Below are 72,089 nucleotides of genomic sequence, written 5' to 3'. Positions count from 1 at the left end.
CCAGGGAATAAATCCTTATCACACTCTCTGAGAGAAGACGTGTGTCCACCTGCAGCTGCCCAGAATCCCTTCCACTTCTCTTATCATCTACCTTTTGTTCACTATTCTGTGTCTTCTCCTATAATTCTTCCTAATTCTGACCTTCTGTACCATCCTTTTCCCATCATCCTCTGGAATCTTTTGTTCCATTCTAATGAACCTTCCTTTGTCCTCATCCTCTTTGAAGAATATTCTCTCCATATCCACACCTGGACAGCATCACATTCTCCTAGCTCTGCACTGTCACTTTCTCTTCCTCCACAGGCTTAACCCCTTCCACCTTTGAACTCTGGCCACCAAACCCTATCTGCATGCTGCAGACCCCTGGTCACTTTTCCTCATTCACTGAGGACTTAGGCAGTGAATCTTCTAGCTCAATGCCTGGTATATCACTGGAAAACTTCAGTGTTCATGTTTTGAGGCCCACAAACACCCTAGGCCCATAACATTTGTTCTCTGAACTCTGCGTTGTCCTCATTACCATTGCTTATTAGCCGCCATTCCTGTGACCATACACAGCACTGGGGATGGCAAATGTGTGGCACTATTGCCAAAATGCCCACATCCTGAGATCCTTGTGTGTTGGTTGTATCATTCTTTCCCCTGACCTGGACAGGGCCCTAGGGCCCTTCCCAACACAGTGTGATAGGGGTGACTCTTATCCTTGTTCCTGCGCTAGATGGTTACCCAGAACTGCATGACGCCTGTGGTCCTAAATTCCAGGAAACTATTCTCTCCGTCTTGGTACCACCTGCTCTTCAGATTCACCGAGAACTCCATCACTTCATCTAACTCTTTCTAGAACACTTGACATCCTAGTAGCCGTGTCCTGATGCTGCAACTATCCCGATAGCCCAAACTAGGATCAAACCAACCATTCCCTTTCTATGTTCATATCTGGTTTTACTTAGTGCAGCTGGGAGTGATTTACACAACCATGCTAAAACAAAAGCATGATCTCCAACACCAACGGGTCCTTCAAGGTCATTTGGAAATCTTTTTATTGCCATATTTTCTGCCTGGCACATTTTAAATGCCCCTCTAGTGTTTGGAAAATTTAAAAATTTGCATCTCCCCTTTCCTGGCCTTCATTACAACTAAACCACGGGCCTGTGACCTAGGTGTCCCCAGTTAGGCTCATCCTTCTAAGACCTTGATTTGGAATTTGGAAGTCAGCAGTGTAAAGAAACAGGCTCTTTGTGAGGTATCAGTTTGACCGGTGAGGGAAGTAGTAGAAACATCCAGCTGTTGAAGTTGGCAGTGGCTACAAGGCTGAAGGGACAGCAGTCCCCCTCCGTGTGAACCAAGGCAGACATGAGGGGGATGGGAGAACCTTTCCCATATTGTATTGCAGTAAGTTTCTTGATTGTCCGTAATTTACCTTTACAACCTCTATCCTTATGTACTTGGCTCATAGTAGATGCTTAATAAATTTTTAGCATCAATGACTTGCCCAAGGTCACCTAAGAGGTAGAGGAGCCAGATGTCAAATTCATTCTTCTGACTCTAAAGCCACTAATCTTTCCCAGACATCATTGGCAGAGCTATTTTCCGCGTCTGACTCCCACCACCAGCCCTGGGATACATGTGGTGGCGGTTGCTTGCAATAAGTTACTCGCCTTCTCTGCCTCCTGCTCCTGGCTCAGCAGCAGACATGGTGGGACCGTTGCAGAGGTCATAGTGCGTTCTCTATTTGCTAACGGGGGTGATTCTTAAATCTGACCTTCTGTACCATCCTTTCCCCATCATCCTCAGGGGTAGCTGAACTTGTGTTTCTATAGAGACTGGATTTTGAGGACACTGTGAACAGGCACTACGGGAGGCCTGACTGGTGGCACATGACCAGGGGCTTGGCAGCTTTCTGAATGCCAGGGAAAGTTGCAGGGGAAATATTCGGGGTGAAAGGAAAATTGTTCTCTTCCATCCCTAAAAGAAAGAACAGTACCAGTTTGAAGTGAAGGCAACTAACTCTTCGGTCATTTCAAAAGTATTTTTCCAGTAGTGTTCCTCAAGACTCTACACATGTCACACTGTGAAACATGTGGCAGAGACAATGCTCTCTGTTGGGTTTTCATTTCTTTTTTCTCCATTTCTTTTTCTTAGTATAAAAAAACTGCACTTCCGGGGCCGGCCCTGTGGCTTAGTGGTTAAGTGCACCAGCTCTGCTGCTGGCGGCCGGGGTTCAGATCCCGGGTGCGCACCGACGCACCACTTCTCCGGCCATGCTGAGGCCGCATCCCACATGCAGCAACTAGAAGGATGTGCAGCTATGACATACAACTATCTACTCGGGCTTTGGGGGAAAAATCAATCAATAAATAAAAATTATAAAAAAAAAAAAAAAACTGCACTTCCTAGGACCCTCACTTCTAGGGGGGTCATGTGACTCTTCTAGCCAGGGGAGTGTGGGTGGAAGTGATGCCACCACCTTTAGGCTGGGCCCTAAAATCTCCTCGAGATCCTCCAATCCTCTCTTCTCTCTCCTCTCTCTCCATGGTTGCAAGTGAAGATTCCAATATCTGGAGCCACTCGATGGAAGGAACCACAATGCCTGGGTCCACCACTTGGAGAAGAGGCATCCTGAAGAGTCACCCTGGAGAGCTGACTGACTTTTTTTTGAAAGCAGTTTCCCCCGTCATTTTCTTTCATCACGCTTTGTTCATTTCCTTTCATAGCACTAATTGTAATTTCTAATAATACATATTTTTGTGTGTCTATTTTTAATTCTCCACTAGATAGTAAACTCTGTGGAAGAGGAGACTGTGCATGTCTTGTTTGTCACTGCAGAGCCCTCAGTCATCACAGCACACAGCACATGGTGGGAGGTATTTGTTGTATGAGTGAATGGATACATGCAAGCTTTGGTAATTACCATTGCAGAGAACAAAGATGAATACAATGAATTAATGATTAAGAGTGAGACTTAGTCAAGTAGACAGAGAAGGACAGGATCAAATCAACATAACATATATATTTTAAAGGAATAGAGTAAGAAGCCAGCCTGAAGGAGCTCCCAATGGCCCAAGCTGGAACAATTTGAGCAACAAAATTAATACAGTATTGGGTTATAATCCTAAATATAAAATAAGGGGGCCAGCCCTGTGGTGTAGTGGTTAAGTGTGTGCCCTCTGCTGCTGGGGGCCCAGGTTCGGATCCCGGGAGCACACCAACGCACTGCTTATCAGGACATGCTGTGGCGGTGTCCCATATAAAGTGGAGGAAGATGGGCATGGATGTTAGCTCAGGGCCAGTCTTCCTCAGCCAAAAAAAAAAAGAGGAGGATTGGCATGGATGTTAGCTCAGGGCTGATCTTGCTCACACACACAAAAAATAATAATAAGTATCCATGAGTCCACTGACATATAAGTCCTCAAATAACTAAATAAATGGGAGGAAGATACATCACATACAGAGGAATTCCAAATAATTTATGTAGGTACTTCCCCCTCATGGAAATGGAGCCTAACTCCCCATCCCTTGAGTGGGTGTGCTTAATGTCTGGCTTCCAAAAAGTAGAATGTGAAAAGGGGAAAAAAAGTAACGCAATAGTGGAGGAACCTGGCAAAAATCACCTCAGCCAAGTATCAAGGTTAACATTATCAGTGATAACTCACGTTGAAAACATGTACTTTTGATGTGATGTGATGAGAAAGGCATTTCAGCTCTGCAGTCTTCCTCCTGAAGACTCATAACCCCGGTCTAACCATGAGAAAAACATTACAGAAACCCTGATTGAGGGGCATTCTACTGCTCAAATGTCATCAGAAATAAGGAAAGTCTCAGAAACTGTCACAGCCTGTATTAGTCATGTTTCTCCAGAAAAACAGAACCAATATGCTATGATCTGAATGTTTGAGTCCTCTTCAAATTCATGTGTTGAAATCCTAACCCCCAAAGATGATGGTAGTAGGAGGTGGGGCCTGTGGCAAGTGCTCAGGTCCTGAGAGTGGAGTCCTCATGAACGTGATTAGTGTTCTTATAAAAAAGGCCCCATGGAGATGAGGACACAAGAAGAAAGCACTGCCTATGAACCAGGAAGAGCGCCCTCACCAGAATATGACCACACGACCGTGCTGATGTCTCGATCTCAGACTTCCCGGCCTTCAGAACTGTGAGAAATAAATTTATGTTGTTTATAAGCCACCCAGTCCAGTCTGTGGTATTTTGTTTTTAGCAGGCTAAACAGAGTAAGATACTATATATGGATTTATTATAAAGAATTGGCTTATGTGATCATGAAGGCTGGCAAGTCCAAAATCTGCAGAGCCAATGCATGTCCCAGTTCAAGTCAAAGTCCCGCAGACTGGTGTAGAAGCAAGACGAGCTGATGCCCCAGCTCAAAGGCCATTGGGCAGGAGAAATTCTCTTTTACTTGGGTGAACCCTTTTGTTCTATTCAAGCTTTCAACTGATTGGATGAGGCCCACCCACACTGTGGAGGGCAATCTGCTTTACTTAGTCCAGTGCTTTAAATGTTAATCCCACCAAAAAACACCCTCACAGACGCACCTAGATGATTCACTCCCAGATTTTGGGACTGAAAAAAGAAAAAACCCACCGAGAATGGTGTTTGACCATAAAATTAACCATCAGAGAATCTAAGAAGGCATGATGACTAAATGTAATGCAGTGTCCTAAATAGGATTCTGGAACGGAAAAAGACTTTAGGCAAAACTGGGGAAATCTGAATTAAGCACAGACTTTCATTAATAATAATGTATTAATATTGGTTTATTAATTATGACAAATGCACTATACTAATGTAAATTGTTAATAATAGAGAAAACTGGGTGATGGGTATATGAAAACTCTTTGTACTATCTTTGAAAATTATGTGGAAATCTGAAACTACTGTAAAATAAAAAATATATATAAAAAAAGGATAGAGTAGTTTCTATGTAGGAAACACCACATCTGTTGATGAGTGCTGTCAAGAAAGGCTTCATGGAGGAAGTGGCTTTTGAAACACACATTTCAAATACAGGTGGGCACCAGATTACGGAAGTCCTTGAATGTTAGACTGGCAAGTTTTTATGCATGAATGTCTTAATCAAAGCTCTAGATATTAAAAATTAGATCAGAGAAAGAGTAGGGAAAGGGAAACCAAATGGAGAGATTATTGCTGGGTCCAAGGGAAGGTAAAGAGGGATTCAGTGTGGTGCCAACAGTGAAAACAGAAAGGAGGTAGTGGGTTTGGAGACACCAAGGAGGGAACTGACAGGATTTAGGAGCTAACTGGATATAATAAAAAAGAATTCAAAGGATTTTAAAAATTTTTCAGGGATTTTGGCTTGAGTCACTTGAAGGATGGTGGTGACCTAAATGAAGGTAAGACAAGAGCAAGAGCGGATTTAGAGAAGAACGAAAATGGTAAATTGTGTTATTCTTGAACTACTGTGGACAGGACCCCTGGAAGGCTGTGGGAAACACACGTGTACTTGGGAGAGTGCCTCTGGTTGAGACAGAGCTATCGGAGTCCTGTCAGAGGCGGGAAACAGCTGGAGTCCTGGGTATAGAAGGGACTACCCAAAGAATGAGGAGGGAAGAGGGCTAAGGACGGCACTGGAGGACAGCGTGGGAGGGGAAAGCCCATGGAAACCAGAGTAGTTCAGGGGGTCAGAGGAGAACCCGGAAACCGTGATGTGACTGAAGCTCTCTATAACCCACCTGCCCCCTTCTTGAAGAAATGGAGCAAGAGAAAAGAAAAACAACAGCCCTACAAGATACACTGTAATTGATAAATCTAAACCAAAAAATTGGGAAAGGAGAAGTTATAGCTTATTAGGAAGGCCTTTACTGTTAAGTAAAAAGGACCATTGTAGGTGTGGTTGACAAATTGAATGCAAAGGCGAAAAATGATTTAGGGGAGGGGGCAGCTGTTGATATAAAGAAGGGAGGATTAAAATAATAATCTACACCCATAAATTACAAATAAAATGAACAAAGATTGAATCACAGAAATAAAGGTACATTTATATTTAAGGAATAAGCAAGTTATTGTTTTATCCTAATATATGTTTATTATTTACTTGATAATCTTAAAAGCCAATGGTTTTAAACTAATGGTTTAAAGCATGATTTCTAACATCTATGTTACTTCAAAAGAGAAAAGAGGTGAAACAGCCTAAGATAGGAAGAATGGTGATCCGTGCTATGCAGTGGTAAAACATTTGGTCAAGGAAGATAATGGGAAGAGAGGGGCCTTCCAGAGGCTGGAGCCAAAAAGTCAAAAAAAAAAAAAAAAAAAAAGCAACAAAAAAAGGGCCTGGGGAGCCCCTGCAGAGAGCAGAGCAGTCCCACTCAAGAACCCCAGGGTAGGAGGTCCTCACAACAGCCACCCAGTGGAGTCTCAGAGTTGCTACAGAGACTGCTGTGTTCCTCCCATTCATCCACTTCCCAAATGGGAAGGTCTGTTGTGATGATCTTACTCCTTCCTCTCATTGTATATCGTTGGGCGTCTGTGTGTGGGAAGGGGGTGGGGGGAAAAAGGATAAGATAACTTGTCTTTTTGGCTCATAAATCTCTGGATCAAATGTGAATAGATACAACCACTTTAGAGAACTGTTTAATAGGTAAATATAAATATGATACGAAAAAGAAAATATATTCCTATCTCATAATCCAGCAATCTCACTCCTAGATTAAAAACCCAAGAGTGCAGATAACCACCAAAAGACATGTACAAAAATGTTCACAGTATCTTTATCCATGATAATCCAAAATAAGAAATAGTCCAAATGCCTATTATTAGTATAATGAATAAATAAATTGTGGTATTTATACAATAGACTAGTACTCAACAATATACAGGAACAAACTCTTAGTACATAACAACATGGGTGAATCTCACAGATATGAGGTTGAGTGAAAGAAGCCAAACATAAAAGATTGTATACTTTATGATTTTATTTATATGAAGTTCAAGAACAGGCAAGCTAATCTATAGTATAGAAATCAGAACAGTACCTATCTCTGTGGCTGCGATATTGCCTGGGAAGGGGCATAAAGAAACCTTCTGGGGTGCCAGAAATGTTCTGTCACACCTCAACAAAAAATTTTAAATAAAATAAAATATAAACAAAATAAGAAAAGCCACATTTGGATCTAAGGTAGAGACATACACCTGCCCCCCTGGCATAGAGGCTACCACCCATCATCCAAAGAGTCTGGACTTGGAGACTAATGCCAAGAATGGGTTAGCATCCTCAGGTTACATGAGTGTATTTTGTATGCAGAAAATAATTTGAATCAAGTATTTAGTGCCAAGAAAAGTGGGCTGTAATAGTTGTTATGGCTGTTTACAGATATGTTGGCTTTCTCTTTTCTCAAGCATACAATAAAATTGCACTTCCTGCCCACCTGAAGCTATCTATGGCCATGATATTTTCTACAGCCAATGAAATGTGAGCAGGAGTGTGGTGAGTCCCTTGAAACCCAGTGCAGGCTCTGACACATTCTCTTCCCTCTGCCACTGTGACTGGCAACGCACCAGGTACAGCTGCTCCCTCAGCTCAGGCCAGAGGGAGAATGGCAATGGCCCAGCAGAGCCCCTACTGCACCGAGAGGGACATGGACTGTGAGATGAGAAATGGACTTGTTTTGTTCCAAATCACTCAGATTTCAGTGTTGTTTTAACATAGGCAGATCATAACCTATCCTGACAGATACAATTGTTAAGTAGAAAAGGCAAGTGCTAGGAAAACTATATTTCTTTCTTTTTTTTTTTTGTGAGGAAGATCAGCCCTGAGCTAACATCCGTGCTAATCTCCTCTTTTGGCTGAGGAAGACCGGCTCTTAGCTAACATCTATTGCCAATTCTCCTTTCTTTTTCCCCAAAACCCCAGTGGATAGTTGTATGTCATAGCTGCACATCCTTCTAGTTGCTGTATGTGGGACGCGGCCTCAGCATGGCCGGAGAAGCAGTGTGTCGGTGCGTGCCTGGGATCCGAACCCGGGCCTCCAGTAGCAGAGCGCGCACACTTAACTGCTAAGCCACGGGGCCGGCCCGAAAACTATATTTCTATGCATCCTTATATGAAAGAAGGGGGAGGAATACAAATAGGTTGAAGTATTTGCTTACATTTTCAAAAAGAAACAGTGGAAGAATAAAGCGAAAACTAATTTTTAAAAAATTATTGATAGGGCCGGCCCCGTGGCTTAGCGGTTAAGTGCGCGCGCTCCGCTGCTGGTGGCCCGGGTTCGGATCCCGGGCGCGCACCGACACACCGCTTCTCTGGCCATGCTGAGGCCACATCCCACATACAGCAACTAGAAGAATGTGCAGCTATGACATACAACTATCTACTGGGGCTTTGGGGGAAAAAATAAATAAATAAATAAAATTATTAAAAAAATAAAATAAAATAAAAAATTATCGATAATGGAAGGGAGAAAATAGAGTTAAGAGGATATGGATGGAAGCCAGACTCCTCTGATTATACCTTAGTATACTGTTCTCACTTTTGAATCATGTATTTATGTTCCATATTCAAAATACAAAAGTAAATCAAGAGAGGAGTCCTTGTAGTGATGGAACTGTTCAGTATCTCGACTGTGATAAAATTAGTTGGAGCTAAACACACACACACACACACACACATGCACACGCACACACTCACCAGTACAAGTAAAACTGGGAGAATCTGAATAAGATCCGTGGATTGAATCAATGTTGATATTCTGGTTGTGATATTGTTTTACAAATGGTACCATTGGAGGAAACTGAGGAAAGTGTATGCATGATCTCTCTGTATTATTTCTTACACCTGCATGCAAATCTATGAACATTTCATTAAATTTTCAATTAAATATCAAAATAAATCAAGACGAATAAAAAGCATTCCCCAAGTCTTGAAAGCAAACTGAATTCCATGATCTGATTGTATTTCGAGTTAGTGACATAATCACATGAAGAACACAATTATTTCAAATAACTTTAGAACACAGTATTTTTTTTAATATAATTTTATTTATTTATTTATTTCCCCCCCAAAGCCCCAGTAGATAGTTGTATGCCATAGCTGCACATCCTTCTAGTTGCTGTATGTGGGACGTGGCCTCAGCATGGCCGGAGAAGCGGTGCGTCGGTGCGCGCCCAGGATCCGAACCCGGGCCGCCAGTAGCGGAGCGCGCGCACTTAACCACTAAGCCATGGGGCCGGCCCTGAACACAGTATTTTGATTGAATATCCTTAGTGAAGTACATTATAAGGGCAAATGAAGCTATGAAGAAATCTTAAATTTCATTCAGTAATCTTACCATCTTTAGTAATAGTAGCATGGTTTTGAAATAAGTTTTTCTAAATTGTTAAGTTAAAGCAAATAGGTAATTATGTTAATTTTGTTAGGAGCCAAGATTTTCAGCCTTCGACAACCAAGCTGCGAGTACAGAATCAAAGAAGTTAAATAAAAGTCCACTAGCATTGCATTACAATGAAAATAACATTATAAACTCATTATTATTTTCTTTTCAAAAACTACATATTTATTAGTTTTTTCCACTTAGAAGTCCTAGAGGCAATGACAACTGGGAGCAATGAGCTCCCTAAGGAAACAGATTAGAATCTCTAACGATTATTCACTCCTGTGATAGATTTTTTGCAACAATGGTCACAACAATTCCACTTGGAGCTGCATGCTTGAGTGTTCCCTTTGCTCCCTGAGTCTCGACTTGGCCATGTGACTTGCCTTGGCCAGTAGGACATTAGCAAATGTGATGCAAACAGAGGCTTGAAAGCACTTTCTCCTTGAGATTTATTTTCTTGTTGCTCTTGGGAACTCTGTGACCACTACCAAGTGAAGAAGCCCAGGTGAACTGACTGGATAATGAGAGAAACAGGGCCCATTTGCCCCTGGTGCCCTAGCCAACAGCCCACCAAGGGCCAGCCATGTGAGCAGGACCAGCCATGTAAATGGTGGGGTTAGAGCAAAGTGAAAAAGTGAGGCCCCTTGTTCAAAAGTATTAAGAATTTCAGAAAAGCAACAGCAGAGCGCTGGGGCCAAGTGTGAGGTCTTCGGGACATGGGACCCTGTGTGCCTGTAGAGGTCACAGACCTAGCCCTGCTTGTGAATAAGGCCACCCTGGATCATCTAGCGTTGCTTTTCAGAGATGTATTAGAGGATTCAGCAAAGATGAGATGAGCTGTCCCAGATAACCCACAGAATGATGAGCTAAAAAATTGTTTTTTTCTGCCATTAAGTTTTGGGATGGTTAGTTGCACAGCAGAAGCTATCTGACATAAGCACTCTTTGGGCTCCTTGGAAGAATAGCTAATTCCAGGTCTAGGGCAGGAAATATACAAGATGAGACAGAGACTTTTTTGCCTGAAATCAAGGAAGCTCTCAAATATTGAAGTTTAAAGTATTATGAACTAATGTCTAAAGAACATAGAAAAAAATATAAGTAAATATTGAAATCTAGTTAATAATATCCATAATGAACTATTTAAGGGGAAATGTACTCATGTCTGCAACATACTTTGAAATTAATCAGAAAAATAATGAGGATTAGTGGAACAATATAAGATAGACGGATACATGTGACAAAGCAAGTATACTAATACATTAATGGTAGACTCAAGTAGATGGGTATACAGATGTGCATTGTAAAATTCTTCCAAGTAGTCTTTATGTATAAAAATTTTCATAATAAAATCTGGAATAAAATGCATATAGGAGCCAAAAAATTGATTGAGACACACATTGAATATATAAAACCCTGTGTATTCATAATAATATTCGAAAAATGATTTAAGACTGGTCAGCATTATCCACCACTAGGGCACCAACTCTGTATCTGAAAATTGGCCCATAAAGGGAAGGAATTCCACATCTATCTTGCCTTTCCTGTATGACCAATATCTACCCTCATTGATAAGGACAAGTTTATCTGTTTGTTTTTTTACAGGATAATTCCAACTAATCAAAGTGAATGGAATGATAGAATTAGAAATCCATCATTTTGCAAGTCCTAATGAAATAATTGATTCAGGCAAAGATCATCAATAGATGAAACCCTTAGATGAAAAGTTAATGGGGATTTGGCAGTGGAAGGATCAGATTGTCATCACTTGAACCCCAGATCACACTTTGCATCACTGAGAGTGGGCCAACCACACATTATGTGCTCCTCACATAACCTATTAAGGACACAGAACCATCTATGTGTTAATCGCACCAAATACAGTTGAATCTGCCTCTAACTAAGCTTTAGGACTAACTTCCTGTTTACGTGGAGGGGTACAGAGGAACAAGCTAAATAACATCAAAAGGAAGTAAACATAAAAATTCAAAAATGTAAGACATTCCACGGAACAACCGGTCAGTTTCTTCAACAAACCAAGGCATGAAAAGATGGGGATGGGGGAAACTCTAGATTAGCAACATGTAGGAGACCTGATGATTAAAGGTAGTGTGTGGGCTTGTTTGCGTTGTACCGCAAACAACCCAACTGTAAAAAGATATTTTTAAGACAAGCAGAAAAATTTTCATTTGGATTAGGTATTTGAGGATAACAAGGAATTGTATGTTTGGTTAGATGTGGTGATAGCATTGTGGCTATTAATAAAAATATCCATATTTGTGAGGGTAAAATGATAAAATGTCTAGGATTTGCTTGAAATACTTTAAGAAAAAAGGAAGTAAAAGTAAAGATGAAGTCAGTATAGCAAAATCTTGATACTTGTTGGCATATGGGGGAGCTGTTATTATGCTATTTTTTTTTACTTTTATGTATGTTTGAAAAGCCTTTTCAAAATATAAATAGTAGTCCCCCAGACATTCAGGTGAAAAATAGCATATCATCACAAGAAATTTTTAAATATTCAAAATACAAGGAGAAAACTTTAGAAGCCCATTGTCATGGGACATTTAATACCTTACTCCTAGTCAATGACAACAGATAAAAAACATATTTAGATTTGACTAATTTTATTATGGTTTGGATCAATGGGTATTTATGAAATAATAAAGGCAAAATTCTGCTTAATGACTTGGACAAACAAAAGAGGGTAAAACTATAGATAAGTAGAGAAATTGCTTCTTTTGAAGAAAGCATAATAATATAGAAACACATCTGTAAAATGTACTCAGTGTTGGTAACATCACAGTTAAGATGGATTTTCAGGGAAAATCCTGGGGAACTATAAACTCATTTAGTAACGGTAAACATTTAATAATCGTAGACTCAAATTTTTACTCATTCATTTAACTAATATTGTCTTATGTATAAGTTGGAGAAATGGGTACAGGATATTTTGATCCCAGCATTTTGATGCTAAGGACTTTTTGAAGATATTCCATACAGGAGTGCCCAGAGTGAACTCCATTAAGTCCATTTAATTCCTTGATCAATTCTCTATAGAGCAGTGCTGTCCAATAGGCCTTTGTGAGATGATGGAAATGTTCTATACCTGCACTGTTCAATATGTAGCCACTAGCTACACGTGGCCATTGAGGACTTGAAATGTGGCTATTGTGACTGAGAAGGCAAATTGTTAATCTAATTTTATTTTGATTCAGTATTATTAATAAATTAATTATTAGCCATTATTAATTTAAATTGAAATAGTCACATATGGTTCATGGCTACCGCATTGGACAGCATAGCTTTAGTCAACCCACTACCAATTATTTGAATGTTTATTTTTATTTTACTAAAATAATTTTAATACAGAAGAATTATTTTCCATTAGTCTTTTAGAATAAGTCTGTGATTTATTTGGCTTTATTTGTTGATTTCTATCAAATTTTACTTATTATAGCTTCAGCCACTGTGCAGTTTTTGTAGTCATTCTTTCTACCAAGTCCACTTTTTCCCAATAAAAATTTTAAGATCTGCGTTTTATCAAGAAGATTTAATTCTTCAATTAATTTTTATTATAAAACAAAACTTTTGTGGTTTCAATTGTCAGTTTATTTTATTTATAGTTTTTAGAGTAGACATAGTCATTATGAATTGAATAAAAGATTACTTGTTTATAATTATTTCTGAGATAGACACTAGAAAATTGTGAAAATTTTTGTGAGAAAGATATATATATATAATAAGATAAGTAAATGAAAAGACACAGAATCAGAGAAACAGATGCACATAGGAAGAGAGATGACAGAGAAAGATGTGGTGACGTGGAGAGACAGATACAGAAAGAGAGGAGAGAGAGCAGGCGCCATAGCATTCTAGGCCTCACAGGTGCAAACAACGTATAAGAGGAAAGAGGAGGTCCCTCCTGGAAGCTGTCTCAAGAGCTAGAAGTTCTTTCCAGAAGTCTTCCGGAAACTTCTTCTTACACCTCATTGGGTCACATGCAGAACCTCTGTAGCCAGGAGAATGCCATGATCTGATAGGCTCAGTCTCGGCCATCCCTGAGCCAATTTTGTGTTTAAGGATGAGGAGGTAATCTTGAATTGCTTAAACTAGTCAGAGCCCAGCCCTGGCATCTGTGTGAAGTGAATGGCTGCTCCGTCATGGGTGTCTGGATGCAGTGGTGGTTTGGAAGGTAGGGTAATAGGAAGGGTTGGGCTGGGACAGTCCCTGTTTATGTCTGTTGTCCTGGTATAACTATTAATATATCCCTTCATTTCACTTTCAAAAGTGACTTGGGGTGCTGGTCCGGTGGCATAGTGGTTAAGTTTGCCCGCTCTGCTTTGGTGGCCTGGGGTTCGCAGGTTTGAATCCAGGTGCAGACCTACACACCGCTCATCAAGCCATGCTGTGGCAGCATCCCACATACAAAATAGAGGAATATTGGCACAGATATTAGCTCAGGGACAATCTTCCTCACCAAAAAAAAAAAAAAAAAAGCAACTTGGTTTGGGTGATAAATTATATGGTAATCCTAGTGTTAGGAGAAAATCATAAGGTATATTTTACATAACTACTCTTTGTATAAACTGGTCCTGTAACCATGGGAAAAAATATTGTTACCTCCAGAAGTTACAATGAGAATGTGTCATTATCTGAATTTTCAATGAATCATGGCATTTATGTTGTTAAAAGAATTAACATGTTAAAAGTCAAATATGGTTGGGATTACGGTCCAGGGAAACAGTTCTAGACCCACCTCGATCATTCACTAGCTTTGTGACCTTGGGTAAGTCTAGGCCTAAATTTCCTGAGCTCCAAAACGAAGCCACTGGACAATCATTTCCTTTCAAGCTCTAACAACCTATTCTACTACAAATATCCATATGCCATCTGGGAGGCCGGCCTACATTTGTTCTGTAGAATTAAAAAGTGCAGCTTTAAGATTAGCACAGGCCAACACTAAGGAGGCAACGAAGCACATGGAAGAAAGAGCCCTGGCTGGCTTCAGACACCAGCTCCCCTCCAGGAGGTCTGGGCTGCGGGCAAGTGTGTGATGTGTTGGCCATCTATAGACCCCAAGGCAGTCTGTCATAGATATAAAGCCCCTAGGATTCAGGATTTAGAATCAATCAGTTTAGGCTCAGATTTTAGCCCCTTTCCTGGTTTGACATTGGCGAGGCTTTGCTTCTGCACCTAGGTCTAACTCACAGGGCTGCTTAATTTCTATTGTGAGGCTCCATGCCACCAGGTGACAGACACAACTGCCAATTCAGGGCCAATGGGTCTCCCTTTCCCCCACCACACACACATACAGCATACTGCCTTTCCTAGGGATGCCTTTACCTCTTTTTTTTTTTTTTTTTTTTTGCTGAGGAAGATTCGCCCTGAGCAAACATCTGTTGCCAATCTCCCTCTTTTTGCTTGAGGAGGATTCGCTCTGAGCTAACATCTGTGCCGGTCTTCCTCTATTTTGTATGTGGGTTGCCACCACATACAATGAGTGGCCGCCAATGAGTGGTGTAGGTCTGCACCCGGGAACTGAACCTTGGCCACTGAAGTGGAGTGCTCTGAACTTAACCACTAGGCCACCTGGCTGGCTGTGCCTTTACTTCTTTTCTGTTAGTTTTTGGAGGGTGTACCTAGTGACAAGTGAGAGGAGAGGGCAAGCACAGGCTCTGGACACCCACTGAGCAGCCATCATCCTGTCTGGCCCTTTGTCTTCTATCCATGCAACCTGGAGCGACATCCTTTGTTCCCGTCTTCAAGACCCTGGCAGGACCAGACATTCCATGGTTCTTCACCTCTCTGCAATACCACAAAAGGTCCTACCGGCCTAAAAACACCACATAGCTGCTTCTTCCCTGGAATCTTTCTGCCTCCCCTGGGCTCCACCCAAAAAGCAAGGTTCCAGTCCTCCCTCCAGGGGCAGAGTTTGACTGGGGACTGGATGGGGTGGACAGGGCACAGGAAACTTTCTTGGACTCCTACTCTCCCCTCCTCTGGCCCAGAGCATTTTTATCTGGTCCCTGGGGCAGGGAATCCTACCTACTAAATAAACATGTGCTTTCCCTGATCATTTGTCCATGACTTTAGCTCTTTGCTTTCTCCCCTAAAGGCCAGGATTTTGAAAAGCTTTCTTTTCTTTCTCTCTCTCTGCTTTTCCTTCCTTGAGAAAGTAAATAAAATGCTCTGGCTTTCTGAATCAGATGGAGGCCAAAAGATACAAGGAAATATCACAGAAAAAATGTCAATTACAATTTTACAATGTATGCCATATAAAAATTTAAGAAGTAATCTCTGTAAAACACTCAGCACTGTGCCTCGTGCATTGGACACACTCAACAAACAGAAGCTGTGATTATTAATATCTGCTCTACAATGCTATTTCAAGTATTATTTACCACATAGGAAAATGCTTGACATATAATAGGTGATCAATTAATGCTACCAATTGTGTTGAAGAAAAATGGTGTTGAGCTTAATAGAAAGACTAATATTGTTTCTGAATGAGGAAGATAACTGGAAATATTAATATTTTTAAAAGCTTTGAGAATTTATATTCTCACTGCTCATTTTTACCCTCTATAAACCACATCCTATGCTAACTCAAAGTATATATTTAATTGCCCTTAGCTTTCATATTCTTGAAAATTGTGTCAGCAAAAACAACCATTAAGCCTTTGGAATGACACATGACATATAACACCGGCCATTAAATCATCAATACACTGGATAGAATGGAATTATTTCATCTAAATCTAATGGCAAGAGAATGGGAAAAGGAAAATTATAGATGGGGCTGCGGTGAGGGTAGATTCAGAGACCTAGGCTTCCAGGCATGTTCCAGGAAAATCTGAAAATGAATCAGTCTTCTCAGATTTCTTCTGGTTTCTGGGGCTACTTTAGTAAATAGGACGAGTCTCATGGTGGTGGAAGCCATTCTGGCTAACTAATAGGACACAATCTCCTCTCCTCTGCCAATGGTTTGGGTCAAGGGCACGGGGTTGGCCCTTGCAATGAATGTGTGGGACTTGTGTGAGGAAAATCATGGAACCTTAATTAAGGCTAGGAAGTAAGATTGGAATAAACATAGAAAAATACCATGCTGCTACGAAGAAAGACTGAATATGCTATATTCACTATGTTTTAAGATTAACGTTGTCCCAAGTAACATCCCAATGAATAAAGAACTGGACCAAATGATTCCAAAGACCATTTTGAAAAATAAATCTAGAGCTAATTTTTTTGAAACAGAAAGAAGAGTAATGAGATACTTCATTTACCGTGTAGTAAAATGCATTATAATGCTGCAATAATTAAAATGGCATTGTACTGGTTCACAAACAGAAAGACAGATAATGAGCAAGAATAGCCTGAGACAGACCCTCGCATATGTAAGAATTTATAATGCAAATGTATGTAAATGTTAAATAGTATTAGGAAAATTAGTCATGTACCTGATGAAAGAGATTAGATTTTGATAGATTAGATTCTGTCCATATATCCCATATCAAAATTAATTCCAGATGGATTAAAGAATTGCATGTAAAAAGATCAAATCATAGAAAAATTGAAGAAATTATTTTGTTAATCTGGCAACATGGAATAAGGTTATAATTATAACAATGAAATCAAAGTAAGAAATTCCAAAGAAAAATTATCATACATCTGGCTACCAGCCTGAGGATTCAAGAGTCAGGCTGAAACTGTTGTTTCTTTTTCAAAACCAATTTTTAGTTTCTCCCCATAAATACTATACCTATTCTTTGCTCATTCTTTTTAATGAGTAAAAACGTTTCTTTGATATGAACTTGGTGCAACGTTGTTCCAGGTCTTCCTCCTGGTTTAACCTTCAGGTGTTAGGTTAGAGGGTGTATTCTTCTTTTTAATAAGAGTGAGACTTGGGCCCCGTCCTCTCATTGCATTAAAGACAGCTTTCTCTCTCTCTCCTTCATCAGTTTGTCAACAGTCTCCTCTTTTACTGGATAATTCGCATGAACATAAAGACATATTTGATCTCTCAGTTTGCAGTGCATACACACACACACACACACACACACACGCATGCCTACACACACACAGGCCTCTTAATCCCCATACCCCTCTAGCTATTGCCTCATTTCTCTACTCCCCTGCAGAGGAAAACAACTGGAAAGAATTGTCTAGGAACACTGCTTCCACCTTCTCAGTCCATCTAGTTAGTCTTCACTCACTCCCATCTGGCTTCTGCCACCAACGCTCAAATGAAACCACTTTCGTCCTGTCACAAATGGATTCCATTTGCCACAATCATTGGGCCCTTTTCTATCCTCATCGACAGACTGGATCACACACTCTCCTCTCTTGGGATCTGTGGCAGGACATTCTTCTGATTTCCTCCTCAGTTAGGGTTCTCTTCTCTCTCTTGAGTACTTGCCCTGCATAATCTCATTCATTTCCATTGCTTTAAATACACTGTATCTGCTGACTGTTTCCAAATTTACATACTCACATATCCATTAGCCTTCTTGCTATCTCAGCTTGGATGTCTGATAAGTATTTCAAATATAACTTGTTGAAAATGGGTATCTTGAGTTTCCCCCATAACCTACCTTCATCTACCCAGGCTTCCTAATTACATCCCCTGTGGTGCTCAAGCTAGAAACCTGAGAATCTTCCTTGATTTCCCTCTCTCTTGCATCCTTACAACCAAGTAATCACCAAGTCTCATCTATTCTTCTGAAATATCTCAATTTCCTCTAGTTCTCTCTATGTCCACTGCCACCATCCTGGTCTGTATCATCGCTGGCCTGGATTACTGCCCGAGACCCTTGGCCTGTCTCCCTGGATTCATTCTTGTCCCCCCCACCCCCATGCATTCTCCTTGCAGCATCCCTGCCTGTAACTCTAAACCAAATGCCACTCAGGACTCGGGATACATTACAGGAGTAAAGTCAATAGAGGTTGCTTATGCATTGTATGATGAGAAGGAAAGAGAACTCAAGAATGGCTAAGGTTTTGCTAAAGCAACTTCAAGGGAGGTGATGACTTTTATCAAGGTGGGAAAGTTTGGGTCAGGTATAGGTTGGGCTGATGGGGGTGGTTAGGAGGGGCGATCAAGAGTTTTCAGTGTGCTAACCTGAAATGTCAATTAGCCAAGCAGAGGTGTGCTATAGTTGGATAGAAATGATAGACAGGATAGATATTTGTTGAATGAATAAGTGAGTCAAGCTAGGCTACCAGAGAAGGAAATTTAGGGGAAAGATTTGGAAAAGTTATTAGGCTGAGAGGTGACATCCTAATGGAAATCTCTAGTATTATTTGGATATACAGGTCTGAAGATCAATAGGAAAATTAGACCTGGAGGCTTAGACCTGAGGGTCATCCTGAAAGTTTACAGTATGGAAAAGATAAGACAGAAGTGAAACTTCTAGAAAATTATTTTCATGTCATATTTTATTCAAAATATAATTAGTTTTATTGAGTCTGATGGGGAAATGTTTAGCGTCATCTCTGTCTTCTACCCACTAGAAATCAGTAGCCTTCCCCCTCCCCCCCAGTTGTGATAATCAAAAATGTCTCCAGTTGGGCCGGCTCCGTGGCTTGGTGGTTAAGTGCGCGCGCTCTGATGCTGGCGGCCCGGGGTTCGGATCCCGGGCGCGCCCCGAGGCACCACTTCTCCGTCCAACCCGAGGCCGAGTCCCACGTACAGCAACTAGAAGGATGTGAACCTATGACATGCAACTATCTACTGGGGCTTTGGGGGGAAAAAAATGAATAAATAAAATCTTTAAAAAAAAAAAATGTCTCTAGACATTTCTCCATCCCCTGGGGCGGGGCAGGAATCACCCTCAGTTGAGAGCTACTGAATTAGAAGCATGGCGATGAGAAAATTGGTACTTCCTTTTAGCAACTGAAACGCTAGTATTTGAGAATATTGAAGAAATAGCTACAAAGCAGTAGCAGTCTGAGCTTTTATCCCGCAGAAAGCTCTTGAAAGGATTTGATAATTAAGCAGGCTGCACGTCCCCCGAGGGTGTGGGGTGGGCCATGAAGAGGGTCGTCGACGGGAGCTCCCTGCGGGCGAGCCACGCTGAAGCCCAGGACAAGGAGAGACGGCTGGGCTCCTGGGCTCAGCGTTGCAGACAGCCCTCCGTCCCCCGGGAATCGGGTGTGCTCTCCACCGGCGGGCGGCTGTCACAGAAACAGACGAACTGTTCCCAGCACTGCTGGACCCGACGGGCTCTTATTTCATCCGAGAAGACTCAGTGCCGCTCACCTGCTGCCCCCTGGCGAGGCGGCTGGGGGATGCCTGATCCATTGAGGCACCTCCCGGCTTAGGTTCACGGCCGGAACTGTCAAACTGGCTATGAGCTTGAATAGCAGCGTCCAGGAGACCAGAACATGTTGGCCTCCCAGCTTTCCTCGCGTCCTTGCTCCAAATTGCATCCCTAACACTCACCGGCGGCTTCACAAATGTGGAGAAGGGGAAGGCACAGGAGAGGGGCATGGTAGGGTGACAGAAAGGCACGGCCATTAGAGGAAGCGTTTCCAACGAGGTAAAAATAGCCCCGTGAAGCGTGGGCCGGGCAGCCCCTTGCACCGGGAACATGCTCTCCGTCGCCCTCTGCTGCAGAAACGAGTGCTGGAGGAGACCTTTCTGTTAGAGGCACAGACTCAAATGTGCACCAATATAGGCCACGGGATGACACTGCTCCTTACGAGTTGCAGCTAAAGACAGAGCATCTATTTTTGTTTGAGCGCCAGGGAAAGAAAAGCTCATCACAGACAGCAGAGTTCCTTAGCACAGATTTAGATATATTGAGGGACTAATGCTGTGCCTGAAACATAACAACTGCACATGCGAAGGTGAGGCAGGGACAGGAAACAGTGCAGAGAGAGTGTTGAGGTGATCCCTACACCAGGAATGTCTGAGAGGCCACGGTCCCTGTACTTCTTCAAAGAAGAAATCTGGAATTTAAAAGTCACGCCACACCAATTGTTAAAAAAAGTATTCATATTTTTAAAAGATTTATCACAATTTCTCTAAATGGGGATCATCCATAGTACACCTAAAATATTTTTGATTTACCAAAACTGTTTATTCACAAGGAATATATATATATATATATTGCATAAAGCAAAAATCCTCACGTATGTATCTGCATGTTTTATCTGAGTTAGGGTTTTGAATCAAGGAATTTGAAGAGAGGAGAGACATGAGCTGTTTTGAAAAGATTCTGGCTGCTGTATTGGGAATAGACTATAGGAGGCCAGGGTGGCAGCAGGGAGAGCAGTTAGGGGTACTTTGGTATTCCAGACAAGATGACGGGGTGGTGAAGCTGGTGACAACTGGGAGAGAAGAGATTCTGAGCTGGAAATATGACTTAAGATGTCTGTTAGACATTTGACTGGAGACGTCACGTAAGCAGTTGAATATAAATCTGGAGTTCAAAGGAGAGGCCCAGGCCAGAAATATCAAATTGGAAGGCCTCAACATACAGTTGCTATTTAAAGCCATAAGACTGGATGAGATCACCAAGAATAGAGTCTCGGGCACTGTGAAGTTAAGAGGCTGGGGAGAAGAGGAAGAATCAGCAAGGGTGTCTGAGAGGGAGACTCAGTGAGGCAGGAGGAAAACAGAGTGAAGCCAAGTGAAGAGAGTGGGAGAGGAGTGATGCCTGCTGAGAAGGTGGGTAACAATCTCTGCTACACATGGTTAGGATTTCAACACCTGAGGGGTGGGGTGCGTATTACTACACTGTGGTAGAAGGTGGGCATAAAGACTTGGACAGATCGTAATGACACAGAGAGGGTTTAATTAGGAGACTGGTTTTGATGAGGGGAGTGATAGGATCAGAACTGTGTTTCAGAAATAATGGTGTGACAGTGTAGCATTTAGAAGCATATACACCATGGTGGTGTGGTGGTAGAGAAATGATTCTTAACTTTTTGCTTGTATACTTTGCATTGCCTCATTAACTACCATGAAGATGTATTATTTTTGTAATTTAAAAACTATTAAAGAAAATTAATTAGAAATATGAGAAGACTGGAAACTAATAATTGCAAAGTGCATTTTAACAGCTCAGGAAACAGATGACTGGGGTTCTAACGAGGACACTGGCAGGGAGATGGTATGAAGTCAGACCCTTTAGATTTTCAGAACCTGGTGATCTGCTAGGGACTGGTTAGGGAGACAGGAAGATGGAGGGTGGTGCTATCCAGGTCAGAGGGCACATGTACCTCCTCACCCACCTCTCCCAACCACAGCATAACTTGATCCCTCCTCTCCCAAAGTGCCTAGCAAATGTCTCCATATCTTGATGTTGCAGGAGTTACGGGATGAGGTTCATTTCTAACATTGACAACATAGATGAATCAGTTGTACAAATGATTTAATTCAAACTCATGATGCTTTTTTCTGATAGTAAGAACTGGAGGTATAAAGTGATAAAATGTATTATTAAGATAACTTTGAGGGGACAACCTCTTCAAGTGATAAGCAGTCTCCTTTACGACATGGCTTTCTGACAAGAACTAGACACCTGGTTTTGCTAACTTGCCGATGCACTTTTTAACATTTATCTGTCCATGAATAGCAAACAGAAAAGTGACACTGCCCACATCTTCTCACTAGGTCTACCTGCATGTACAGCCTTCTCCTAAATCAAAGGACAAAGGTGACGAACTGAGGGGGATACTTTGCAACCTGTTAGACAGTCAACAAAAATGCTGAGTAGGCAGTGGAATGGATTTAGGTATGTACCTAGTTAGGCTTAGCTTTCGTGAATCATTGATTCTACCTCCAATATATTGACCTGAAGTTTGACACACCGCACTTCTAAGGCTTGTCAGAGAGTGAGAGAGAATCATCTGGAGAGGATTGCTTTAATAATATTCAGATAACCAATTCCACCAGAATCTCAACTCTATGCTTGGATCGAGCTAAGCCGTGAAAGAGCTGTTTACTGGCATTCCAATACTTTGGAAGTTCTAAAGATTTGCTTTTACTGAGTTGCACTTCAACATATTTTGGGTCTCTACTGTGCCTCAGGTCTACCGAATTTCAATCTAGGGATGTTAACATGGATTACCCCATCACAGAATCCTCACTATGAAGCCCCATGGGAGAACTGTCCTTCAGGCCTTGATACCAAGATAATGGTACACTTCTGGATTATGTGTCTGACCCTGTGGAGACTTGTCCATGTAAGTTCTTTCCAAGGAAAAGAAAGTTCCGAGTTGAATTCGCTGCCTAATTCTAATAAGTATTCAGGTTATTGTGGCATGTATTGTTTTTAAATATACCCCTGGGGTTTATCTTGTCTACTGATTTTCCATTTAACTATAATTGCCTTATATACTTATCTCTGTGTGTTTTAATAGGCTATCCCATTTTTATTTTTATTTTTTAATGAGGCAGGAAACAAACAAAATAGCAAACCTTGGCCTCAGGGTAGACCCTCGAATGGGGAAGGGAAAGGGAAATGTGAAATGAATTGTGTTAAGCTAAAAAGGTCATTGATATAGAGATAAAAATGGTAAAATGTAAAATAAACTAAAAGGATATACCAGAAGGAAAATGCAAGGACAACATCCTTAGCACATTTTCTGTGTACTACTGAATTCACTCACCTCGCCTTTTAAAAACCTCCCAAAACTATGATACGAATCTTCATGAGCCATCTAATGAATTCTGAATGTCATTCTGATTTGACGTAAAATGTCAAGAACCATTTCTATCATATAAGTAAATTAACATAATACATTCCACAGAAAGTGAATTCTACCAAAGGCAATTTTAATTTGCTAAAACGAACCGAATAGAAAATTTTTTCTTTCTGCCACAACTATCATCTTAAAAACAACATCCAGAATTCAAACAATAACCTATTTCCAGGTGTTACTTAAAGGAAAATATTTGTGTAAAAAAACCACTGGCAAACAAATAAAACCAGAGCCAAAAATACATAATTCTTGCTATGAATTTTCAATTGTTTTATTTTTCTGTCCTGAAACTGTTATGTTTACTTAGAATCTTATAGTGTAATAGAAACAGACATATTAATCCACTGAGCCTCTGCATAAACAAACATTTTTAGAATTTACTCACGATATATTCTTCAAATTACCACCACAAAACCAACTGCTTATAAAGAATGTTTTAAACTATACTGATGATTTAAAAACAAGCATGAAACCAACATAAAAACAAAGAATCTTCCTCTCTTTCAGGAGAAATGTTTTACGTGAAGTCATCCTCTTTGAACATCTTTGGTGTCAATTCTGCGTGAACCAGGAGGGTCGCTTCCTGTCTCGTTCAATGATCCTCTTGCCCTGATCTTGTTCACAGGCTGTCTCTCCTGAGTACAGCACCATAGTCTCTACGTTAGGAGCCTTAAAAGGGCCCCCTTCTTGTTTCCCTATCTGTCTTCTGATTTCTGCAGTCTCCTTGCACACCTTCTCATAGCAATAGCCACAAAGGACGTGTTTCTGCTTCAGGTGACCACACTCAGGACAAACGTCTATATTGTTCTTTAAAAACAAACAAACAAAATCATATTTAACAAGAGGCAAAATAATGCACAAATAATCACAGGAGTGATGCTTATATTTGAACTTTCTTGGAATGTTCATGCTGCACAAGGTCATATACCATCTAGTTCAACCTCACTTTAATAGGGAAACTGAGGACAAACAACATTGTGTTTGAATTAGTAGAAAAATTGGGACTAGAACTCAGGTCTACCGACTTTCAATCTGGTACATTTTTACTTAAACAGGGTGGTCATATTATGTAAAATGGTACTCAATTCCCCACCTTCAGTAGTAAACACCTAATAAGGAGTCCATCACATGGGGTGATCCCTACAGCCAGCATCTTAAATAAGAGACCAAAGAAAAAGGAAATACTTTTTCTTTCTATCTATCCTGGGAAAAACAAGATGACAAAGACATTACAGGTTGGCTTCCCCCGCTTTATCACGGTGTGATTAAAATTCCTGTATGAAGTATAGTTGGTATGTGGTGTAATTTTTCTTTTTATGAATGAGTGTTGATTATTCCTTAATGTAAAACTCCCTTCCTAATAGTTACACTTTGAGGGTATTTTAAGGAGTTTTTATACATGTCTATCCAACTTTAATAAGACAATTATAACCTCTAAAGAAGTCTTTTTGACGTGTTCTAAAGGTAGTTTTGAAATATAAGGAAAAATAGTAAACAGGAACACCAAAGAAACTCCAAATACTTCATAAGATTAATATATGAACATTTGTAAGGCAGACGACAAAAAGAATTTCATTTTCTGAAATGAAGAAAGAACCTTGCAAATTACTTGCCTTACCAACTTCTCATTTTACTCTGCCACACTGGAAACCTGACTGTATATCCAACTGGAGGTACGGAAAAGATACACACAGTCAGCTGGTGCTCTCTTCCTGATCAAAGCACACAGAATAATGCACTATATGCAGCAGAAAACAATTCAATGAAGAATATGACTGCACAGGATAAGAGCACAGGATTCTTCTCCCTCAGAATAAATGCAGTCAGGGAAACCATGTAATAGATTGGTGCAAGATCTCATCCCTAAAATCTTAAATTCTCTCAACCAATTGTATGAATTATTGTTCTTTTAATTAATGAAGTATTTTTCACTTCCAGATTTTAAGTCCCAACTGTGACTCAGTAATACTTTTTGGCTTAAGTTCTAAAGGTTTGGTTTAATACTAACTGCAGACGCTTACCTAAGTCAATTCTCTGTTCTTTAGTTTCATCTGCACTGCACCGCTGCTGTGGAATGCCATGGAGTAAACAGTAATTCAAATTATGGCTGTTAAAGCCATAAAATAACAGATCAAAGGTAATAAACACTATAATTTTTGTTTACTAGACCAATGAAGCGAGTGTATCTATGGTGGGGGGTGGGGGAGGAATCTGGAATTGTCTGAGGACAGGAACACACAAAAAAGTTTCAAGAGAAGAACTTGGGCTTAAGGATCAGACTACCAGGGCTCAATCCTGGCTCCACCACTCAACAGCTTGTAACCACAGCTTCTTCATCCTAAAAATTAGCTAAGCAATATTTACTTTGGATGGTTGCTGTGAGGATTCGATGAGATAATTCACATAAAGCACTTAAATACATCATAGGCACTAAACAGATGTTAGCTTTTTTATTACTTATCTAAGTATTTTCCTTCACAGTATTTTATTGCACACAGTGAAGAACAAAGTATGTAAGGTCTAGTAAAACCCAAGATCCAATATACCTACTGCTTCTGACTTTAATTTTAGTTAGGCTCTGCCATAGTTAAGATGTTTACTCATATATGGTTCAAAATCACACAGCTCAGGACTGGCACAGCTCACAATCAAAAGTCATGTAGGCTCTTCATAACCTGGTCCTCCGTCCAGACTCCAGACTCTCTCCTTGACTGTCTTCCTAATATTTAGGCTACAGGACAGTAGACATATACACATACATAATAAAAACATTATATTTTATTTAGGCCAGAGAAAAGTAGACGTACAAGAATAATTTACCCATAGGCTATATGAATATACCAAGAGGATATGCAGCGGTACACATGAGAAAAAGCACACCCACAAAAATCAACATATTACCTTAACTTTAATAAGCTTATGAGGGTTTCTTCTCCTACACCGGTTAACTTCAATGCTGCGTCTGTTTTTAGGAGCTGCCATCCAAAAGATACTATCCAAAAGGCTGGAAATCTCCTTACTTCCATTGGTATCGTTTGCTGGTTCCGTAAATATAGCTGGACCTTGGACCACTAATGCTGGCCCTACAAAATAAAATAGGGAGATACAGAATCGGTTTCTAGCTTCTAAAATGACTATATACAGATATCATTCTCCTTAACGATCAACAGTGATATGCCAACAGACACATATAAAGATAATTTGGAATACTACATTCAACAGACATTTACAGAAAACCTTAGCTATAAAAATTTACTAAAGCTTATACATAAAGCAATTTTAAAGAACACAAAATTTTTTCTTAGAAGCACCTGCTAAAGTGAATCAGTGAAATGCTACCCAGAGTTTTTCACCTTATGAAGAACAGAACTCAGGTTTAGTAGTAAACACAAATAAAAGTCTGAGAGGCACCTAATTTAAACAAAACAAACACTCAATTGTCCACATTCTACTTGGTGGGCAGTACCTAATCACTTTACAAGTAAATCTAAGCTTGAGATTCCCAAAATGCACTTCTGACCTGCACTGAGATACCTGCCTACTGGCTCTTTTTTATTATATTCAAATTGAGTTGGCTCCTTTGTCATATAACATGGTAGGCCCTTTAAGTCACTCAGTTCTTCATAATATTAAACTTGATTCCTGTCTGTTCTCTAAGGAAGAGAGCTAGTTCACCACTCTTTGTGTGATATTAATTTATTTATGTGCTTCTCAACGTTTCACTTTTGTTTTTCTAAATTGTTTATAAAATCAAAGAGATTCCTTTACCCTCTCCTTGCTATTCCTCAGACTTGCAATACTTCTTTTAACTTCAGGAGCTCTTAAAAACATACAAAGCTGTCTAACACTTGATAACTGGCATTCCTTTTCAATATACCTAAAAGTATGGCTAAGCATAGGCCAGTGATTAACTGCACAGGCTCTGAATGGCCCGTGTGACCTTGGGACCTCTCTGAGCCTACTTCTTCAGTTGAAAGGTGGAGATACCTAATGGGATTGTTGTGGAGATTATCCAGAAAGCACATGTAGAAGGGTTTGGCATATAGTGGGCTCTCTGTTCACAATGTATTATCATGTTCGAGATACCTTAGAAATCGAGTAGAATATAAATGTCAAAGCAATGACAATTTTAACACCCAAGACACTTCCAATTAAAATTAGTTCCCGGGGGAAACACGGGGAACAGGATTCAACTGCACAGAGGTCAAACACCACAGAGGAGGACAAATTGCTTTAGGGAGTGGGAGGATTCGAAAGGAAAGATAAGAGGATCCAGGTAGAGGCGGCCCTTGAAGCCAAGCTAATGCGCTTGGGTTACATTCCGCGTAGGAACGGAGCAAAGGACTTCTTTTTTGCGGGAGATGAGGAAGCAAAAACAGCTGTCTCTTGTATCTAAGCAAGTCAAAGTTCAGGACAACATGCGCTACGCGCGGCCGCGGATCACAACGCGGGAGGAGGGCGCGGTGTGCGCTGTGTCCACCACGCTGCCTGGGGTCCTCTCATCCAACCCGTTCTCCACGGCGGCCTCCTTTACCTACCCCACGGAGGACTGGGAAAGCCTAGCCGGCTCTGCTGAAGTTTCCGCTGCAGCCGCTCCCAATAGTTCCGGAGAAGTCCCCGAGCTGCTGGCCACGGCGGAACTACCAGCACCAGCATGGCCGACGCCATCTTCCTCGCCCGATTCCGCTCCCGCCCGTCTGCTGGGTCCCACCCCTACCTCGAGCATGCGCATAGACGCAGAGTCGGACAAACCCCGCTCCCTTAACTACAACGCCCAGCATGCCCCTGGAGCGGCTCCGACTCTCCTCCAATCAAAGAGAGAGAAAGGAAGGAGCGGGGAGGGGAAATGAAAAGAAACTGGCCGCAGTGCGCATGTGTGCGGATGTGCCTTGGCTCTTCGGGTAAAGATGGCGGAGCGAGGTTACAGCTTTTCGCTGACAACATTCAGGTAGGGAAGGGGTCCCGGAGGTCCTCCGCGTAGCCGAGATTGCAGGAGCTCTGCCGACCGGGTTTTTTCCGTCCTGGTCTCTCTGGCTTGGTGCTTTCGGAGGGCCTATTAGCGAATGGAGGTGGAAATGCGGCTTTGCAAAGTCATTTGCCCGGCCCGCCCGGGGTTCGGGGAGCAGCGGTCCCGGGAGGCCGCGGGAACTTGGGTCTGGGGATCCGGGGCGACCTCGGAGTTGCGGGAGGGTAAGGCCCTCAGCCAGGATTTGCTTTCACTTTGGAGACTAGAAAAGAAGGCAGATTTGTATTAGCTATCTCCGGGCGTCCCGTTCAGAACTCGGGATTTCTTTCCTGACCCAAGTGGGCCTGCTTTGGGAGCTTCTGGACCTCGGAATCTTGGCCAGATCTGTGGGGTCCCTTTTTCTCGAAAAACCTCAACTTTACAGTTTGATCTGAGTCTTAGTCTCCCTTTGGCACTGGTGTCTTTCGAGATCTCCCGCTTTCGGTTTCTTCGTTACCCCGTTTAGGAGGAACATGAGGACTAACGATGAAAACGCTAATTTTCCTATCGCCTTGGTGAGCCCCAAACTACTGGACTACATTTGCGTGGCCAATTTTTTTTTTTTTTTTGGAGGCGGATATGTTTAAAAAAGATTGTAGGCTTTTCTGTTTTAGAACAAGAGATTAAAATAATAAGTATATTCTTCCAAATACGATTGAGATGAACCGTCGTTCTCAACGTGAGGAAACTATCATCGAAGGATTTAATAAATCCACCGGGAAGGATTCAATTTGGTCATTTTCTTACGGATCAGTAATGCCTCATTTAGTTAAAATGTAGTCCTGTCTGACGGCTGAAGGCAGGCGGGATTTAACTTGTTGAGTCCTTTCTGTGTGGGTGCAACTGAACCTCTCCATCTCCTTCCACTACCGTGTGTGATAAATGTTATCGCAGCATCTACCGATGAGCTCACCACTGGTCGGACAAAATGAACAACTTGTGCAAGGTCATAGTGAGTAGCTGAGTTAACATTCAAACTGAGTTCATTCTGATGAGAATTAAAACACTTCCATTAGTTGTCTTCTTAAAATCCTAAAATACCTTCCTGACTCTTGACAGTTTTCATTAATAAATGAGGGTATGTAATAGTGTTTTTTTTTTTTACCTTTGAATGAAATTAATTTAATTCTGTAATAAAAGATCTCATCATATACAATGACAGAGAACAGTATGTGCCCCAGGTAGCCACTGTTTGTATTTGTGAACAAAGTGAACGTAGTCCTGTATGTCTAAGAACATGTAGTCCTAGTGGAGCTGAAACATAAAACAGCCATATATCATCAGGGACTGAATCTCTTTAAAATAAATTGCTTTATTAAAGTAAACTCTTGTTTTTTAACATGATGGTTCAACTCTGTTTTAGATAAAAAAAGAAAACATTTGTTTCTAGCCTGTGGTAATCAGAATTAAACTCTTAATGGTGGAAGTGACAAGAGACTGTTATGTAGAGTGGAAAGGTGTTCTTGTGGATTACGTTCAGTTAGGGATATTGACAGTAAATGAGTAAACAGATTGGTGCCTACATTTGAAAAATGTTTTTCTCTTGCTCAGGAATTTTTATAAAAAGAGGGTGAAAGAAGGAACATAACTTCAGATTGGCTAGTCAGAAAAGGCCAGTGCTTGGGTGTGATTTTTGAGATTGGAAGATGAAAAGGAGCCAGCTCTTTGAAGATTTAGGGGTAGAGAGAGTGGACAGAGGGAATAGCAAATGAAAGTCCTGAAGCTGGGAAAGAAGTTTAACTCTTAAAGGAATTGACGGAAGAGCCCTGTGCTAGAGTAAGTGAACAAGAAGTTAGTGTGGGTCAGGGCCAATCATGAAGGGTCCCATAGGCAATAGTAAAGAGTTCTTATTTTGAACCAAGAAGTAATTATGAGATTTAAGTGAAGGAGTACAAAGGTAACTGGCTGAGGGAATGGAAGGAAGGGTGAAAAAGAGGAAAACTAGTTAGAACGCTATTTCAGTTATCCCAGGTAGTGATGCTGGTGCTTTGGGGTGGGGGTAGTGGCATGATTGAATACAAAGATGGGTGAGTGCTCAGTGAACTCATAGGTTAGTGAGCTTTCACACAGAAAGACAATGGTAAAGGTATATACAGGTGATTACGGGATCAGAGAAAAGGTATCTGTTAAGTTTGAGCCATTAAAATGTTCCCCAGAGGTTGTTGAACTAGGTATTAAATAATAATTGACAACTGGTTAGACCCAGAAAGTCATGATATGATTATTGAAATAGTGACCATTAAAGGAAATCAGGTACAGCCTAATTTTTTAATTTAAATGCCTGTTGATGTTATTCCACTCTCGTCAGCTAGTTTTGTCATTTAAGGCATTAAACTGCTGTGTTTAGGCTTATTTCTTAAATAGGTCTAGATATGTCTCTCTCAATCAAAAGATTTGTGGACTCCTGGTACTAGGTTATGTGCTGGAATCCTGACCAAACAGAGCTTATACTTTGTTGAGGAAGACAAATAATGTAAAAATAATCCAAGTATGATGAATCTTAGCCCAAGAGGAAGTACAGGACACCATAGGCATGAATGTATAGGATTCGACCTAGTCTGGGTGGTCAGGGCAGCTTCCCTGAGGACATGACATTTCTACTAAGGACTGGAGGATGACCAGGAACGAGTTCATTAGGCAGTGGGGGAATGTGTTCCAGACAGAGGGATTGGCTTTGTCAGAGGTGTTTTGAAATCTAAGAGTAGTCTGTGTGTCTGGAGCAAGGTCGCATGGTGCGAGTTGAGACTTGAATGACAAAAGGAGTATCCGTAATTTTATGAACATATAACAGATGACCTTCTGAAAATCAAAATTGTCTTTTTAGTAGTAGGCTGGAGATATAGACCTAGCTGTGTCACTTTAGACAAATTACTTTCACTCAGGGACTTTTTCTTTCTCTGTAAAATAAGGTTGGTCTGCAAGGTTTGTGATGATTGTAATTCAACAACTAGATTGAGATGAAGTATGACCTAAAAGGCCAGTTTGAGACTAGTGTTTGGCCACCAAACCCATGGAGCCAGATTTTTAAGTGTAACGAGCTCATGGCTTCTAGAAATAGTTTTATATTATATTGAAAATACTTTGGTGTGACTGACATCTAGGTCTTACATCTTAGGCCATGTCTCCTTTCTAAAATGTATGACTCCTGCCTACATGAAATGTATGCTGTTGTTTGGGTGTTAACAGGCACATGCATGTTCTTAATAATACTACTGTTCAGTGTTTACTTAGTGCTACTTTTGTGCCAGCAACTTTTATAAGCATCACTTCATTTACTCTTCACAGCAACCTTTGAAATAGGTAACTACTGTAGTAGTAGTATCCTCATTTTACAGATGAGAAAACAGACACAGAGAGGTTAAATAACTTGCCCACAGTCACAAGATTGGTAAGTGGTGAAAGGCAACAGTAAGGCTGCTTTCAGTGGCAGACAAGAAAAAACAGCCAAAGGAAAGATGAGTGCTTCACTATGAATATGTTCAAATCGCCTGGTAAACTTAGTTTCTGTCCAACTTCATGATAAATTTCAAAGCCCAGCTTTTCCTTGGTGCTTGATTAATGGATTTGACCTATATATCTGCCTTTTCTCAGAGATGTTCCTATAATAAATATTTGAGAATGTGTGAATTTACCTTTGTTTCTTTTTAAGCCCGTCTGGTAAACTTGTCCAGATTGAATATGCTTTGGCTGCTGTAGCTGGAGGAGCCCCTTCAGTGGGAATTAAAGGTAATTAAATGCTTCATTCATTTCAGATACCTGTTAATAGTTATCCTAGTGTTCTTTTGGAATTAATTAGTAATTAATTTATAAATAAGCAGCTGTGGTAGCATAATTTTTAACAATTCTTTTTGTTAATTTACAGTATTCTGAGGTTTAAAGAAAGTAATAAGCTTTAGGTGATTAAAAATGTTTTTCAAAATAAATATAGCACCTTTATCTATTAGTTGTAATAATCCATAAATTTTGCCCATTCAGAAAACTGAGTATTCTTTTGTTTTTCCATTGGTTATATATCATTGTTCTCTGGCTGTTTTTGTCCTTCCTATAATTTAGAAAAACTTAATTATAAAACTTAAACTAAAAGTATTATAATTATTTCATTCATATAATTATACCATTATATTCATATAATTATACCAGCTAGTCATATAATTATACCATTCTTTAGGTAATTGTGATATAGAAATCCAGAAGAAAAAGTTTTATAAATAAGAGGAAAGAAAGGAGTTTGGGTGAAATGCATTCATAATTAGAAAATTTGAAGCAGAGTCTTTAAACAATTAAACATTTAGTTTTTTTTTTTTTTTTTTAAGCTGCAAATGGTGTGGTATTAGCAACTGAGAAGAAACAGAAATCCATTCTGTATGATGAGCGAAGTGTCCACAAAGTGGAGCCAATTACCAAGCATATAGGCTTGGTGTATAGTGGCATGGGCCCAGATTACAGGTACTTTATGCTATTTGTTGTTTTTCTCAGCATCTCATGAATTGCTTGTAATCTATACTTTGAGGAGAAAAATTAAGGGATGTTTTTTCTTTAATCTCCCAACTCCTCATTTTTGTGTTTTGTTTAGCAACAGCAGCATCATTGGCAGTTGAATTTAGTTTGCCTGTGTGGAACAGACGGAGGGTTACTTTAAGGAGGATAACTCAGTTGTAAAAGAGGATATGGATGTAGTATGTATTCTTCTCATCTCTCTTTAGTGGTTTTTCCCTTCTGATTACAATCCCTCTTCCACCATCCAAGGGCTGGGCTTCAAGGGCTTTGCTTTTCTTTAATGCATTTTAAAACAATAAAAGCAATACAAGTTATAATAAACTATATTAAAAAAAAAGTTGTCAGGAAGCAAAAGAAAGCATCACCATCCAGAGTTAACTTCATTATATTTATTTCTATTCTTAGCAATGGAACAAAATTCTTAAAAGCCACTGAAAGTTACTGAGTATGGCAGCCAATCAGGATCCAGATGCTCATATAGTCACTCCTTTTATATTTATATGTAGGAAAAGAGAGAGTAGTCCTGTTACATCAGGGTACCAGCAAGTTGAAAGAGATTGACAGTTTTCTGTGTTTATCATTTAACAAGTAAAGGGAGTATTATTACTTCATTCTTGATTTTGTGGAACAAGATAATCTGTAGAGCCGAATTTCACCGAGGTGAATTTAAAAGCAACAGTGTTGATGGAATGTGATCAGGCTTCCCTACGGTGGATCCTGGTACTGCTGTATAGGCGCGCTACTGCAGTGTGCTACCACTGACAATAAACTGAGAGGGACAGGACGTATTTACAGAGGGATAATGTGCATGGTTCAGAGCAGTAGCACCTGTGCAGCTAAAGGATCCTATTTGTCTTGCTAATATATTTGATTGTTATATAGTATATTCTTAGTATCTTTTGACAAATTTTATATTTTTTAAGTTATAAGTAGTTTCTTGCTGTTAATCTCTGAAAGGTACTCTTTAAAGTGCAGTCTATGGAAAAGATTGAGGCAGGGGAGAAGTCAAGATGGCAGCGTAGGCAGACTCTGAACTCACCTCCTCCCGCGGACACAGCCAATTTACAACTACTCGTGGAAAAATTACCCCTGAGACAGAACTGAAAAAAGTGAAATAAGTCAGAGGGAGAAGGTCAAATACCGTATGTTTTCCTTCATTAAGTAGTAGATAATAACAACAATAAGCAAACACATAGAGACAGAGATTGGATTGGTGGTTACCAGAGGGAAAGGGGGGAGGGAGGAAGGCGAAAGGGATAATTCGGCACATGTGTGTGGTGATGCGTTGTAGTTAGTATTTGGGTGGTGAACATGATGTAATCTATGCAGAAATAGAAGTATAATGATGTACACCTGAAATTTATACAATGTTATAAACCAATGTTACTGCAATAAACAAAAAATTAAAAAAAAAAAAAAGATTGAGGCAGAGTAAGAAAAAAATACCTGAAATTGTGTGTGTCTTTGCTGAATTGAGATTTAAAAAGAGAGAGTGACTGCCCTTAGGATAAGGGGGCACAGTCTTGAAGAGGCCCTGGAGATAAAGCTCTCGGTGTGTATACTAAATCGGTTACTGCTAAGCTGATTGGTACCCGTAGTCCCTAATTTTCTTTCTTTTGCCCTGTCCATCTCCTATGGCTCAGCTCCTCTGTGGTGCTCTGATATTTTCTTGTAAATTAACGGGAATCCGATGTGAGAGCAAGACTGGCTTTGAGTTGATAGCTCCTACTAAAGAGATACATGTTAAACTTGAACTGTAGGTATATGCCTATAGGAGAATGAATCTTTAGGTAGTAGAGCATCTTAATTTTAATTAAACCTTCTTTCTTTCTTATTTACTAGAGTGCTTGTGCACAGAGCTCGGAAACTAGCTCAGCAATACTATCTTGTTTACCAAGAACCCATTCCCACAGCTCAGCTGGTACAGAGAGTAGCTTCTGTGATGCAAGAATACACCCAGTCAGGGTAAGCTGATTTTATTACTTGAAATGTGTCATGAATTAGGAAGAAAAAATCATTTTACAAGAGTAGATGTATTAAAAAAAAGAGGACTTATTATTCCTGTATTTGCTTAACTAGTAGAGAAAATCACTGTGATGAGTATTTCTGATCTTAGAATATTTTCTTAAGGGAAAATGTTTGATGTTTTCTTGCTGTTCCTATCACAGCAGAAAGCCACTTCTAGATAGACAAAGCCCTTTTGCCAGTGATTAAAACTCTTCTTTATGGGCAGATAGTCGTTGCTGCCTCCAAATTTATCTTTCCAGTTAGAAATGATTGTAAGCACATGATGAAGGCAATAGCTCTTTGAACATCCATATTCATTTTAATTCTTTTGAGTGTAGGGGTGGACGTGGAAAGGTAGTTGCTGATATGTAAATCCACTGGAAAAGCTGCATTTGTCATTTTGTTAGGGCACTAAATGTTATTTCACACTTACTAACCTCAGTATTTGTGACACTCCATTTACCAAAATGATTTGGCTACTGTTTCTTATACCATAAAGAGAATTCATTTTGATTTGATTTGTTCAGCAAGGTGTTAAATACTTAAGGAACTTACAAATCTAATGTAGTTTACCTGATAATTTGTTTTACTTGAGAGTATTAATAAATTCTTACCTTAGGTTGACTTTAACACCATGAAGATGCCAAGTAATTTTCATTTTCCTTTCTTCAGTGGTGTTCGTCCTTTTGGAGTTTCTTTACTAATTTGTGGTTGGAATGAGGGACGACCGTATTTATTTCAGTCAGACCCATCTGTAAGTATCATCAGATGTATTTAAGCGATTTGTTAAGGTGCTCTTTGATTATCTAATAAAAACAATAACCATAAAAATTTTTAAATTTAGCAGTATTTCTCTTTTTCATTTGGGCTTTAGAAATTGTGAACTAGTGCATATTCATTTGCACATTTAAAATGTTGGTAATTGAGTCTTCTGATGTGGAAGCTACATTATTTCTGCCCTTAGTTCTTCTGTCTTGTTCATTGACTTCACACACTTGAATGGTTTGTTGAAATAGTTGTTATTGAATCTCTTTAAATCGGTGGAACTCGAGAAATATTGTAATGAAAGATACAGGTCTAGAGCACAGTGTTGTACAGTAGTGCCCCCTTATCTGGGGAGGGGATATGTTCCAAGACCCCCAGTGGATGCCTGAAACTGCAGATAGTACTGAACCCTATAAATAGTATGTTTTTTTCCTATACATACGCACCTATGATAAAGTTTAATTTATAAATCAGGCACAGTAAGAGATTAACAACAATAATAACTAATAATAAAGTTGGCTTTGGAGCCATTATTAAGTAAAATAAGGGTTACTTGAACAAAAGCACTGCAGTACTGTGACTGTGGATCTGATAACCAAGATAAGCTACTGGCTAACAGGCCAGTAGCATACACAGCATGGATATGCTGGACAAAGGAATGATTCGTGTCCTGGGTGGGATGGAGCGTGAGATTTCATCACACTACTCAGAACGGTACACAATTTAAAACTTATGAATTGTTTATCTCTAGAATTTTCCATTTAGTATTTTCGGACTGAGGTAGACCACGGGCAACTGAAACCTCGGAAAGTGAAACGATGGATAAAGGGGCAGTAACGTACTTTCTGCCATCGGTTTCATCTTGGGGCTGACTTGAGTGTGACTCTTCCTGCACAAGCATTGGTGTAACTGTCTTGATTTCAGTGTTTTGCAAAATGAGTGAGTTGTCTGCTCTAAAGCAGAAGATTGGTATCTGAGTTAGAAGGTGTTTATAGAGGATACTACTGCTCCACATCTGTCGCATTTGCTGTGAGGAGAACTGAAAGAAAAAATCCATGGTTAGGAACTGATCTTTCATAGTTTATGGATCATTAGATAATTGCAGGTTCACTCAATTCAAATCTTAAATGATCTAACCTTGTAGTCTGAAAAGATAAAAGAAAAATATTTGGTCGTTTGTTACTTAAATCAGAAAAATTAAATATTTTGGGAACTTTGACAGTGTTACCCATCTTTGAGCTTCTGAAGCTAAATGACAAGCCCTCTTACTCTCCTTTCCAGTGGGTAGCAGAAGCCACCATCACTGGAATCCAGGTTTCATCTTTTGCCCTTTTTTCCTCTGTTGTATCTAAAAGGCAGTTGTTTCTTTTAAGATATGTTTGCTGTGTTTCTTTCAGTATTTTTTTGTTTGTGCACATGTATTTTTTCAACAGGTGAGGCCATGTTATATATGACATTGCTGCTGCTTTCATTTAACATTAGATTACAAAATAGCAAAACTTTTGAATATTTTTAATGAAAAGCTCTCTCTTTTTAATTTATTCACTAATGATGATGAAGAAGTGATCATCTTTTTTCAGATATAAATGACAGGTTTTTAGAGCCCTTCAATCCTCATAAGCTAAAATATTCCTTTTAAGTTAATTTCAGTTTCCTTTAACTTGCTTTTTTTTACATAAATTGTGTACAATAAATTGCACATGTTTGAAGTGTACAATTTGATGAGTTTTGATGTATGTAAACACCTGAGGAAACCATCACCTCAATCAAGTACCTCTAACCTCCAAAAGTTTTTTCATGCCTCTTGGTTATTTAGCCCTCAAACCTTTTTTAAAAATAATCTATTTTGTGACATATTCCATTGCATTCCAGTAGATACTCTATGACCCTTGAAGTTAGAGACAAATTATAGAGCTAAAAAATAAATGGGGTGATATAATTAGATTAGTGGTTTAAATACAGTCTTTCCTCTTCCCTTCCTGACTAGGGAGCTTACTTTGCCTGGAAAGCCACAGCAATGGGAAAGAACTATGTGAATGGGAAAACTTTCCTTGAGAAAAGGTAGGCTCACTGTAACTAGACTCGTTAGCAAACTTATTTTATGGTTTTCAGCTCTCTTTAATTAATATCATGAGTCTAAATAAATTTGTTGTATTACTCTGTGTTTGGGCCTAGTTACAGATAAAACAAACAAAAAATTTCTCTCCACCCTGGCTCCCTAGCCTTCAGTATACTAAGTGGTAATATTATTCATTTCTTATGAACTTCTCTTTCCACATTCTTACGGTTGTTTTCTAAATATTGTTATTTTTTACCTTATTTTTCCTACCATCTCAAAAATAAAAAAGAACATTGGATTTGGAGAAAAAGTCTCAGGAGGAAAATTTTTAAATGATTTAAGTGATAACAGTTTACACTATGACAATTACAAAAAAAAATTGTGAGGCTAAATACTTGGTGTTGATGGTACATTAAATATAAGATGTATTTGCTTGATAAAAAGTAGAGCACTATGTAAAAATCTTCTCTCACTGCCCTAGCACAACAGACTGCTCTCACTTATTTCCAGCTGCATTCTATTCTAGACTCAGCATTATTGTAGACCACCAAAAACTGTGTTACATTTTGAATGGAAAAAGTTTGTAATTGACTTGAACCAACAGATAACCTTCTCAGTACCTTTTTCACATAAGGTTAAGGTTAAGATTACTAAAAGTCTTAGACCTGACATTAATTGGTAAACTTAATTATTCTCAGGATCTTAAAGCACTTTCCTTTTCCTTTTGCATATTATTAGTGAGTCTGAGACATTTCACATGAAGTTATAAGAACAGACAGAAATTTTAGCAATCTAATTTCTCTGCTTTATTTTTAAAAATTAATATAATATTGCCACCACATTCTGATTATATTAAAATATTTATACTTAAAGATGTTTCCTAAAATAAACTCCTCTTAGGATTACACTCTTCATGATGTTGGGATGCACACCAAATAATTGTCAGTTTCTTATTTGGAGACAGCTATTGCAATCAGGTGACTAAAAGAATTAATCTGTAATTTAGTATTTATAAGAGTGTTTTAGATTTTTAAAAAATCTTATCCTATTGTTATCATTGTGTTTATAAGTAGTCATAAATAATGTAAATAGTGCCATATATCATTTTTTTTTTCTTTCAAAAAATTCTTTAGATATAATGAAGATCTGGAACTTGAAGATGCCATTCATACAGCCATATTAACCCTAAAGGTTAGTTCAATATCTAACAATTGGATTTATAATGACTTTGTAATTAACTGCTTGGAAAATTGACCTTTTTCCTCCCTCTTCAATAGGAAAGCTTTGAAGGGCAAATGACAGAAGATAACATAGAAGTTGGAATCTGTAATGAAGCTGGATTTAGGAGGCTTACTCCAACCGAAGTGAAGGATTACTTGGCTGCCATAGCATAATAATGAAGTGACTGAAAATTCCGGAATTTCAGATAATCTCTCTACTTAAACGTGTTTAAAGTATGTTTTGTTTTGCAGACTTTTTGCATACTTATTTCTACATGGTTTAATGGACTGATGTTTTTAAAATGACACAAATCATAATAAACTGTTAAATCCAACTTCTAGCTTTTTAAGAGTTAGTAAAATTTTAACATAATTGTTTCCTACTTTTTATCACAGTTGATTTCTGGAAACTACATTGCAAAGCAGAATGGTGAAATCACTCTTTAGTCTTCATGCAATTTTGGTTAAGTCAAATCTTGTTACCCTCTTTACTAGCAGATGTTGTCTGTGCTTCAGTAAAGCACAGTGCCGATTTTGGTAGACATCACTGCTTTTAAAGCTGGGAGAATCTACAGACTTTTCCTGGATTCGTGAGACAAGGTAGGAAGTGTAGATGTTTTTTAGGCACCATTAGGTGTGGATCAGTGAAACCTGAGGATGCTTGGTGAGACTGCACTGGAGCTGTGCAGAATGCTAAGCCAAACAGTCTCCTATAGGAGATCTATTATGTGAGTAACTAAAAACTGGTCTCTGGTTCCTGTTGGTTTCTCTATCAGTAAAGTAGTTAAATGTATTTAAAAAGAGCCCCCTTGATTCTGCGAGACCTTTTTAACTCAAGGATGAACATGAGTGCTGGAAATAAAATACTAATACTTAAGCGCCAAAACGGTGGCTTAAGGATCTCCCTCATTCATGTAATCTCAGTGTAATCAGAACCTTCACTGCAAATTAAGGTCCATATAAGCAAGCAAATAATGGAGTATCTGAACTCTTTTTTCATTATATAGTGAAGGCATAGTACTTAGTTTTGTTACTTTGTTTTTTTAAGGCATCTTAGGATAAGAGAAATCATGTCATTGGTCTGGCTCACAGAACATAGGGAGAATTTATGAACGTCATTATTCTTACTAACACAGAGAAAGTAGGCATTTCCATGATTTTAATGTAGCTGAAAAGATTTTGATTAAGACATAGCCAGGTTTAGGGGAAAAGAACCTTATCTTGGAGCATTCTTGTCAGAATTCCCAATTCTACCCACTATTACTATATCACCTCTATCTGATTATAGGTGGCAGAAGCATTATTGTGAGACATGGGAGATGCCAACTTGACCTCCTATTTCAAGATGTTTGTCTTGAAGGCCTCATCTAATAATCTCTCCTTATGGGCTTTTAGTATATTGAGAGTCCAGCACACTAGAAAGAGAACGTAGTGGCAAAAAGGAATGGTTTTTGGAGTCAGGTCTCAACTCTTCCACTTACTGGGTGAGCAACTGCACAAGGTAATTATCTCAGAGGGTTTTCTAAGGGCTATATTTGATAATACAACTGAAAGCCCTGGTGAGGTTAATAGTTAAGTATGCTGTAAGTTTTAGCTGCCTTTGAATTTTCTTAGGCCCTCTCTAATGTCCAATATTAAAAAAGCAGAGGAATGCCAAAATTCTACAAATCAAAGGGAGAAGTAAAGGCATTTATATTTAGGACAAAAGGAAGGCATGTGGAGGTTCTTATAGGGTGCTAACAGAGTGAGTCCTACAGAATAAAGGGAAAATGAGCTGAAGCCGGTTTGTGTCCAGAGTCTGTTCTCTGCCTCTTGCCCCCATTAAATACAAAGCCCAATTCAATTGAAGTTGCTTAGAACACTTCTCCCTTTGTTCTGTTTATTCTTTTCATTGACGTTAAAATTAAGTCGTTTCTTTTTTGTCCCAGTTCTTGGGAAACTCAATTCTTTGGTCTAGCAACCCATTGCATGCATCCCGAAACATTCCAGAACTCTTAAGTGATTTCTAGCCTGTGGATTCTAGCTTCTTTTAATCTTACTTAGGTATCATAATGCTCCTGATGTTCTTAGCCCCTCTCTATTTTTGGTTCAGTTTATATCTTCTCACTCTTAAAAATTTTGCCTCCACTTGTTTCCTTTCTCTTTTCCAGTTCCTCATTGAACCATGAATTTAAGTTTGCAGAGTAATTATAAGCAATGAAACATGGAAATGTTTAAACTTGACATATGTGGGAGCTTGAGGGAGCTGAAAAGGAAACAGGGAGTAAGGAAGAAGACTGATAGTGCTCTTTAGCCAGTGCTCATTCGCTGGGCACCGATTAAGTGATGAGGGTGATCAAAGGAGTTTTCCTCAATTGATCAAGTATGTGCATGGTCTCAGTCCTTGACCTCACCTCCTTATCGGTGCCTCCTTGCCCTGGAGGCTAGCTTTCTGAGCCCTTGTAAAGAAATGCAAACTGACATTCAGTTCTTGCCCAAGAACATAGAAGAGTTGGTAGCTCCCTGCATTTAGAATCCTGTTTTCCTGAAACCCAGTCCAGTGGTCCTGTATTGATGTCACATTGCCTCACGTGGTTCCTTTAATTCAGACTCCTCCCTTAACCCTGCTCCCGAGGACCTCATAGAACCAGCAGTACCTGGCTGCCAAGTAAGTGATAGCTTCCTAAGGATGAACATATTTTAAAAGTTAGAGGGGGCCGGCCTGGTGGCATAGTGGTTAAGTTCTCATGCTCGGAGTCCCGGTGGTTCACGGGTTCGGATCCCAGGTGCAGACATAAGCACTGCTTATCAAGCCGTGCTGTGGCAGGCGTCCGACATATAAAATAGAGGAAGATGGGCACAGATGTTAGCTCAGGGCTAATCTTCCTCACCCCCCCCCCAACCCTCCCCCAAAAAGATAACGTGAATACTTCATCAGAGGCCATGTCCCTGAGTTTCATCACTTTTAACTTTTTTAGGTATTCTGTCAGGTACTCGCCTCCATATTTCATATGGTTATTTCTGGATTCCTGAAGTGTAGCCACTATATAAACTTACTATTCTGCAAGATGAGAATTTAGAACTCTTATACCACCCTCACTTCTGCTCTCTGCCTCAGTTTAATTAGATCACGATGTTTAGTTTAAAAGGTTGTTATGGCCATGTAAGTATACTATGATTATATTTCCTAAATAATTTTACTGGAGGTGATGTTGCCTCACTGTTTTGTTTGCTTTGCTGTCTGTGTAGCTGTCACTACTTCTTCCCCATTACAACAGGATTGTAAAACCCTCTGCATACTGTTTTCCTCATGATCAGATATCAGGTAATCTAACAGTTCTCCCCCAGCCCTCCAACCCTCCCCTCCACACACCATTCCAAGAAGTTTCTCTCTTGGAACTCTCTCTCTTCCTGCTCTCATCCAAGCTAGTTGCATGTTTGAGACTATCTTTATTCTCCTCTCTCTCTTGATTGGCTGGGTTTAAGAATTCTAGGTTAGAAATAACTATCTCCACATTTTGAAAGCATTCTCTACTCCCTTCTAGATTCCAGTGTTGCTGATGAGAAGCCTAATGATATTGTGTATGTGTGAGGCCAAATCTTTTGTTGACACCTTTCTTCCCCTCTGCAGCTGTCTTTTCTTTTATCTGCAGTGGTCTGAAATCTCACAAGGATGTGCCTTCATGTGGGTTTCTGAATACTCATTGTGCTCAGCACTCAGTAGTAGGCCCTTTCGTAGTAGAAACAGATCTTTCAGTTTTGGTAAATTTTCTAATATTTCTTTTAGAAATTTCTTCATTTTGTTTGTTTTTCTTTCTAAAACTCCTATTAATTGGATACTGGACCCTTTTGTTTTTGCTGTATTTTTCGTCTTTTTATTCTACTTTCTAGTAGATTTTTTACCCACTCTTCCTAGTCTTCTATTGATGTTTTAAGATTTGGGATATCGTTTTTAATTTTGAAGAACTCTTTCCTATACTCTGTCACCTCTTAAAAGAATCTTTCTCTTGATTTATGGCTGAAGTGTCTTTTATCTGAGGATGCTAGTTAAAGAATAATTTTAAAAACCATTTTGTTCTCCTTTCTGTTTTCATCAAATTCCAAACAGAAAAATGTTTGAAAGTGCTGTATTTGTGAGTCCTAAACCTACTTACTGGGAGGTGCTGAATGTCTGAATGCTGAAACCATTTCTCTATGGTCTTTCATTTGCTCAGTTTTTCCATAGAAAAATAAAGGTTTTGGGGAGAGGGTGGTAGGGAGAGTGATAAAGGAGTGCCAGCATTCTGGCAGAGGCAAAAAAGAGACCCACAGCATCTAACCATTCTGTAGGAAAACTTCCACTCTTTTCATAATGTGTCTAGAACCCCTCTGATTCCCTACCTTTAGCATCATAAACTCTAGTCTTCTGCCTGGGGAAAGATGGGTGACAATGGCCCAGCTGCACTGGATGGGAGAGAGGACTTGGGTGTTTGTTCCTTATACAGCCTTAAGCAATGCCCATTTTCAATTCCGCATCTCTGCTCCCCTGCCTTCTGCCTTCCAGGCACCTGCAGTTCCAAAGCCTTTCTGGGGTTCTGCTTTGTGAATCACTTGATGCAGGCAGTTTTCTCCCTTCTGCTGACTCCTCCATCTGCAGAGGCTGCCTGGATGCAAATCACCTCTCTGTGGCGGATTTAACCTGTAAAATATATCTACCTTTTAGGTTGTTAAGAGGATTGAGTAAATTAATATGTGAAAAGCACTTAAAACCATGCTTGCCGTATGGTTAGCATTGAATAAGTGTTACTGCTGCTTTGTTTTCCAAAACGTGCAGTCATCTCTTGTTCTTTTTGTTTTCGTGGGTTTCTTCCTTTTTGATTCCTTTATTGTCATTGAAGTAAAGTTTGAGGAAGGAGCAGGCACATATAGGATTAATTTTAATTTGAAGTCCTCTTTAATTGTTAAAATTAGCCTTACTTTCTCAAAGCCCTAACCTTTTTGGGTGACTTTGGACCCTCTACTAGGCTAATATAAATTTCCCAGCCCCTCAGAAGCCACCGGATCATTTGGCCTCTTCGGAAAGGCAGCACATCTCTATAATAGCACGCTTTCTATGGAGAGCCCAGGACGGTGCAGTGGAAAGTGCTTTGGCTTGGGGTCAGAAATCTCGGCCCCAGCACTTACCAGCTGTGTAACCTTTGACAGGCCTCTTCAGCCTGTTTGCTCTTCTGTTAAAATAAGCCAAAAAGTTTTCTAAGACAGGCGGTAGGGATTTGAGCTTGATAGCAAAACGGTGTACTTGGGCCGCAGCAAGGCAGTTAGGCACAACCGTGAGATTTGCTCCACCAAAATGCACCCACTCCCGCCCCAGGCAAAGTCCAATCAGGATTAGGTGCTAGGGCGCGGGGTCAGCCTGCCTGGGATCGAGCGGGTGGCGCCCCCGTCAGAGTGCGGCCCAGCCCTGCGAGCTCCGCCCCTGCTCCTTACCTGGGGCCAGGTGGCTGCGCGCCCCCGGGCGTCTGCGGCGCGAGCGCGAGACGCCAGCTGCCCTCAACAAACATGGCCGCCGCGTTAGCGTCAGCCTGCTCGGGAGGCCGCGCTGCCGCCTGGGAACCGCGGGCTCGGCGTCACCCGGCGCGGGGCCACGTGACGGGGGAGGCGCCTGAGGCGGCGGAGCAGCCGCGGCGGCCCGAGTTGGGTGGAGGCAGCCGGGTGAGCGTTGCCGCGGGTCCCGGCCTCGCGCGCGCACGTGCCCGCACGCTCACGCTCGCGGTCCGGGGCGCTGCCGGTGAGGAGCCGGGGACGGCGGGAGGGGTGGGGAGCGGGGCGCCCCTTCCGAGGCCAGGAGAGGGCAAGACTGGGCCCGGCCCGCGCCTCCCCGGGCGTTGGCCGCGGGGCTGCTTGAGCCCGAGCCTGCCTGGGGGGCCCAGCCGTGCAGGTGGACCGGGCAGGGCCCGATGCCCGCCCGGAAGGCCCCGCCGACCTCCGGCCCGCCCTCCGCGGGCGGCACCCGTGGAGTTGAGTTAATCTTCAGGCTCCTCCTTCGGTGTGGGAGCGGGAGCCGAGTTGGTGGGTTCCTTCGGTCTTGACGATATGCTGGGTTGACGTCGAATGCAGGAAGGAGGAGTCGTGGTTCCCTGGTGGGTGCCCCGTGGCCCTGGGAAATCACGAGGCGGCCGGTTACAGGAGACCCACTCATGAGGGGGAAAGGTTAGACAGGCGTGGTGTGGTCAGTTTAGGAGAGACGCTCCTGCTTTGGACAGTTTGCTCACCAGCTAGTCTGTGTGGATATTTTCATTTTAATTTTATCTTTATTATCAGAGCCTTCTATTAGAATTCCTTTACAACCAAAGAGTAAAGCTCCCCATAGGGAATTCCTGATATAGGAGATTGCTACCTCCTGTGTTTTAACCTGATCTGGGACGTGCTGTGGACCCCATGACTTTCACACTGAAGAAATGAAGATCTAAAGTGTGTCCGAATCCAGCATACCTAAGAAATAGTTCAAAAGTATAGCCATCATCCTGTCCTTAGCTATCAGAGGAGGGGGTCACTTCAGAGTCGGGCATGCAGAAGCCCAGGTTCATAGACTCAGCCTCCGTAGGCTTTGCTGCTAGATTGGTTTTACAATCCTCAGTGAAGAATTTATTGCCATAATTTTTGAGGACTGTTTCAATTTGCCTTGTTTTTTTTCTTTTCACAGAAAAGAAATAATGCTGTCAGTATGTCTGCACACTCCATGCTCTGTGAACGAATCGCCATAGCCAAGGAACTGATCAAGAGAGCTGAATCACTTTCTAGATCAAGAAAAGGTGGCATAGAAGGTGGTGCAAAGCTGTGCAGCAAATTGAAGGCAGAATTAAAATTCTTACAAAAAGTGGAAGCTGGGAAAGTAGCTATTAAGGAATCCCATTTACAAAGCACTAATCTAACACACCTGAGAGCCGTAGTGGACTCTGCAGAAAACCTGGAAGAAGTTGTTAGTGTACTTCATGTCTTTGGTTACACAGATACCTTGGGAGAAAAGCAGACCCTTGTGGTGGATGTAGTTGCAAATGGTGGTCATACCTGGGTGAAAGCCATTGGCCGAAAGGCGGAAGCTCTGCATAACATTTGGCTGGGCAGGGGCCAGTATGGTGACAAAAGCATTATTGAGCAGGCTGAAGACTTCCTCCAGGCCAGTCACCAGCAGCCAGTGCAGTATAGCAACCCTCACATCATCTTTGCATTTTACAATAGTGTCTCCAGCCCCATGGCAGAGAAGCTGAAAGAAATGGGCATATCTGTGCGAGGAGACATAGTAGCAGTTAACTCTCTGTTAGATCACCCTGAAGAACTCCAGCTCAGTGAGAGAGAATCCGATGACGAGGGCCCTGAACTTTTGCAGGTGACCAGAGTAGACCGAGAGAATATACTAGCAAGTGTTGCGTTTCCAACAGAGATTAAGGTTGATGTGTGCAAAAGAGTAAATCTGGACATTACTACTTTAATCACCTATGTGTCTGCCCTCAGCTATGGAGGCTGCCACTTCATCTTCAAAGAAAAAGTCCTCACAGAACAAGCAGAGCAAGAGAGGAAAGAGCAGGTACTACCACAGCTGGAGGCATTCATGAAGGACAAGGAGTTGTTTGCTTGTGAATCTGCTGTCAAGGATTTTCAGTCTATTCTGGATACCTTAGGAGGACCGAGGGAGAGAGAAAGGGCTGCTATGCTAATTAAGCGAATTAATGTGGTGCCAGACCAGCCTTCTGAACGTGCCTTGAAACTAGTGGCCAGTTCAAAAATCAATAGTCGCTCATTAATGATTTTTGGGACAGGAGACACCCTAAAAGCCATCACAATGACTGCAAATAGTGGTTTTGTCAGAGCTGCCAACAACCAAGGTGTTAAGTTTAGTGTGTTTATCCATCAGCCCAGAGCACTTACTGAGAGCAAAGAGGCTCTAGCCACCCCCTTACCAGAAGGCTACACAAATGACAACGAACACTGATGATATCCTTTAAATATTGTAATGGAAATAAATTATTTATACCAAAGGCTGGGTCTTCCCATCTTAATTGCAAGAAAAAAAAGGTCTATAGTAAAAATAATACTTAGAACTCTTAAACCAGTAGAGTTGATTGTGTGTCTCATCTATAAAGTATGTAACCTGCTAAAGTAAAAAAAAAGCACCAGAGACGACCTTATTTATCAAGCTGTCTACATTATAGCAGTTAAGAACAGAAATACATCTATATAATGCTGTATCACAATACTTTTATTTGTTTGGTTCAGTAGGGCTACAACCCCCCTACTGGTGATCATGTTTCCTGGAATGTAGCTACACTGCGTCTTGCATTAAATATCTGGAGAAGACTGAAGCTTGTTTTTCATTATATTGGTTTATCAGTTGATGTGGGTTGAGGCTGGGAGGTAATAGTTTATAATTAATTTTAGATTCTAAGGTTATGGCCATTATTAATGAAAAGAAACAATTGCTGTGTCAGGCACAGTCTGGTGGATATGTTTACAAAGAGTACATTAATATAGAAGAAAATAAAGTGACTTCTGATCACATGAGTCCACTCACTCTATTGATGCACCTTTGTGAAAAGAAAGGTAGCCAACACTCACTACTATAAAACTAGGACATTTAAGGTAAAATATTAATTTGAATAAATTGAAAAAGAATATATAAAACATTTTAAAAGAATTCAGATTTTACTTCTAAGAACAAACAATCCCTGGGCCGGCCCCGTGGCTTAGCGGTTAAGTGCCTGTGCTCTGCTGCTGGCAGCCCGGGTTCGTATCCCGGGTGCGCACCGACGCACTGCTTCTCCAGCCATGCTGAGGCCGCATCCCACATACAGCAACTAGAACGCTGTGCAGCTATGACATACAACTACCTACTGGGGCTTTGGGGGAAAAAAAAAAAAAAAAAAAAAAAACCCATGTTGCAAGGATGTGGATTATGCATACAGCCTTTCGCAAGTGGCAAGTGACAACTGCATTACCTTACTTTCTGGAAATAGTGGTGGGGGAGATTTCATGCCTGTTGCATGGCAGAAGTTGTAATTAAAAAGAAATGTTTATATTGCGCTAAGTGCTTTATTAGTTTGCGACAAAGCAAACAAATTAGCAAAGTAGGTACATATTCACCACATTTTAAAAATTGGCAAATTGAGTCTTAGAGCTTAAGTATTAAGCTAAGAGTGGGAGCCAGTGTTAGAACTTGATTTTGTGTCCCTACAGTCTGATTTCTTTCTACTCTGCCAAGTTGCCTATTTTGTGAGAAGGGAAACTCTATTTCCAGCCACGCTGTTTGTTGGGGACGTGGAATTTGATTATTGGGGTCCATAAACACACTGAAATGAAGTGCGATATTAAGTGTATGGGAGGTTCCTCTTGGGAGAGTTTTTTTTTTAAAGCTTCAGTGCGTGGTTTTGTATCCTGTTGATAGTTTAGTTCTCTATGTGAGCTGCCACCACAGTATGACAACTGACAGATGGGTGGTGTGGTTCCACGACTGGGAAATGAACGTGGGCTGTGGCGGTGAGAGTGCCAAATCTTAACCACTGACCACTAGGGCTGGCTCATTGGGAGAGATTCTATTGCTAACTCAGAACACATTTCCTAGGGGAAAAGGCTGTGATCGGGGTTCCAATTTAGTGTGGAGAGGTATGCTTAACTTGCAACTGAAATTGTCTAGTGTTAGAAATTGGACTCAGGCCTTTTTGAGCACCCATTAAGGAGTACCAAGCATTATTATAATAGTTTGGTATGAAAGATGAATAATTGATCTTTGCTGTAAGGAATTATTCTGAAATGGGGGTAAACAACTGAAGTGTAATTAATGTAATAAGTTCTCTAAAAGAATCATGTTTACAGGACTATGGGCACAGAGTAAGGAAGTCTTGCTCTGGGGTCAGGAAGTCAGAGAGGAAGTGACTTTGAGAGTTTTGATGGGAGATTTTACAAGATGTGTACAGGGAGTGGATGGAAAGGTACAGAAGCGTGAATACGAGGGCCTGTTCAGAGTCAAGGCTCACGTGGATGGTTTATAAAACTGGAGCTGAAGCTGGAAAAGTAGACAAAGTTCTCTGAAGAGTTTGGCATTCGAGAGCCATTGGCAATTTTTAAGAAAGGGTAGGTAGTGATCCAGTTGCTTAGGGAAACAAAAGTCTGTAGTGTGGAGGAAGAATTAAAGGAGGGCGAGATGGGACTATAATGGCTTTGGCTAGAGTAGTAACAATGGGATGTAGAGTCATGGGTGTATGCTAGATTTCTTCAAGGCAGAATTGACATATTTATTCACTCGTTCATTCACTTAATAAATATTTCTTTAGTGCCTGTGATGTGCCAGACAGGGTACGAAGGGCTGAGCGTTCAGGGAGTAGCAGGACGAAGGTAGATTTCTATCCCTGCCTGCTGTGAATTGATACCTAAGAACTTGGAATCTGCCAACCAGAACGTGTACACCTGCAGCACTCTTTGAGGACGCTCCATTCTGAAGTGGCCACAGCTGTGGCCGCTTTTTCTCATTTTTAAATGTCAAATAATCCGCTTGCTCTAAAAAGTAATACGGAGCGCAACACCATAAGTACTGTGAACATATTTAATGTGGTAAGATGTGTTCCGTTTACTGCCCCTCCCCGGTCCCACGATGAGAACTTTGGCCTGCTCCTGTTTGAGGGCAGGGCCTAGTGAATGCTCGGAGCCCATGGGGTGTATCTTAATTTGTGTAGTAGCAGCTGGTCATCTCAGATCATCACTGTACTGGGAAGGTTTTCACATTCATTTTGTGGACTATAAGCATAACTCTGATACTAAAACCCGATGAGATATCCTAAAAAAAAAAAACTGCAGCAAAAATTCAGCTTAAGAATACACACACAAACATCCCAGATAAAATGGATCCTGGTCAACCTGTGGGAATCTTGTTCCTGAGAGGACAAAAGGTAGAGATGAGTCCCCAACCTTCATATAAGGGAATTGGGGATTAACCTCCCTTCTGGGATAGAATCAGAGGCATGAGCCCTACTTGAGATAAAGAGATAATCCCAAGACCCCTGCGTGGAGCCAGAACCTTTGAAAGGCCAGAATATTTTATGTGATACTGTGTTCTTCATTTTGGTTACACCAGGGGCCATATAATATCTGACTGTTCCACTGTTAGTGATGTTAAGTATTGTCCCTTGAATAAAGTGGTGACAGCCAGAGCTTTCCATTGTAAAGTTACGTGTTTCCCCTTGGAAAAACATAAACATAAAACCTAAAAATGAACTATTAACTAGTCAATATGAAGTAATATTTTTCTACTAATGTGAATACTCAGTTCCTCATTGCCCTTTGACCTAATGATTTTAGCATGCATTGATGATTATAACCTGAATCAATTACTTCATTCAGAATGACAAAAGGTTGATTTCCCTAACTGCTGTTTCCTTTCACTTATTAGCTGTCACTCTTCCATAAGGAAGAGCCTACCCTATGAATTGAGGCCATGTGGTTACCCTGAAATACAGTTCTTTCTGGAGTGGCAGGATATATCCTTAATTCCTTCTCTCTAATTAATGATTTTCAGAGTAAGGGGTTGGTGTGATAGTCACCTCCAATAACAGCAGTGAAGTTTTTGGAGGGAGATTCTACTTGTGAGTACCATATTGGACTCATGAATTAGATACTGTCACGTGTTGCATGATGACGGGGCACATTCTGAGAAATGCATCATTAGGTGATTTTGTCATTGTGCAAACACCATAGAGTGTACTTACACAAACCTACACAGTATAGTCTACTACACACCTAGGCTGTAGGGTACTAATCTTATGGGACCACCATTGTATATGTGGTTCAGTGTTGACCAAAACGTTGTTATGGGGTGCATGACTGCATTCAAATGTGCCCAAATCAACTACACTTATTCTCTTTTTCTTATAATAATTTAATTCATTTTATTTTTTAAACATGACTTTAATTTTTTTAGAGCAGTTTTCGGATTATAGCAAAATTGTGAGGAAGGTACACAGATTTCCCATATACTCCCTGCCCCCCCACACACACATAGCCTCCTCCATTATCAACATCTCCCACCAGATGGTATATTTGTTACAACTGATGCACATACTCACATTGACATATCATAATCACCCAAAGTCCAAGGTTTACCTTAGGGTTCACTCTTGGTGTTGCACACTTTACACATTTGGACAAATTTATAACGACATGTATCCATCATTATGGTATTACAGAGTATTTCACTACCCTAAAAATCCTCTATGCCTCTTCGTCTCTCCCTCCCACCCCCAATCCCTGGCAACCACTGATCTTTTTACTGCTACCATAGTTTTGCCTTTTCCAGAATGTTATATAGCTGGAATCATCCAGCCTCAAAAGATTGGCTTCTTTCGCTTATTGAAGTATATTTGACATATAAAATTGTAATATATTTAAAGTGTATATCATGGTGATTTGATATATGTATGTATGTGAAAGGATAACCCCCATCTACTTAATTAACACAGTATCACCTCACATATTTATTTTTTTCCAGTGAGGACATGTTTTTTATCTTTTTTTTTTAATTTTTATTTATTTATTTTTTCCCCCAAAGCCCCAGTAGATAGTTGTATGTCATAGCTGCAAATCCTTCTAGTTGTTGTATGTGGGATGCAGCCTCAGCATGGCCAGCGAAGCGGTGCGTCGGTGCGCTCCCGGGATCTGAACATGGGCCGCCAGCAGCGGAGCAAGCACATTTAACTGCCAAGCCATGGGGCCGGCCCTCCAGTGAGGACATTTAAGTTCTACTCTCTTACTAAATTTCACTTGTACAATACAGTATTATTAACTATAGCAACTACAGTCACCACGTTTTACGTTAGATCCTCAGACCCTATGCATTTTATAGCTGAAAGTCTGTACCCTTTTACCAACCTCTCCCTATTTCCCACACCTCCAGCCCTTCAATAAATTGCACCAATTTACAATTGCATAATTGCTTTGCGAAGTGTCTTTGACCTACATACTCAATAAAGCTCAGTATTATAAAACCTTCTGAAAATTTTAATAAATTTGATAAAAAATAACATTTCACTATCTAAATGAACATACAATTAATTATGAGTGAGCTTGTTGATAGGTTTATTGGCCATTTATACTTCCTTTGCTCTGAATTGCTTAAAATTTTTTGTTCATTTTTCCTGTAATGTTTTTCTATTTGTTTATTGATTTATAGGTGTTCTTTGTTTAGGTGTTTAAGGAAATTAGTCTTTATATGTTACTAAATCTTCTTGTTTGTCATTTGTTTTTTGGTAACTGAGAAAATGCTATTATGTTTATCAATCCCCTTTTCATTTTTCTCCTGAGCACACAGTTGAACCACATTTGTCGGCCTCCCCTGAAGTTAGATGGGGCCATGGAATATGGGTGGAAGTGATATATACCATTTCCAGACCTGGCTGTGAAACTTTTTGTGTTATCTTTCTCACTCTTTTTCTCATCTGGCCAGATACAAAAGATCCTGTGGAGGGCTCTGAGCCATGGAGTTAGTGGAGGTACCAAATGGAACAGACTAGGTCCATGATGTCCATGGTGAGCAGAGTCTACCTGCTCACCTGTGCTGGATGGTGATTTGAGCAAGAAATGAACACTAATTTTAGATAAGCCACTGACAAATACACATTTTGCCTTAGTTAATAGTATTTCTTTTGTCTTGGAAATGTTTTACATTTTAGTACAACAATCAAATTATCAGTCTCTCTTCCTGCCTTATTCTTGGGTTCTGCCTCAGATTTAAAAACGCTTTCCAAATGTCCTATCGTCAAACTGCCCGTTTCCATTTCCACAAATAATGTTTAGAAGTACTTAACTCCCTCTAGACTTACCAAAATTGAATTTCCTTAATTTTTTTCAGTTGGTTAAAAAAACCCCGAAATCTCATTTATTTGATTACTAGTGAGTCTGAGATTCTTTATATATGTTTAATGGTCATTTGTATTTCTATTATAAATTGCCTATTAATATCTTCTCTCTCTCTTAACTGAGGTGTTTGACTTTTCAATGATTTATAAAATCTGTTTATGTAAATTAAGGATTATTCCAGTTATCTGTTACTATATTACAAACGATTCCACAATTTTATTACACCTCATGGTTTTATAGGTTAGATCTTACAGGTTAGAAACTCAAGCAGGGCTTGGCTCGGTGATTTTTTTGCTCCAAGTGGCATTGGCTAGGGTCACTCAGTGGTACTTAGCTGGAAGCTGATATGGTCTGGAGGTTCCAAGATGGCCCCATTCACATGGCTGTCAACTTAGCAGGGATGACTGGAGGGCCGTGTTCAGCTGGGCCCCTCTCCCTCTCCATGTGGTCTCTTCAGCAGGATAGTTGAAGTTCTTACATGGCAACTCAGGGCTCCAAGAAACAGTGTTCCAGGAGACAGGAAGTGAAAGCCTCCAGTCTCTTAGAGCCCAGCAGGGCCCAGAAACCAGCACAGCCTCTTCCCTATTCCAATGTTAAGCCAGCCCCAGGCACACTTCAGTGGGAGGGGACGTAGGGCCCAGCACTTGATGGAAATGGTGCTAAAGAATTTGCGACCGTTTTTAATCCACCGTTTAAACCTTTTCCTGTTGAACACATTGCAGATATGTTTTCCTGCTTATCTTTGGCCTTTCGACTTTGTGTTTTTTTGTTTACACGGAAATGTTAAATTTTTATGTAATAAAATAGGTTTCGTATTTTTTTTCATTATGGCTTCTGGGTTTTATGTCATGCTTAGAAAGGCCTTCTCCAAAATTACTTTTTAAAACTTCCTCCGTCCATCTTTCTAGTGTTTATTTGGTTTTATTTTGGTGTGCACATGTTTGATATGTATGTAATTTACTTTTGGATATAATATGAAGTCAGAACCTATGAAATATTTTCCGGGATGAAAAAATAAATGTCAGTCTTTTTGCTCTTTTTAGTTAATTTTATTATTGCTCCATGTCCAAAATTCTATTTTGTGTTTCCATATTATACTAATAAAATTGCATTTTAGTTGTACCTCAACACAATTTGGAAGACTAGTCCAATATAAACAAACTCTTCTCATAGATGTTTAAGGTTTGTATTCTGCTAGACGTCAAAACTGTTTAAAAAGCATTTCCACTGGGCCTAACTGAATTATGCTCCCATTTTTTTCTACATTACTGAACTCCATGCAGCTTTTCAGGTTATTATCTTCTCATATCATTGTGTTTTGAAAGGAACTCTTTGGATGTGATCTATTCTTTTCAATCTCTTTCCAGAGTTTTGGCTGATTCTTTGGATCTTCCTAAGAAGAAAGCAATATAGACATTGGTATAAAAGATGTCCCAATTTGGATGCTAGGATTATCCAGGAGATCAACACTTCAAATACAAAATATTTCATTTCAGGAAGGAAGTTATTTTGCATTTCCACCTTGGGGTATGTAAACAGAAGGGTTTAGAAGTCATACAAAATGACTACAAATCCAAACTAAAATTAATTTCAAATTGAGCCTTTTGTCTTATTTCTTGGATGACAACTGTATCTACCAGTGAGCTGTGTAGCAAATGTAGCACAGAACTACGACACAGACATATGCCATTAAATACTTGCACACACACATGTATAATATTTTGCATAGTTTTCTCCCTTTAAAAAACAAAACAAAACAAAACTTTTGTAAGTAATGTTCTTCAAAAATATCTCCAGTAAGGAAAATAATTGTCCATAATTTAAGGATTAAGGGTGGAAAACCTGAATGAGTCATATATATGTGTGTGGGGGGTGGGGGGTGCAGATAAAGGTGGGAGAGAGTTGTGGTTCCTAAATCTCCAGCTCAGGAGAAAAGGCAAAGAGCCTTTGAGGCTTCTTCTCCTAGGATATTTCACAGGAGGTGAAAAAGGGAAGAATTAGGACTACCTTAGAGGACGAAGATGATGGTAATAGCAACAGGCCTCCAGAGGGAGGATGATGGTCTTGGCAGTGGCGAGTGGGGTGGGGCTGGTGGTGAACCTTTCCTGGGATGCCCCGGGAGAGGGCGCCTGGGGATGGGCTGCCCCTGGCCAGGTCTGAGGGACCGACTCAGCTCAGGGCTGTTAGGGGCAGAGAGAGAAACCCCTCCGCCCCTTCCCTTAAGGTTCTTATGGCTGGCCAAATCCTTAACAAGACAGGTTAGCTGGAGAAAAGAATACCCAGCTTAAGAACATGTGTACATGGGAAAAACCCGGGAAACTGAGTCTCTCCACACAATGGCAGAGATTCTGCTCCTATCTTCAGCTAAAGACAAAGGAGGATGTTGGGGGTGGGGTTTTGGGATTTGAGAGGAGCAGAAGACAATTCTCATGGAGAGGGACATATAGACAATTGTCTGAACGGTTTCCCCTGCACTGGGGTCAGGTCCGGAAGGGACAGCACAGAGGTGACCAGGAACCAGCCTCTCTGGTGGGGCTGGCCCTGGGCTGGGCATGGGGATGGTGGGGGGAAGTGGGATGGCCTATGAGTTGGCACCAGTGGTGGCGGCAGTGACTCAGAGGTCAGGGATCTCTCTGTCTTTCTCCGTCTGTCTCTCTCTCTCTCTCTCCCCCTCGGGGACCTGAGGAGAGGATGGTGGGGCACCCTGCCCACCTCGCCTACCTCCCCCATGGGCCCTTCTTTCTCTTGCCACTTCGGGAGCCCTGCAAGCTTGGGGTCAACCCGTCAGGCCAAGGGCGCATGCACGGCAGCTGGGGCCTAGGGTGGGCCTCAGGGGTCCTCAGTGAAGGCCCCGCCCACCCGCCAGGCTCTGACGGTCTGGGGCACTCTCTGGCACCTGCCAGGTGCAGGTGAAGAAGGAACGCCACGTTCTTGACTTGGCTTCAGCTGTTGTCTCCCTCTCATCCCCCCACTACCACTCAGCTTGCCAGCTGCTTCCCTTCCTTGGAAGTGGTGGTCTGGCCCTGGTGGACAAAGGCGGACTGCGGTACCAGGTCAAGGGTCTGCCTTGGCCAGCTGCTTCGTCCCAGGCCTCATTTCTTCCTGGAAAGGCAAAACCACGGCCTCACCCCATGCCCGCACTTTTTGACTCCAGCCAGCTGGAGGAAAGGCTCTGTGGAGTCAGAAGGGCCTAGACAGGCATATGGCAAAGCAGTGAGTGCGGTCCCAGCAGCCTGCAGGCCTAGGGAGCTGGGGCCACACTGGGCAAGCCCTTCCGGTGACAGGTCCTGGCCTCTTCTCTGGAGTCTGGAGGGCCTGGCATTCCTAGTGCCCAGGCCAGGGCTCTGGGGAGAAATCCACGATGGAGGGCACCCGTGAGGCCCTCTGTCTGAGTGCACGGGTGCCATGCCCAGGGCGACGGGAAGGCTGTCTTGGCTCACCTGCTTTGTCCAAAGGAGCCTGCCTGGCCGGCCGGCTTGCCTAGCCACCGGGGCCAGGCCCCTTTCAGGGGGACAAGTTCCAGAGGAAAGAGCTCTGGGGCCTGTTGCCAAGTTTTCTGGGACCTGTGGTAGGCCCCTTCAGAGGAGGAAGCTGCCTGGCAAGTGGTGCGCCAGATTTGGCATCTCGTGGCCTCCCACAGCCACGTCCCTGCCCTGCCCACGCCTACCTCCATCCATGGAGGATGATGGTGCTGGCAGTTGCGAGTGGAGATAGTCATTAGAGACTTCACTTGGAGTTGTAGTAAAAGAGCATCACAGAAGAGCACTGAGCTTGGGCTCTGCCATTTATCAGCTTTGTAACCTGGGTGAGTTTTCTAGCCACTGTACCCAGTCTGGTCATCTATAAAATGGTGAAAAGAACAACATCTACTACGTCAGGATATTTTGAGGGTTATGTGTGTTAATGTATGTTCAAGCACAGAATTAACATTCAGAGTGCAGTCCTTGGCTCAGTAGAAGTGTTTGTTGCTGTTATTACAATTATTATTATTTCATGTCTTTATCTTCCTCGTGAGTTCCCTATAAAACCAACCACGATCCACGGTGTCAGCAGTTTTATTCCAGGTCCCTGCTTAAAGGCCTGCAGAGGGAGCCTTGTGCTCACAACCTCCTGTTTTTATCCCAGTCTCTGGAGAGATGCATTTACCTCTTTCTTCTTTGCACTGAGGCACTGAATGGGGACCCACACCCAACCCTGCATGTCCTCCTTTTAATATCTGATGCTTTTGAAACACTGCTTAGTGTTCACTTGGTGGACTATACTCCCTGACAGGAACAACTGACGGGAGATAGGATGTAGGAAACATTGATCCATGTAGGGCTCTGAGTTGACCATAACACAGAGTACAGTTGATCAAGGGCCAAGGTAGAGTTCCTTAATGCAAAGATCTTCAGAGATGAGGGTGTTCTAATGTGACACCACGTGAAAATAAAGCAAACACATAAAAGCATATGTAGTTTTAAAAGGGAAAGCACACAACTAAAAGAATTGATCCCATTAAATATGCTATTCTATTTGTTTATGTATCCAATTACTGATAGGAAATAGCCAGGTGTAGAGATAGTAGAATTGATCAATTTCATAGAGAATTCTTTTAACAGTTGTTCATACCTTGTGTTTTACATCATTGATTAGGGTAATATTTTCATCTTTTCCTTTCCTAGTGTCTCCATCTTTCTCAACTTTTCCAAGAGATATATTTATATTATATTCTAAAATTTTAGGGAAATTTAAAAAAAGGTATGAAAAATTTAAGTTGTTGATTTTGTATATTGGAGGAGCACTAGATTGCAAGTGAATTAGTGATAATTAGAGTTTTAGTTTGGTAAAAGATGGTAGTTGAAATTGAAACCAGGATGTTTGTAACCTAGTTTTTGCTTCATTATTTGATGTAGTTTTCAAAATGCCAGAGCTGGTAATTTTTAATATAATAACTTGTCTCATTTCAAAATATGTGTTCTTGGAGAGGGTGATGGAGGTAAGTAGAAAATAATTTAATGTAGTGACTTGTTTTTCTCCAATGGATCTGTTATAAACCCAACAGCCATATAACATTCTTTTGTCCAAATGACCTGATGGCACTTTCTTAACTTTTCTTGCTGTGACTCTAGCAATCTAGGGTCACACCATCTTCTCTCTCCTAGTCATGCTTTCAGTTGTAAGAGTGACATTGTCAATAATATAGTGACCAATTTGCACACAGTCTACTATTTTCTAAAATCTATATATATATCAATTGCAAACTTTGATAACATAATTGTTAAGTAATGAACTATTTGCAGTGCACTTAACAACTGATGGCTACACATGATTTTGTAGCGACATCATGGTTCAAACCATGCTGTGCAACATGTGGCCCCTTTGAATTTTATTTTAAAGGAAAGGGTTCAATGACTTTTTTCTTTTGGAAGGAGAAAGACTTGCGTTTCCATCTTAGAAAATTGAGAACTGTTTTTTTGCCTTTTTTCTTTTTTTTGTCTTCAGCTCTTCTTCCTACTGATTACTAATTCACATGTCCAGTTACTTCAGATTCATGGTGCTACCCCCTTTGCCTTTTTCATGGCTCTGACGTTAATTATTCCATAATCCCTTCTGTGAAGGAGGTTTCTCTCCACGCTCATATAGCGAGGAAGGAACCGACCCTCCTTTATGTGAACTTGGAGACAGAGGCCAAGGTGAAGCCTCGGTGCCCCTCCCCACCAGTGAGCTGCAGAAGGGCTGCAGAGTCCTGTGAATCTTTGGCTCCCCTCCTGGCTCCCTCCATAGTTGGCATTGTCTGCACGGAGGAGCCCAGCTCGTTACAATCAAATTTGTTGAAGTCTCTAGAAGCCGGCTGAAGGATAAGACTGGCTGGAAAGGACATCAGCAAGCAGTGTGCTCCAAAAGTTGATGGCAGAAACATTCAGAAGAAGAAAACCTTTCCGTTTATCTGGTTTTCTCTTTATCTTCTCTCCCTTCATTTTCCTTTACTTAGATGGTACAAAGCCTGTCCACCCCCCCATGGTGGTTGTTTTGTTCCTCAAAGCCCCAGTACATAGCTGTATATCTTAGTTGTAGGTCAACCCATGGGGATTCTTTTCCTGGAGTTCCATGGCAGTTTATTCATATCTCTTTCATTCAAATTATTTCTGTAGTATAATTTATCTGTTTATACATATCTGTCTTCCTTGCAGCCCCCCAACATTTCAAGACCTTTGGGCACATAGTATATACTTAAGTATTTGAGTGAATCATTGAAGAACTTTTGTTGAATAAGATCTAAATAAATAAAATACCTACTCAGCACATGCATGCAAGCATTTGAGAGAGAGTTTGGTGTCTGCTGAAGCAGGCTGTGGACCAGTTTAGGGGCTCAGTGCCAAGTTTACTCAATAGATTTAGACGAAATGAAAGAGAGAATTAACTTTAGTTGTAAAATTCATGGAGAACAGGAGCAGGGTATCTAGGTGTGAATCAGGACTTGATCATTCTTGTTGCATCTTTGGAAAATCCAGTCCTTTATCTTTCTATGAAAATGTGACAGGCAAAGAGAGTGAACAGAGGACTGGCTTTTAGAAAGGCAATTTTGTCACAGGAAGTCCTGGAGGAAAATATATGGAAGGAGAGCTGGTAGAAACATGGCAGAAACTTTTTGTGTAGAAACCCTAAAATTGGGTTTACATGCTGGCTGAAAGAATTGTAACCCAACTTTTCTCCAATATAGATTTGAGCAGCTTCTAAATATCTAGGTATACAAAAGGATTAGAAAGGGAAATAGATCAAACTGAAAGGAATTTAGGATAGAACAATGAGATGAAGCTGAAGTAAGCCAGCGCACTGAAATGTGTTTCAGAAGGACGTGCAGTTTTTAAAGGCAGTGGGAAATGTATCCATCAGGTTTAAAGCAGAAAGGGAAATGGGAACAATTCTCTATCATCTCATGTCCATGAGACTAAAAGCAACAGTCTCTCAGAGAAGCAAAAGTTTTCTGGCCTCTAATGTCCCAAAAAAGTGTTTTGAATGGTGCCTAATGAAAGAGATTCTGTGTGACGTAATGCAAATACAGTATCATTAACTCATTTCCAAGTTTAGTTCAACACTTTAGGACATGTTCAATTGAGGTAGTACAGAATTCTATCAGGCGCCAAGGAAAAGGCTGACAGCATTCTCTCTCAGCTGCTCACTTGACCAAGAGAGAAAATGTTCTTGAACAGAGTGACCACGTCTCCTAAAGATAATGCTCTATTTTGAATTTTTCTTTTTGTAAACTCAACCTGCATTTCCCCTTACATATGCAAGCTAAAGCGTGTGTGTAGACATCCTTCGTCGGCAATGAGGAGCAGACCCATACTATTAAATAATCAAATAAGCAGAACATACAGTTGGTGCCTTTTAGGAAAATTACAGGTTTAAGCCCACCTTCATTGGTGGAAGGACATGGTATATCAGAATTAAAATATCTACCATTTATTATGCAGCTAATCATAAGTCATGCTATTTAAATGAAATTTAATGAATTCTTCTATTAAATTGACTAGATTTTAGTCAAACTGATGTATAATTTTATATAAGTGCATTTTTACTTAAAATGTAAAACTCTTTAGAGGCTGCTTCATTCAGTTTTAGAGGCATATTTTGTATATTTTGGTGTGATTTTATTTATTTTCCTTAATAGCAGAGAGGCACATCCTAGTCTTTTTCTTGCTGCCCTCTCTCTACAAGATAAACCTCATCCAAGTTTATTTTGTTTTATAAGGCATAGGCTTACTTTGTGCTGATAAAGAGATCATTTCTAAAACATATTTGGAACTGTAGGGAGCCCAGAATTTTAGATTATGCTCAGAATTTTGTGATGTGACTTCAAAAAAGATGGAACATTTGAAGTTTTGCCAGGAAAGTTTTCTCCTACTTTGCTTCACAGTAATTTTTTTAAAAAAAAACAGTTTAGTTTCTTAATTCTTCAGAAGGGTGAGTGAAGGAGTTGGCAGGTTTAAATGTACCCTTGATAGAGCTCTCTCTGGGTTACTCTTTCAAAACAACCATCCCAGTTGATGAATATTTAATGGGGACTCTGTCAGTCCCAGAGCTGAGAGAGGCAGTTCTCAAAGCTCCTGCAGGTCCTGGGAGAGGAGAGCACTGGTAACCAGTGCTGTCAGAGTTTGGATGAGGTGTGGTCATACTCAGGATGTTAGAACTGAGTGGAGTTCTCAGATGCAGCCCAGTGACTCTAGACCTGAGCCCTGCTCAGAAGCCAGTTGACTTGTCATTCACTCTGAGCCTGGTGTCTTCCCACTGCTCGTGCCCCTTTCTGCCATTTCTCATGCTTCTCCTGACTCTCTATCTTTCCTACACCTTCTTTCTTCTTTTTTCTCTCTTTCTTACTTTTACTCTCTATTATATTCCTTCTCCTTATCATTTTTTTCTTCTGTCTCTTATTGTTCTCATTCATTTTCTTTTTATTTTGTAGTACAGTTACTCTGTACATCACTTTCATCTTAAAATCTTGACCCTCTACAACTCCTACACTTCAGCTAGCTATTTTGAAGAGAGTATTTTGATAAATTTCTCTTAGATGTTATAACATACTGATTCAAGGAAATGAAAACTACCAGGAAAGGGATGGGGAGGGAGAATGAATTCAGTTCAGGTAGCCATGGAATTAGACAGAGGGAAACTGAGAGCTTAGGTGTGGGTATTCAAAATATTTCCTGATATATCTTTATAGTTAATTGTTGTGGTAAACTGCACACAGACTTATTTACTGTTGGAGCCCAGAAGTTTGCTCCTCTGGGCAGGTCAGCAGGTCTCAGCCTATGGAAAAGAAGCTAGGAACACTGCATGCATTTCTAATTTAAAGAACTGTTAGTGTTCCACCAGGAGACACTTTGGGCTCTTCCCTGCACTATCTGAATAGAAAAAGAGGAAGAGAAGCTTTTCTCCATCTGCACAAACCCGGGACCTTATCTTGAGTTTGAGAGGGTTTGCATGTGACTGAAAACAAAAGTGTTCTCGAGTTTGGATTTGCTTTAACAAGAACTATTGGCTGGCTTTGATGTTAAAGGTCTTTATTCAAAATTGACTACCTCTAGTGCTAAGTTCAGAGTGGAGATTTGTCAGTATAAGAGAGAAGAATCCCTTTTTGATTAAGTCAGTGAAATACAGTATTTAGGAAAATGCTTATATTTGAAGGCCACTTGTTAATATTCTGTTGCCACAGTGATATCTGTTGGTAAGTGACTACTTCATGCTATTCTCGATGATTTCTGTTTGAAAGACATACTGAGCTTGATAAATAAATGGCAAGCAATAGGATATATTGGAGTATATGAGGAAGCCAATTGGGGTAAAGCTAATTCAGCCTGAATTTGTTTTTCCAAATGGGCCTGTCACCTGCATTGTGTATCTGCTTTGCCATGTCCCAAAGAGAAGAGTAAATGCCCTTAAGATAAGAATGTAACTTCCCCCTCATTGGCATTTCCTTAAGGATAAGCCTTTCTCCCTAGGCTAGGATTTGATTGCTGCAGTCATCCTGTGACCACCCAGCTCCAGACAACAGACCTGACACGAGCCATGCCCATGGAGACAGCAGACCTGCTCCCCACTGTGTCCATCAATAGCTGTTCTGGCAGGGCAATCTGGCAGGGTGAATCGTGTGGCTATTGTAAAAGGGACATTGCAATCATATGCATCACATGCTCTTTGATGGTATATAACTGCTCTCTACACCCAACTTCTTCAGTGCCCTTCCTTCCTTAGGGAAGGAAGGCCACAGGCCATGGTCCTCACAAGTTGCCTCATAATAAACTCACCCCAATTTTGATTTATAGATTGATTATGGATTATTTACGTTGACAAGCTGATGTGCAGGAAGTAGTAAAGGCACAGTGGTACCCGTGTTGCCTAATATAAAATCTTTCCTCCCTCTTTCCCTGCCCAGGATGCCCACTCTTCATGGTGGCACCTGCTTTCATGGTGTGATCATTCTTCTGATAACTCCTTTCATTCCCTCCTACAATTACTCAACAAATATTTAAACACCTACTGTATGCCAGGCTTGGGATACACTAAGGAAAACATTTTCTACAAAATCTCTGTCTTCGCAGAGTTTGTGTTGGGTAAGAGAGATAATGGATATGTAGGCAGACAAGTGAATTACATAGTCTATCGTGTGATGATGTGTCATGAAGAAGGTTAGTGACAGGCAATGGGGAGAGCTAGAGAGCGAGTGGGTTGCTACTTTAATTAGAGAGCCCGGGGAGGCTGGAGCAAGGCCCAGAGGGAAGGGACAGAGCAGGAGGACGTGCAGATACCCCAGGGCTGCAGAGATGCTGTGGAGGAACTGTGACTCGGATGTTGTTGGGCAGCAAGAAGCCAGTGTGGCTGGAGCACAGTGAGCAAGAGGAGAAAGGCAGAGAAGGTTTGAGACGCCAGGGAGGGTGAGCAGATGAAAGAAGGCCCCGGGGCCCATCAAAACTGTGCTGTAAGTGAAATGAAAACTTTCAATGTCATTTAACTATACGTTATACAATTTAAGTAGTAAATACCTTTTGTTTTGCTATAGTCTTGTCAAGTACATCAACTAAAATGCTGCTAAATTGAGAATGTCTAAATCATCCCCAGGAGTGACTGCTGTATCTTGTCAGGCGTCTGGTCTGCACAGCAGTCGGGGTTGGGAGTGATGTGACAGTCAGGAGACGAACTCTAGTCTTCAGGTTGCCACCACCTGCTTGTGTTATGTCTCATCTGTAAAACGTGGAGAACGGAAAAGATGAGTGATTTTCAGACTCCAATCCATGGAGCACTGGGAATTCCTGAAGGCTCTTTTTTTGTTTGTTTGTTTTTGTGAGGAAGATCGGTCCTGAGCTAACATCTATCACTCCTCCTCTTTTTGCTGAGGAAGACTGGCCCTGGGCTAACACCCATGCACATCTTCCTCCACTTTATATGGGATGTCACCACACCACGGCCTGACAAGCAGTGCGTCGGTGCGCGCCCAGGATCCGAACCGGTGAACCCTGGGCCACTGCAGCAGAGCGCGCGCACTTAACCGCTTGCGCCACCCAGCTGGCCCTGAAAGCTCTTTGTTTTTTTCTTATGTTTATAAACTTCGATGCAAGCTTCACGTAGAAGAGAGTGTCCCCTAGCTTTAAAAAGATTCCTGGACTTGGTTATCCCTTAGGTTTTCCAGTACGAAGAGTTTGCAGTCTCACAGACTCCCCAAGGACAGACTAAAGGAGCAAAATCCTTTTCTCCCAAGTGTCTCTTGTGACAGTGCTCATTGTCTCTCATTCAAACCAGAAGGTGATTTGTCAATAGTGAGATATGGCATTTGAGACCTCATCCTTCAAGATGGCTGAGTTGTCGTCCATCACTGTACAGACTTATGCTAAGTGAATAATCTAAAAAGTGAAGGTCTTAGCAGGTACTTTCTGACACAAAATAGAAACTAGGAATTGAGAAAAGTAATTATGATTGATGTCTGTCAATAAGGGCATAGGGCTAGTCTAATTTCAAAAGTAATTAACGGCATGAGTGTTAGTCACTGTACATATTAAATATATTGAAAAGTATTCATGTTCTCATAGCACAGAATTATAACTGGAAGATAAACTGGATGTTTTTGGTACTTATGGTTAAAGATATATTTTATTTACTTTTGTTTTCTGATTGAGGAAATGAGAAAATTTATTTTTTAATATATTGACTATCTTCTTCCTTTCCAACCTAGAATCTCAATCTCCTATTTTGGAAACTCTGAAAAAAAATGTTCAGATGTTGTTCAACAGGTAAGAAGATCTGTTAGGATGTCGAATCCTTTTCTCTCTTATTTGTCATAAAATTGTGACAGACTCTCATTTATCTTCCTGTTTGCCCAGGTGGCTAGGCCACCTTGTTTCTCTAAGCCTGCAGGGGAATCCAGTCATGTGGAAGGGGATGTTTTCTTCCACTTAGACTTTGCAGAGAAAATCAGCCTTGAAGTGGAACTGAGCACATGCTTTTCAGAAGCTGCATCATTCTCTATCCAGCCAGAGCATTGGACCTGACAACAGCTGGATCCAGCAGAAAACTGGCCACTCTAGAGGATGTCATATGGAGATGTGCCCAGCTCGACTAATAGTCACATGGATATGATTTTTAAAAAAATCTCTCAGAGCTTTTCCAAAATCAAATAATATTCTTAAGTTGCTGTAGCAGATGAAACATTAGTTTGTGCCTTTTTAATTTCAACAGAAGCTTTTTTTTCTGTTACTAAAGAAGCCAAATTTTATGTCTTTTTTCTTGTTACCAAAATGGACTTACTATTAAAAAAAAGAAACCTGCAAGAAAGGAAACACTCATATGGAATAGAAATTGTGGGTAGCAATTGCTACTTTTTTATATAAAATCATCTGTTTTATTTATTTACACTTTCTCCCAACTGTGCTTTTGAAAATAACTTAGCATTAGAAATTACCAGTAAGAAGAGGGGGTGCTCCCTTGAGTGTGGTCCAGTAGAAGTCAGGCGACTCAGACCTGAGTTCCAGGCCCAGGTCTGTTTCTGGTTAGTGTGTGACAACGTACTTAGGCTCTCTGCAATGTAGTAGTCCTTTCTGTAAAATTAAAGAATTTGATGATTTTTGAGAACTTTCCCAAATATTAAATGACTTCTCTTTAAAAAACAGAAAGATCCTCCTAAAACTTATAAATTTTCAAAAATTTTTTGTGACCTTTCACTTACCAAGAACATCTGATGTCCCTTCAATTATATTGATTGAAAATAAAGATCATAAAAGTATAAATTTGGTAATCCAATAAATGACTTAGCAGAAAAATAAGCCAGGAAAAAATCTATGATCAATCAAGATATTACATTATGAAAGTATTACTGTTTGTTACAGTATATAAAATTATGACACTAAAATAGTATCTTTTTGCTGTTTGTAAGTTTATATTGTTACTCATATATCACTATTAACCCTATTATGTTTTACAAGTAATAAAATGTCTTGAAAGGAAAAAACAATAGAGCAGCAGCCCTGCATTACACATGAAAGTTGTGCTCCCCCTGGAGGGAAAATGAGGATACAACATTGGGTGAGACTTCATTTTGTAATCCACTGGTGCCTTTCAAAAATATAGCTATTATTGGAAGAGTAAAGATATTCTTAAGAATAGTGCCACAACACAGGTTTTCCAGCTTCTTTTTGTCAGAGCTGAGACCTACATCAGGCTGGGGCACTTGAAGAGGCATGGAGGACTCAGCTGAGGGTGATTTAATTACTGTGAGACGATTAGCCAATAGCAAATAAGACGGAGAAAGATTAAAAAGAGGTAAAGGGAAATAAAGTTGGAAATAATTAAGAAAAATAGTGCCTTCAAAATATCCTCTCACTATTTTTATAGCAGTGTTTTTTTTGAGGCATGACTAGAATAGTACGTTAGATTTGTCTAAATCCTTATCTCCAGGGCATATATTACTGAGTTCTTCATTATATATGATAATGCCAAAGAAAACCTGGACAAAAGTATTCTATACTATCGACAAGGACAAAACATGTACAACATTGCTCTATATATTAAGAGTCCAGCTGTAATAGTCAAGATATATATTCGTGTGTGTAAAATTATAATGATTTTCTAATTTTCTCGGGCTGTGAACCATGGTGAAATATATAGTAATAAGCAGAAAACCTGAAGAACTAGGTGATTTAAAACACCTGTTGTTACAGCTAGGCCATTCAAGGGTGAACTAGATCAATTTAAATTTCACACCTTCTCCTTTTCTTGTAGCCAGTGAAGTGTCTGGAAGACCGAAAACACGTAAAATTACTTGAGAGTTAACAGTATTTGGAGGCAGTTGAGGTTAAGCACTCAACAATGATGTCCTTTACTTCAGGAGCCATTGACTTTTTGTCATGTTTACTTTATACACGGGTTCTCTTCTTAGATTATTTCTGTATGTTTCTTAGAAGAGAGACAGGGCAGGAGAATTAACTATTAATCTACTGTGCACCGGTTCCTTTACTGTATTACCTTATGCAATTCTTATAGTAATCCTTTAAAGTAACGGTTATAATTCATATTTGATAAAGAAAACCATGTTTACAAAATTGATCAAGGGTAAGAGGGAAGATCTGAACATCAGTCCATTGGGTTTATGCCTCATATTCTCTCCACTGTGATAAAAAGTGTGCTTCAACATGGGTACTCACCATCTGGCTATTTAATACCGGCTCCTGCCAACAGCATTGGATGAGATGAGATGAGAAGTTTCTTTCCAAAGTTATTCTATTATATTTAAACTATACTATTTATGAGTCGGATGTCAAGACATGTTTTGGAGGCATAGAGAGCAACTGATTAGTTCACCTACACATTTTTCAGGTTTACTATAACTTTCGTGCACCAAATTGTGTCAACTTTAGTGCTTCACTCTTCTTTTTTAAAAAACTCACAATTTCACTTTTCATGTAAAGCACCTTGCTGTTTTCTTCTTAGTCACTAGATGGCAGTTCTGTATCTCTGTAAATTACCACAGCAGCAGGAAATGAGAGGTCTTAAGCCAGTTTGCTCTGTACAAATCATGGCCATAGGAGGATTTCTGGTCCATCAAGGCTGCCTGTGTTATTCTGTGGCCGTAACGGGGATGTCCAGAGCTGCTTAGTCAGGGGCACGAAGCAGAGTCAGAAAGCATCCTCCAAGTTCTTCTTCAGGTGTGAGTTCAGGCACCTGTCCTCTCACCTGAGCACACTGGAGTTTAATGAATGTGTTCTGACTCTTACTCTCTCCCCGTAGTTAATAAGTCTGGGACCTCCATGCCCCTAGAAAAAACACAAGACTCATAAAGCCTTTTCTCAAGTAACGGAGTTGAGGGCTATTGTGTTGCCCGAGAGTCTAATGCTTAAAGCAAATACAGCTGGTGCTTGTATGGAGGGAAAGAGCGTCAGCCACTCCTGGAGGGCTCTTATTGATGCTCCTATGGGATGAGCAAGTTTAAAAGAAAACCACATTGCTTAAACCTCACTAACTGATTATTTTATTTTCAAGTAATATGCTGTGAAAATCTGCTATGTAAAAATCTATTTCATAAAACTGAAACAATTCTCTTTTTTATTCTCTGGTATTTGAAATACTATTAAAACTGTAAATCCTTTAACATTCTACAATATACAAATAGGCAAATATCAATTATATTCTCTAAAATTGTCCGCTCCCATGTTAAAGTTTAATATATGGCAGCAAAACTGGTTACCACCCCGTTTTTAACTCATTTTTTGCTTTTGAAATTACATATAAAATTTGTGTTTTGAAATATTTTCCTAAAACTCAGCATCTTTCAGATATAAATAGACTAGTTGAAAGGTAACTAGAATGAAGTTTGATCTTTAAAACTCTAGCTTTGTGTAAGAATTGATAACAAGAGGCAGTTGAAAGTTGGGTCTCTCCACATTATGATATTTATTAATTGTGAATAGCCACATCTATTACAAAGCGCTGAATAATAAAAAGAAATTAAACAATATCAGCACTCTCTTACCCCACATGTACAGTTTATATGCAAATAAATTCTCAAAGGTCAGAAAAATGCCTATGATTTCAGATAACTGGTAAAATAGTATCTCGTTCCAGTTTTAACCTCATTTGAAATTGACTTAAAACTCTTCTCTTAGATTCCTGCTCTGATCAGTGCCCCCAGGTCCCCTCAATGCCTCATTTGATTGCAAACTTATCTGAGGAATTGAATATTCTTTTCCATTTGTTCTCTTTAAGGTATCTGTGATAGTGCTTTTTATGGAATGACCACTTGGTACCATTCAGTATTAGTTTCAGAAACATCTTTAGTTAGGAACAAATCAAGGAAACAGATGTGAGGAATGTGGGGATGCCTAGCTGATGGTGCTTGAGGGATTCCTCACGTGAGTCTTGGCATAGAAAAGTTTAAAGAGTAAAGCAGCATTGGTCAGTTCAAAAGTGTGGGGTGAACATAATTCTAAATAATGATGGAGACGTGAAAACAAGAAGCCACTTGAATTTCATTGAAAGGTATTAGACACATCAAAGGGCTGGGAAAAAACCATTGTTTAATGTAAGTTCTTTCTAAACTCTAAGGCAAAAAGTAATATGAATTTACATGGTAATTATAAACCACAAAACAATTCACAAGACAAGTAAACAACTAAAGTAGAAACCAGAGTAAGAAAAATAGAGGTTAAAGGAGAGATGGAGAGAGATGGTTGGGGTCAGAAACCATGGCTTAGTCATCCTTGAAGTCGCCCTCAGACTCTGATCATTCCTAGTGCTCAGTAAACAGTTTGACCTCATGAGCCTGGGGAGGGCCAAAGTGAGAGGTGGTTGGGAGGGGAGACAATGCAAGGATACCCTTGTGGAGGCACTGACATTGAAAATCAGTGACATTTTGCCAAGGTGTTTACCATATTAAAGATTATTCTGGAAAGTTAAGGATTTTTCTGGAATGTACATTTTCATTTTATGCAAACTCCAACGAGCTCAGAGAAAGCTTTAGACATTTCAGCTTTAGAAATAGAGAGAGGGGCCGGCCCGGTGGTGCAGCGGTTAAGTGAGCGTGCTCCACTGCAGTGGCCCCGGGTTCACAGGTTCGGATCCCGGGCGCACACCAGTGCACCGCTTGTCGAGCCATGTTGTGGCGGCATCCCATATAATGTAGAGGAAGATGGGCACAATTGTTAGCTCAGGACCAATCTTCCTCAGCAAAAAGAGGAGGATTGGCATCATAAGTTAGCTCAGGGCTGATCTTTCTCATAAAACAAAAAAAAGAAAGAAAGAAATAATGAGAAACTTTTTTTGTCAGTTTTAATAATGAAAACCAATTAGCAACTGGGAAACAGTTACAATTTGAGACGAGAATGTGGAGAAAGAATTAGATGTCACATGTTGTTTTTGCTTTTCTGTGGGGCAGTAAGGCTGGCAAGGGGAATGAAGTTCCATCTTTGCTCTATTGAGTTTGAGAAGGTGTAAAATTCATTTGTGCTGGGCAACACTGTTGACCTGTGGAGAAAAACAAATGGTTCAAGCAGCTGATCTAATGGAATGACTGAACTCATAAAAGTTTTTAGCTTCTAAAGGGTGCTTCAACTCTATTTAACTTTACTGGACATCCACTGACCTATATGTGCAAGGTATTTGTGGTAGATATTGAAGGAAATATAAAGAATTATAAGGTTCCAAGCTACTCCACATACATGAAATTGTTTGCAAGATGTAATTTGATTCTGCCAAGGTATTTAATGTATGTTGTATTACAGAACCTTAAAAAAAATGAGAATGTTACGAGAAATTGTAATTAAGGACAGCTTCTTAGGAGAGGTGGACTAGATCAAGTCCTCAAAGGGATCACTTTTGGGCAGGTGGAGGGAATAAAGAGTGAGGATTTCAGATGGGAGAAGAGAGGAAAGGTACAGACGTAGAAAGGAACATGGCATTTGGGCATGGGGCTGGGGAGGCCATGACAGGCAGAGTCTTCCCGTGACTGAGAGGCAGCTCAGTTTCCTCCTGCAGGAGCCCAGCACTGCTTCCCACCTCTTGGCCTCCTACACCTGCAGACCCCATGCTTGAGCCACAGCCTATGTTTTTTTGTGTGTGTGTGTGAGGAGATCAGCCCTGTGCTAACATCTGCCAATCCTCCTCTTTTTTTGCTGAGGAAGACTGGCCCTGGGCTAACATCCATGCCCATCTTCCTCCACTTTGTATGAGACGCTGCCACAGAATGGCCTGCCAAGCGGTGCATCGGTGCGCACCCGGGATCCGAACCGGCAAAGCCTGGGCCACCGCAGTGGACCGCGCACACTTAACAGCTTGCGCCCCCAGGCCGGCCAAGACCTATCTTATCTGGATCATTGCCTAGTCTCCCAACAGGTCCCTTTCCTTCAGTCTTAATTTCTTCTAATCTTTCCTTCATAATGCCTCCAGAGTTACCTTCTAGAATCCAAATTTGCTTAAATCTGATATCTGCTTAGACTCCTTCAATGACTGCTCAGAGCATCCGAGAGAACATTCAGACTCCTGAGCTGGACACGCAGGCTTTCTCTTGCTGTCCTCATCTTTAGCCTCATCACCCACTGTGTCTACATGTTTGCTTTGTTCCAGCCTTAAAAATCCCCCCATTTTCTGAAAGCTTTACCATCCTTTATATCTGACTTTTTATATGTGTTTCTTCTGCACTCCTACCCCCTTTATTAATCAACTTAATTCCTATTTATTAATCTAAACTCATATTAAATGTTCCTTCCTCTTGGAGACTTTTCCTGAGAGGTCTCCATCTAGAGACCCATTTTGATGTCCCCACTCTGGGATCCTGTACTTATTTCCTTTTCCATAACTGTTGTTTTATTCATGTCTCATAGACAGTGAGCTCCTTAAAGCTGAGGCTATCCTTCTTCTTGATAAATAAATGTCAATCAACAGGATACATTGGAGCATATGAGGAAGCCAATTGGAGTAACACTAATTGGGCCTGACCTTGTTTTTTTTTTTCCCCCAAAAGGGGCCTATAGCCTCTGTTCATCCATTGTACATCCCCTTTAAGCAATTAACGTGTCCCAAAGACAAAAGCAATGCCCTTAAGGTGTAAATGCAACTTCCCTCACATTAGCATTTCCTTAAGGATAAACATTTCTCCCTAGGCTAGGATTTGATTGCTGCGCTCATTCCGTGACAGCCACGCCCATGGAGACAGCAGACCTGATACCCACAGTGTCCATCAATCCACGTGCCAACAGGTCAATGTCATGGCTATTGTAAAAGGGACATTGCAATCACATGTGGTACATGCTCTTTGATGGTATATAACCACTCTGTACACCCCACTTCTTTGGAGTGCTCCATTTCTTTGTGAAAGGACTCTCCTGGGCTATATGGTTCTCAAAGCTTGGCTCATAATAAACTCACCTCAATTTTGATTTATTGGTTGGTTATGGATTATTTGCGTTGACATTCTATTTGTCCCTCTAGTATCTAAACACAGTACCTGACACCTTTGGTGCACTCAGAAAATGTTTGATGAGTGAATAAGTATGTGTGAGACCACACAGGCTGGAGCAGACGGGGCTTTTTAGGGAGTGGTAGAAAATTCGCTCACATTCCTACCATAGTACTTGTGGCTGTGGGCTTTGGACTAGTTTGTCTGGGCATCAATCCTAGTTATTCCACTTTTAACTGGGGAACCTGTGGAAATATTTACTCTCTGAACCTTAGTTTCCTCATCTATAAAATGGGGCTACTGAAAACTCCTGTCTCATAGGGTTATAGTGAGATTTACATGCATTAACTTATGTAAAGTACTTAGAAGAGCTCCTGGCACATAATAGGCACTTAAATGTTAGCTGTTATGTTATCATTATTGCTCTTATATATGAGCAATATTCTGGTTTTGAAAAGATGCTTTAGTAATATGGTTGATCCTCATTTTTTGTGGATTCCGTGTTTGCACACTTGTCCACTAGCTAAAATGTACCAGCAGCCCCCAAATCAACACTCACAAGGCTTTCATGTCCATTTGCAGATATGCACAAAGTGGTAAGAGATTTGATTCACTTGACGTGCATGTTCCCAGCTGAGGGGGAACAAGGTGATGCTCTGCCCTCTTGTTTCAGCCCACCCTGTAAACAAGTGTTCTTCTTGCAGTCTATTTA

At 40.6% G+C, this 72,089-nt stretch overlaps 3 protein-coding genes across 3 annotated transcripts; 2 read left to right on the top strand and 1 right to left on the bottom strand.

Moving 5' to 3' along the window:
• Positions 1-23,306: 23,306 nt before the first annotated feature.
• On the bottom strand, positions 23,307-27,736 carry MRPL32 (mitochondrial ribosomal protein L32). Its single transcript, XM_058534678.1, has 3 exons — positions 27,590-27,736; positions 25,953-26,134; positions 23,307-23,858 (listed from the first exon to the last, which is right to left on the bottom strand). The coding sequence occupies exons 1-3, from the start codon at positions 27,717-27,719 to the stop codon at positions 23,604-23,606; spliced, it is 567 nt and encodes a 188-aa protein (XP_058390661.1). The 5' UTR covers positions 27,720-27,736; the 3' UTR covers positions 23,307-23,603.
• A 166-nt stretch (positions 27,737-27,902) lies between these two features.
• PSMA2 (proteasome 20S subunit alpha 2) lies at positions 27,903-38,939 on the top strand. Its single transcript, XM_058534677.1, has 8 exons — positions 27,903-27,999; positions 31,706-31,782; positions 32,370-32,502; positions 34,396-34,518; positions 35,233-35,314; positions 37,313-37,386; positions 38,518-38,575; positions 38,662-38,939. Exons 1-8 carry the CDS (start codon positions 27,959-27,961, stop codon positions 38,776-38,778), a joined length of 705 nt encoding a protein of 234 aa, XP_058390660.1. The 5' UTR covers positions 27,903-27,958; the 3' UTR covers positions 38,779-38,939.
• A 5,318-nt stretch (positions 38,940-44,257) lies between these two features.
• Positions 44,258-46,598, top strand: C41H7orf25 (chromosome 41 C7orf25 homolog). The gene is made up of 2 exons (XM_058534675.1): positions 44,258-44,350; positions 45,266-46,598. The coding sequence occupies exon 2, from the start codon at positions 45,287-45,289 to the stop codon at positions 46,550-46,552; it is 1,266 nt and encodes a 421-aa protein (XP_058390658.1). The 5' UTR covers positions 44,258-44,350; positions 45,266-45,286; the 3' UTR covers positions 46,553-46,598.
• The last annotated feature ends 25,491 nt before the right edge of the window (positions 46,599-72,089 follow it).

The sequence above is a fragment of the Diceros bicornis genome, chromosome 41, assembly GCF_020826845.1.
Source record: "Diceros bicornis minor isolate mBicDic1 chromosome 41, mDicBic1.mat.cur, whole genome shotgun sequence".
NCBI classification, from domain to species: Eukaryota; Metazoa; Chordata; class Mammalia; order Perissodactyla; family Rhinocerotidae; genus Diceros; species Diceros bicornis.
This window is presented reverse-complemented; position numbering and strand designations above follow the sequence as displayed.

Coding starts and splice junctions, on each gene's coding strand:
- PSMA2 (XM_058534677.1), top strand. CDS start 27,959: ATGGCGGAGCGAGGTTACAGCTTTTCGCTGACAACATTCAG. Junction 37,387..38,517: donor AAAACTTTCCTTGAGAAAAG/GTAGGCTCACTG, acceptor AAAATTCTTTAG/ATATAATGAAGATCTGGAAC. Junction 38,576..38,661: donor CAGCCATATTAACCCTAAAG/GTTAGTTCAATA, acceptor CCTCTTCAATAG/GAAAGCTTTGAAGGGCAAAT.
- C41H7orf25 (XM_058534675.1), top strand. CDS start 45,287: ATGTCTGCACACTCCATGCTCTGTGAACGAATCGCCATAGCCAAGGAA.
- MRPL32 (XM_058534678.1), bottom strand. CDS start 27,719: ATGGCGTCGGCCATGCTGGTGCTGGTAGTTCCGCCGTGGCCAGCAGCT. Junction 26,135..27,589: donor CTTTCCCAGTCCTCCGTGGG/GTAGGTAAAGGA, acceptor TTTATTTTGTAG/GGCCAGCATTAGTGGTCCAA. Junction 23,859..25,952: donor ATAAGCTTATTAAAGTTAAG/GTAATATGTTGA, acceptor TTGTTTTTAAAG/AACAATATAGACGTTTGTCC.